Consider the following 65,301-nt stretch of genomic DNA (forward strand, 5'->3'; position numbering starts at 1 on the left):
TAATATACTGAACATGTCATTACTTTCATTGCTTTTAGCAACAGGTCAGTAACATCACCAAATGGAGTGAGTTAAGGTTTACACTGATTTTAGCAGTATTCCAGAAATATCACGACGTCAGACACCAGGAATGTGCCCCAGACAAACCTGGAATCATACAGCATTGTATTTCAAAGAGCAAGAATTGTTCTTGCTAACATTGATGTACAGCAATCACAACAAGCTATGTTTGATACTTCCTTGGGAGGGACAGCAAGTGATGGCTACAAATTTGGTTAGTAGGGCGATATGTTCTTTTCCAAAAACAAAATGATTCAGTTTCCTATCAGCTGTAAAACTCAAGTTCAGAATGCATGCAAGACTTAGAAAAGTGTTATCAGGAGCCCCTTGGACAAACTGAACATTCTAAGCATTTATCATTTTTTCTTCCACCTCATGCACTGTACTGCTACTGAATCCTCTAATGAAGACTAAATAAATAACACCCGAGGTCTACTGTATCACCTGTCAAATGCTGGTAATATCAAGAAAAGTAAGAAATACTACATGAAAATATCATTTGTTGCAGTGCACTGAAGCCATATGTAGAATCAGCCAGATCAAATTACTACTGTGTAGGAAACTCAACAGAAAATTCTACCAGATATCAGGACCAGTTGCTCTAAAAATGTATCAGCCCTTCCCAAAAGCTGCCAGACTAACTCTAATTCGCACTTCAGCTCAGCAATATTTAAAACAAACAAAAAAACTATTAAGCCTCTTTGCTTTCATAATTTCATCAATCGCCTTACATCAGCAAAATCAACTTGACATGAATCTCAACAAGTACATAAGTGATTTTGGCTCATGGATAGGATTCTCATGATTACACAAAAAATATGATCCCGAACATCAGGCAGGTAAGATTTATCTTTTGCCAGCCTGCCACGGAATTAAACTGTCTCCAGTGTCCAGGCGGGCAGAAGTGTGCTATAATGATTATTAATAGCAGACAAGCAGATCGACAGTCACTTACAAAGTTCATTCCTAATAAATCTTGCATTACTTCTTTCTGAGGAAAAAGAAAGCTAAACAATCATAATTATCTAAATGATTATCATCAAACCTTGTTCAAAAGACAGAAATGGTTTAGGACATGGTGCCAAGAGACAGCAGTCAACAAAAATCATCTCTTGATACATGAAAGTAAACAGTAAAAACAAACTAAAAAAATAACCATGCATATAGTCATAAACTACCAACATGTCAAATGATAAAGAAAATGTGGTGACAGCAAACTGAGTAAAACATGCGTTTACCTAATTCTGAGCGTCGGAAGCTAGCAGTGGGAAAACCACAAAGTCTATAAAGAAGATGGAGATGATGACAAAACAACAGGAAAGAAGGAAGGCAGCAAATGGCCATGCTCAGGGTGATGCAGGCTCACGGGGACTGGTGTTAGCCGAGGCCACTTTGTATCGCCGCCGCCTGCAAAACAAAATGCAGTGCAAAAACTTCTCCAAACTGAAAAGGGAGTTCACAACCACGTACAATAGAGACTAAACTATGGCTTGAACAGGTGGGTAGAAGAACTTTACATTGTTTTATGTTTCTTTCAGACAGGTATGAAATGAAAAAGTTTACAATTTCCTTCAAACAAATTAAAAATTTGTATGAAAGATGATATTATCAAAAATACAGTCAATCAACACACATTTTACACTGTTGAAAATATACAGAAAAAACAGATCAAAAGGTCAATAACTTTATTTCATATTATGCAATATCATCTAAGTCACTTTGAAAATTACAATATGTTGGCTATGTGTGTGTTACTGGGAAATGTGGTTTACATGTTGTTTTCAACACAAGACAAAGCAGTTGTCAACACAAAAAGCTGGTTGTGCAACACACAGCTGAACAAAATTACCATCAAACATAAAATCCACCAAAACTACTTGCAATACTTTGAAAACTCGATACAAATCTTCAGTGTCTACCAGCTATTGGAGAAAAAGGGTTAAGAAAATTCAATTGTCTATATCTACTTCTGAATCATTACATTGTTTGCTATGTTTAATTACACACTACCGGAATGACTTGATGGCCAAAGAGACTTCAAAAGCATCATATTGTTACTAAAGATCATGACAGCCCTAACTAATATATTTTGCTATCACTAAAGGTACATTAGTTATGCCTACATATGTTACCATAGTTACAGCCCAGTTCCCAAAACACAACAGTCATGTGGCGGCGTGAGGTGACAAGGTGAAGGTGAGACAATATCAACACTTACCTTGCGGTCACTACAGCATTTTTGGGAGCCATCCCTGGAGGTGGTTTTGGGACACGGTTGTCAGCGTCAAGCTGTAGGGGCGTGACGCTGCGCAAAGCATCTGTGGCATCATGGGATAAATAGTCGAGACGTGGTGCTGAAGCTGATCGTCTTTTGGCGGGAGATTGTCGCATAGACAAGCCAGATTGTTTACCTTGTCTATCCTCAGCGGAACCAGTGCTTGGCATCTTATTTTCATTGCATAGAGCATCTGAAGCACGGGGAGATCTGTTAGCGTGGCTTGAGAAAGCACTATTGATATTTGAATTTAGGTGAGGATGCAAAATGTCCACAGCCTCTGTGCTTATCTCTCGGTTTACAACTTCCTTCACATCCTCCAACTGATACTTATCAGACAACCCATCTCGGGAGCCATGGACATTGTCTCTCATCTTTAGGACATCATCCAACGCTCTAGAATTACTATCTGCTTGAGTCGAGGATTTAAATTTTTCTTCCATATTCTTGTCCTTCTTGGAACTCTGATATGGAGGTGGTTTGCCTGTTGCAACAAGTTTTGAATGCACTTTACCCGATTTCTTGTCATCACTGGACAATTCTCGACCTTTAAATAAAAGCTTTGATGGACTACCAGGGCCTTGTTTGAGTGGAGATCCAATCCGATTGCCTATATCTTTGGCCAGTTTTTCTGGCATTTTTCTTGGACTAGAGAAGTTACTCTGCTTATTGCTGTTTATATCGTCTTTATTCTCAAAACTGCTGAGTCTCTGCAGACTTCCTGAACCAAACACACCTTGAGATTTTGGCATTGTTTTCCCTTCATGATCATCAACCTGCTGTTTCAGTTGAGCAAAAAAGTCCTCATCTTCATCCTCATCAAAAACCAGCGAACCACGACAGGCATCTTTTGAGTCCTTATCATCCAGGAAGACCAATGAATTCCTGGCGACACTATCAAAGTTCATGTCATCCCCATCTGCAAGAGTGTTTGTCTGGCCTCTTTTAGAACGCCCCTTTGGCCACCTGAGTTTCACCTCCCCTCCACGGGCAGCACTCTCCTCTTCTGACTGGTCATCATCACTCTCCTCACCGCTTGAGCCAAATGCCGACATACCTATCCACTGACTGGCAACTGTAAACGGAGCAGCACGAGTAGCCATTTCATCTGCATTGTCATCTGCAGCAGTGTGAGTTTTATCATCTGTCTGCAAGGCAAACGTGAGAGGCGCACGGCTCACTGGGAAGGTCACATCTGGGAGGTTGTCGTTGATATTGCACCCATTGTCATCCAAATGGTCATCGTCAACATCTATAGTCACATTTCTAACTAATTTTTTATCTACCACTTTTTCTCCTACAATATCATCTACCTGTCTAGCGTTATTATCAGGTATATGAACCTGGTCCACCTGATTAGCCAGAACAAGTTTTTGTGTAGCACCATCACCATGAGTTTGATTATGCTGTGGTAAGTGTATCAACACTGATGTGTCCTTCTGCTTCAAGGATTCCTTCTCCTCACTCCCATCTTCCCTGTTCCTGTCTGTACTAATTGTTCCCAACTTTTTCAGATACGAAGACCTCTCAACCTGTTCTGAAATCTTCCTCATCCCCTGCTCCCCACCCACCATCTCTGATATCCTGAATGTCGGTATTGGAGCAATGTCATCAGCAACTTCCTTTTCTTCAATCAACACACCATTATTACTTTTACTATCCTTGCCACCATTTTCCTTCTGTTGACTTTCAACTTCAAGTTCTTCCTTTCCTTTCTGCTCAGCCTCATACTTTCCATCCTGTTTTTCGACGTCAGCTTTCTGAGACAACATGATCTCTACTTTCTCCTCCCACAGCTTATTGTCCATGTCTCGCTGGTACTTGTTGTCGCCGATGATCAAGTCACCTGGCTGTTTCTTCAGGTTCTCCTCATCCTCTTGGTTGTAACTCAGGTTCTCGTCAATCAGCTCAGTGGCACCATGACCAGGTGTGTTGGGACCAACTTGTAAGTTACTGTCAAAAGATTAGTGAATGAAATCAGCTGTTAATTGGCGAATATCTACGTTTAGAACATCCATTTAAGCCAGGAAACTGACACTGCAAAGTATAACAAAACTGACAAGTAAAATGTCATCATATCTTGAATTGGAGAGAGTGAATATGATTTTTTCGCCACATTAAGCAATATTCCAGCAATATCATGGCTGAGGACTCCAGAAATGGGCTTCACATATTGTACCCATGTGGAGAATCAAACACCTGTCTTCAGCGTTACAAGCCAACACTTTAACCATTGGGCAACTCCACCATGCCTCAGGAGACACTGTGGTTGTTACAGAGCAAATCTCAACAGAGTCTTGCTTGACAACAGCACCAAGATCCAATCATTGCTATCACAGTAAAATATGGAAGTTGTTATCCATACATTGTGTGTAATTTCTCATTCATCTTCTCTGTGAAGAGAACACTTCTTTGATGAAAGCTGCACAAGTCATACAAACATCTTTTCTGACCCTAACCAGTTAGCACAATAAGGATAGGGTACATTTCTCCCTTGTTTCTCTACGTGAATGATACAGGATCACATTGTCGCATGGCAGCCTCAAGTTCACCTTTCACAGCAAGTAAAGGATGTAGAACCCGTGAACATCTGGGTCTGAACTTGTCTTCAGTAACTCGTCCTTCTTGACTAACGGGACTGGGTGGCCTGTCTCATTGACTTGGCTGATACATGTCATTGTATCCCTGCTGCACAGATTGATGCTTGTGAAATTGATCACTGGATTGTCTCGTCCAGACTCGACAATTCACATACTGCCAAGAGAAGGCTGGCATGTTGAAACAGGAAGAAGCCTTCCAGCACCAATACATCATAAAATATGACCTATGACATTGGTTTTACTCACTTCAAGAAACATCATTACCAGGGCCTAGATTTTCGAAAATTTCTTAGCGCTAAGATAGTCTTAAGTTCATGTTAATACATGGCACTTACGACTATCTTAGCACGAAGAGAGATTCTAAAATCTTGACCATAGTTTCATAGATCCTTGTAAATCCATCCACCATAAAAAACAGAATATCTCACTATATACATAGATGATTTATAATTGATGTATGTAAGTCTACATTCCTAGATCATTATTCATAAGATTTGTAACAATAATGTAAACACATTTCATTATATAATTTTCTGAATAAAATTGATGTTTTATGTTTATCCTGACTCCTGCTTATCATACTTATTATGCTTATCTCCCCTCCTTTATGGGAAGATAGTGGAACTCTTGAAATCCCTTGAAGTTGCCTTCTTTTGAAGCAGATGTACAATACACTCACCCATTGGGAGCCTCCCTTTCCTGCCAATATTGTCACATGACCAGTCATGCTTGCCATTCTCTCCAAATCTCATAAGCCCAACACAAGATTAACTGTGAATTCATTGTGCCTGAGAGGGGTGGTTAGGAGGGCTTGATGCCATAAGTCAGGATAAGTATAAAATATCAATTTTATGCAGAAAATTAAACATTTTTCCATATCCTGATTCCTGCTTATTACGCTTCCAGAATCCGATGGAAACGGCGGTGGGTCAAGCCACACTAGATTCTGTTGACTGCATATAAGTATGCCCAGTACTTGCCCCCTTTTAGGAACTGTAATGACGATACTTTTGTTCTTCCAATATTCATCTGTGCGATGGGGGAAGGGGTGGGGGGGATCACATATAGTCAAACTTGTTTTCTCTTGAAGCATTTGTTGACTGGAATGTGATGATACATATAGGTCAGCTAGCATCTAGTGTCAAAAGCAACTCAGCCTAAGTAAACTTAAGTCTCAGTGTATTTCGTTACACTCCACCACTGAGTCTAACAAAACATAGCAGAAGGTCGCATCAGGTAACCTTTGAGCCACCAATGACCATCCAGTCAAAGGCAAGACGGTTAAATAGATTTAACCAATCAGACAACGGCTACTATTTCGGGATCGGACGGACTTTCAGAATATTCAAGTCACTGACACAGATCTCTCCACACATAGAAATCTGCATACAACACAGTTATTTGACCTGCAGTATATACACTTTTGGCTTTCTGTTGACATGGTTACCATTAAGTTATATTTCCGCAAGATGACATCCTTGAATATTGCCAAAAATACTATTTTCAGCGACTGTCTACTCACCATTGTCATGGTTGTAACATACGCCATGTGTAACACCCGGAAGTGAGCATACGCTAAATAGCATTTCGGGTACAAACCTTTTCGAGATAAAAAGTTCAAAAGGTATACGCGAATGTGCAGTTTCACGATTTGGTAAGCTGTGTTCTGGTTGGTCAATCTCAAAGGTTACCTGACGCGACCTCCCATAAGGTTTTGTTAGACTCAGTAGTGAAGTGTAACGAAAAGTACTGAGGAGAAGTTTACTTAGACTGAAAAGCAAATGTATGTCAAGATTTCCAATCAAAACCAGTCGCGACCATTCTTCATGCACAAGTGTCTTCATAATGAGTACAGCGTCATAATCACTCATGCTAGCCTGTTAAAGATGTGTGCATGGATCTCACCCATTACACACCACAGAGGGTTCTGGTCTCAACAAGTCACGTGATAAAAATATGAGTGAAACTCAGAGCCTTTGTGGAACCATTAGTTATTGTGCAACGAGTAGTCCAAACTTGTGAATGCCAGTGACGTCCTCCATGGCAATGTCCCGTAGGTAGTGACTGGCAAACTGTATTTGATTTCCAAAAGCAACCTTCCTTTATAGTTATTAACAAGCAGTTTCCATGTAGAGCGAGTGTTGACGCCAAGACTCTCACTTCTTGTGGATTGGAGGCTCGCAGAGGTTTGTAGGCCCTCAGTATACTGAGACAGTGTTGTGGGATAGGTGTCTCAGTAGATATTGGGATGAATAGGCACTTGAAACGTCTCCTTGTCTTAGTACGTTGGAGATACAGTCACCCCTCGCCATAACGCGGGTCTTGGGGTCATCCGGATGACCCCCCGCATTATTAGTCATCCGCGTTATAGTACCTATTACATAATGTGGAACAAAGGCCGAGTTAGATCGTAACAAAACTGCTGAATTGGGTCCAGTAAAAATATATCGTGTCATTGAAGGTGAAAATAAACAAACTTTGAAAATGAAAATATATATATGTACAGGAAACTGCAATAAAAAATCACTACCTGTTATCAAAGACGTATCACGTGAATATACGTCTTTGTTGTTATTCAACTAAGCCGGAAATAGCGATCAGCTGTGCACAGATGTTTTAGTCCAATGTACCGGTGATTAAAATAAAAACGATCTGACAATGTTAAATCAAAGAACTTCTATTCCATTATCAGAATATTTAACATATTAAGCTGTTATTGTAACAGATTATTTTACATTGCTATCTGGCTAGTATATAATGCGAGTTTTCAGCAAACATATGTAACATAACAATGAACACAGGCCGTTACCTGTCTTGATACAATTTACGTAGGAGACAGTTTGACAAGTCACCGCTGACTTCCCGCGATACTTGCAACTTTGATTGTAAAAAAACAAAATTTTGCCCTTTTAATGGTTGAAACTGACTTCAATGAGTCAATAACGCAGGTCTCCGAGTCCATGGATTACGAGACTGTAATCTGTTGGTGACTGGTAAGAATAATGTGAAATTGGTGCTATCGGGGTAGGCGCGAAAAACAGATCCTCACAAATGAGGTAAGCGGAAGTTGTATGCGTATGGAATGAGGTAAAACTCTCACGGTGTTTCCGTTGTTTCTGTCAACAGTTTTAATCAATAAAATTGGGATTGAATCTAATAAAAAAAAATGTGGTTTCTGACACCATACATCCTGGGATGACTGTGTCTTACCGCGCTAAAGTGCGGTGTGTTGCATCTCAGCAAACATTGTAAGTACTCGTTGTAACTCGACTGATAGCATGTCTTGTCTTTCATAAGTTACTGCTATGATGTTAGTACGGTTATTATTGAGAAAACCCTACATGTTTCAAGCATGTGAAACACAATGGATATGTACAATAAACACTGTCAGTTGCCATCCGCACTGAATTTCACTAGTTTACGTAAATTATAAGAGCGCAGCAGCAGATTTGTTGGTGAGCTATTTTCATGAAGGGGTGTGATCGCAGTACAACCTTTTTATGGCAGCCACAGATTACCCCGCGGTTTAACCGAATCCGCGGGATCACGAAGCACATTATTGCGAGGGATGACTGTATATTTTCAATGCTCTGACTGGGCATATTGATAAATCCTGTGTGTCACGTGGCTCGAGGACTGTAGATAATGCAGGGATGTGAAATTGTCTGTCCGGTTGTCGTTGTTTGGCAGAGCAATCTGATCCAACATGTTGAGATGCTGAATCAGGAACCATTGTAATGGGCACAGTTGTAGATGTCCTTGTCTGGTCAAATCTAATGCTGATGTGGGTTGACTGAGTAGACATTGCCATTGTTGTAGTGGTAATGGAGAGAGAAGTTCTTGTTCTATCATGGCTTGAATTTTGACCCTCTGGGCCAGCAATGCAGTTCAATGGAGTGATGAATCCCGAGGAAATGAAGATCTTACTGCAGCTCTAATTCTGATTTCTTTAGATTCAAAAGCCATCTGAGTTGAGTTAGGAGCCTCATGGTGAAGTCTAACTGTAGTCTGAGTTGAGTTATCTTGTGATGCGCTTGAACATCGTTGTTCAGGTAAAAGGCGCTGTCCCCACCGATGTAGGTAGGTAGTTATTGACTCTATGACCTGTGTGAATAGCCATGGGGCCAAAGATATTCCAAACGGTAGAACCATCCATTGGTAGTGCTGACCACTGAATAGGAAGTACAGATATTTCCTGGAGTCGGAATGTATGTGCTGGTAGCTATATTGTAGATAGATAATCCACTGGATGGATGAGATGCTGCAGTTGTGGTAGATGGATCATTCTGCACCCTTCTGGCTTCAGTAGATAACCCTTGTTGAACTTTTTCATGTTTTATGTAAGTTGAATCTTCCTTGGAGCTTTTTTGGGTACCTGTAAAACTGAGGAGTAGAATCCTGGTGTTAGTTGATCCAGATGTAGTTCTCTAGGAGAGATGATATGGCGTGTGCTAGTTGGTCTCGTTGATCCCTGGCATACACAAACAGTGTTGGGTCTTTTGTAAGCAGAGGTGTTGCCTGTAGTGAGATCTTATAGCACTGTAGAAGTCCACTCACTCTTGAAGGTTGTACAGGAATGGGTGGGTGTGGAACACTCCAAACATTCCGAACCTGATTTTTTCTCCCTTTAGCGCTCCTCGCAGGGTGACCTGTTCCATAGGAGCGCCTGTTTCCTCCACTTGAAAAGACCGAAAAGAGCCCCTGACGTTGCGAGTGTTTTTCTTCTTGTCTCTCGTTCTCTGAACCCAAGAGAACTTTGTCTTGTTGGAGTAACACAGAGAAGACTGCTTGAGGATAGTAGTCAAAGTGTTGATCGACTTTATCATCATTACTTCCCTGTAGTCCCGAGTAATGGATTTAGCAACATCCTCAATTCTGTCGTTGAATACCATGGATGCTGACTTGGAGCTCTGAACAAGGGATTAGTAAAGCTGTCACCCCAAGATGATGCTGATAGTAGACATTCTGAGTGTAGTAAATTGAAACCTGCAGACGTCAAGGCTAGATGCTCCGAAATGAATTGTTGATCCTTCTTCTGGGTGATAAATGCAGAGAGGGTCATCTTTTCTTCTTCATTCTGGAATGGACGAGTCAGAAGAAGGTATGTTGAGTGGTTGTATCCTTCTGAGCCAGTTGCTTATCCTCCACTTTGTAGGATCTGTCACGAGTCTCTTGGTTGAGCTTGTGTGATTCCTTTACTGCGCTTGCTTGCACAGACCAAGTGTAAGTTGACAAAAACATTTGTCCAAAACACAATAAAATTAACTATTTTACATAAAGATAATACCAATAACTATCCAAAAACAGAATGCAAAATAGTTTAAATCACAGGGCCGAAATTAAAACAAAAATGAATCGCCATATCGGGACCCAAAGAGACCAAAGAAAGTGGAGAGCATGGCTGGTCATGTGACAGTATTGGGAAAGGGAGGTTCCCTGTGGTTGCGTGTATTGTACATACGCTTCAATTAGAAGGTATTTCAAGTGCTCCACTATCTGCGCATAGAGGGAGGAGATAAGCATAATAAGCACAATAAATTTGAGTCAGGATAAGTAAAAATTTGCTATATTGTATACATACCCTTGTCCCCCTGCAGTCTGTTTGATGGCAACAGGCTGCGAGGTAGTGGTTGCAACTGACATATCCACAAAGGGCTTCTCCCAATCATAATGATCTGCTTCTTTGATGGACTTGCGCCTTATACATTGTTCGAACAGGTTGTGCAGGAGGGCATAGTCAGGCTTGTCATAGTAGTCCAGTGACTGAATATGGTCTAGGAAAGTGCGAAACTCTGAAGGCATGTTTTTCAGCAGCTGCGTGTGATCATATTTTTCTTTCATTGTGCCCACTTGTTCCTTGTCCTTAATCTTTCTCCAGGGTAGCTGACCCACCACAAACTCAACCAGCATGTAGAACAGAGACCACAGGTCATCATGACGACCCATCTCCTGAAATAATAAAACCGACATTTTGTGATGCATCTGTTCAACCTTAGTAGGTTATCTCCTTGGAAGGAGCAGGTATTTGGAATTCCTTATAATCAATATTAGATGGACCACAGGTTTTGAGAATTATGTGCCTTTAGACAATTATCCTCATCATGATACTGGAATCAATGGTAGTTAACTTAGTAATATCTCCTGTGCAGCGTTGCATGTAAATCTCAACAGCACTCAGGACATTTTATTTGAAATTATACAAGAATATATGAGGCAAGTCATGACTTAATGTGCCACAATGGAATGTTATTCCTCCCTGTCAATTATGTGACTGGATGGTTGGAGTGAGTGAGTGAGTGAGTTGAGTTTTACGCCGCACTCAGCAATATTACAGCTATATGGCGGCGGTCTGTAAATAATCGAGTCTGGACCAGACAATCCAGTGATCAACAACATGAGCATCGATCTGCGCAATTGGGAACCGATGACATGCGTCAACCAAGTCAGCGAGCCTGACCACCCGATCCCGTTAGTCGCCTCTTACGACAAGCTGAGTCGCCTTTTATGGCAAGCATGGGTTGCTGAAGGCCTATTCTACTGGATGGTTGGATGTAAGGGACCGTTCATAATTCATGGCTGGGGGGAAGGGTGATGATAATTTTAAAAGGGAGTCACTGATTTTGTTCTGGCGAGATAGAGGGGTCATCAATTTTATACACATGTTCTGATTGTGGGGGTGGGGGGAGGGGGGGGAGGTCATTAATTTTGTGCATGACAAGCAGGGGGGGTCACTTATGTTGTACATTAATTTTGGGGGGTCATTCACATTGTACATGCAACTCCATAAAAATCGTCATGACCATTTGGCCATAATTATGAATGGTCCCTAATTGTTGTCTCTATATAGAGTCGTCTCTACCTAATTATTGTGAGCACTGATATTGTGCCCTAATAGTACCCTACTATTCAAGTGAGCTCCAACAGAGGCATGGCTGACTGTGCCCCAAAAGCTACCTACCTTATTCTTGTGAGCATTGACAGACGCATATCTGACTGTGCCCCGGAAGCCTGCGGCAGCTCTTGGTGGTCGGACCTCCCCTGTAGCAGTCGTGTACTGGCGGGCTAGGCCAAAGTCCAGCATATACACCTTGCGACAGTGGTTTGCAGATTTACCCATCGAGAAGTTGGACTGTAAAGGAAGAAGAGCAGTGTTTGTTTATTTCTTTTGAACAGCAAGTCTGATCAACATTATACCACTACCTTGAAGCAATGATTTTAGCAACAATATATATTGGTAATGTATTCAAGAGTTGTCAAGAAATTGTGAATTCAATTAACTTATGTTTACCCACTTGTACTATGTTTGCCATGCTACTTATTGTCTTTGATGAAAAAATGTCACAAATAATACTCTACAAACACAAAGTATGGGAACGCTAAATGTAAAGTTAATTGTGGTGATATAATTTATTTCCTACAGTAAATTTTTTGTGTGCTTAATGGGCACTTTAAATGACATGTTAGAAGGTACAGTGAAGCAACTAATTCAATATTCAATGAGTTTTAGTGAAACGAAACATTGTCAAAAACAGCGAAAAACAAGTGAGTTGAAACACACCAGCACCCAATAGACTACTGCAAGGGGAGGACAGACTTCCTATGCATCTTGTGGCAAATGGACACTGGCAGTTGTTAATCGGTTCTGAATGGCTTGGAGCAGAAGACAACAACTATAGGTACAATGACAAGATACTGAGCATTCATCCCTCATCACAAGAACCACTTCAATTGTCTCTGAATGTGCATATGACACCAAAATGTTGGGATTGCTTTTCTCAAACAACTACAACAGAAAACTTTTGATGTGGACGCCTATGAGGAAAAAGGCTTTGGTGTATTCTTTCCTCAAACTGCTGCAACAAAAAACCTGAAGGAGGCCAAAAATTTCCGAGACATCCTTCATCATTTTTTTATGGCATATTTTAGGATTTTGAATCCATCTTTGTACTTGCATAATTGAGCGTAATAGATACTCAACAAAACAAAAGATAAGAGTCACACCCATATTCAATATCTAAGCATAAAATGGATCATAATATGAACTAGTCAACACCTTAATACTGACAATTGGGGTGGTCCTTAATTTTTTTAGTTGAGTACAGTTAATAAATACTGTCACTGACCAATTTTAAAAAGAAGCAGCTACTTGTCTGACTAATCAGCTAACGACTCACGGAAAGACAACCAATCTGTACAACAGAGTGTTCATCAAGAAAGCCCAAGGTGTACGTGACCGTGGCTACACTGAACAGCAATTAAATATTAATTTTCATTACTGGACAACAGTCCTTTATCAAGCATTCAACAGTGCTCTCCATCAGCATTCATGCATGCCACTACAGTCAACCAATGAAGCTTCACTCACTGGCTTAATATCTCTGTGGAGGAAGCCAACTTCATGGATGGACTCGATGGCCTTTAGAATCTGTGCCCCCAGTCTCAGTGTGGTGCTCAGGGAAAAACAACCTCGTGGCTGACTGCGTCTCAACTCGGCCAGGTTCTTGCCTTGTAGGGACATCACCACATAGTTGTACCTTTCATTTCGACCACAGCCGATGAAGCGACAGACATGATCACGACCTGACAGGAGAATAATGTGGTCAGTCAAGAGGAAATTAATGTTCTTGAGAAAGTTCATACATAGTACAATCTTTCAGGTTAATCAGCTGAGCTTGATTGTCATGTCTCGTGACAATATGCTTGATGATGTCAACACCCTTTCAAATAATCAGCATCCAAAAGTGTCAGTGAGATAGGTCTGTTGTCCATCTGAACAATATTTCTGCTTAAATGATAGGAGATAGACAATTATCACTATAGTCAAATCCACACACACAAGTCAAAAAAGACACTGGATGTTTATCAAGGTGAATGTGCATTCAAACCACATCAGCAAATCCTTTAATAGCTAAGGGAGGCAACTCAGCACAAAAAGCATTTATGCCTGAGACAACAATGTCACATATGCACCTTTTGAAACGCAAGTATCATAGCGTAAGCAATGACATGGAACATCTGAAATGAGTGGCTACACACCTTGCAACTTCTTGAGTACAGCCACCTCCATCTTGAGCACCTGTTTTGGCTGCTTTGCAGACTCCAGCTTTAGAGCCACTGCTTCTTTCGTAACCATGTCTGACGCCTCGTAAATTTCCCCGAAACCACCACCGCCAATCTTCTTTGTCTGAATTATTGAATAATACACAATTCTAATCATGGCAACAGACTTCAACATGGAAGCTTTATAATACTAAAGTAGCCTTCAATATTCAAAACCATAACCAATGAGGAAATGAATTCATCACTATCACCAATTTTTGAAAGACACCTGTCCTGCGGACATGATCAATTTCACTGTAATAATACATGTTAATTTTTACTTTTGCCAAACATTTTACTTTTGACATCCCAGCCAACAAAAAAAATACTTTTCAATACATAAAAAGCCTGCAGATTGGATATTAATGTTGCTATTCATCAGAGTCAAGTTCTGTGATTAAGTCGTGTTTAAATTGAACAAAATAAAGACATGAAATTAATTAACAGGATTGCATTTGTACACATCATAGACTTATCAGCAAATAGTACACCACTAAATTCTACACACAAAAAATGGGCCCCATTATGTGTGATTCCTGTTTCCTGAAAGAGCTTATAAACTTACAGCGACAAATCTAAACCCTTTCTCTGTTTTCTTGTGTTGTCAGAGTCCTAGTAGTATCAATATTTCATGCAGTTTACATAAATTCCATGAGGTTCTCTGAATATCAAAACAAAGAAATAAGAGCTCATCCTAATATTTGGTCACATAAAATGTCAACTATTTCAGCTACTAAAAGTTGTTCATATTATAATATGTCAAACATAACTAAAGAAAAACTGGACATCATCTTACTTGACTTTCAGCCTGAAACAGGAAACATATATATTGGTCGGAGGCATGTCTCTCAGTGTCGTATACATTGATCAGTGGAGAATAGGATTCCAACAAACGCTAGTATGTATTATGCAACACTAATAAAAATGACTTTGGCACCATGGACCCATCAGAACAAAAGGAGCACACGGAAAAATCCACAGTTCCAGACTTATTGATTTCTTGTCCCATGGTTAAATGACCGTAATGATTACTTACGACTTTCCATCGGTCCTTGACGACCTGGTTTGGCTGTAGCAAGTCTTCAGTGGTCATGCTGAGGGCAGTCCTCTGCCTCCCCACGCTGGGCTTTCCACCAGACAGATGTCACTTAACCCATTGTGGCCAACCATCTCAGTGTGCTGCAAAATATCACAGAGATACCGTTCATAGATTTAGACAAGAGCTAGGACTGAGTGAGACATCACACAGATACTGTTCATAGATTTAGACAAGAGCTAGGACTGAGTGAGACATCACACAGATACTGTTTATAGATTTAGACAAGAACTAGGACTGACTGAGACATCACAAAGACACTGTTTATTATAGATATAGAGGAGAGCTAGGACTGACTAGACATCATCCAGACACAGTTCATAGATTTAGACAAGAACTAGGACTGACTGAGACATCACACAGACACTGTTTATTATAGATATAGAGGAGAGCTAGGACTGACTAGACATCACACAGACACAGTTCATAGATTTAGACAAGAGCTAGGACTGAGTGAGACATCACACAGACACTGTTTATTATAGATATAGAGGAGAGCTAGGACTGACTAGACATCACCCAGACACAGTTCAAAGATTTAGATAAGAGCTAGGACTGAGTGAGACATCACACAGACACTGTTTATTATAGATATAGAGGAGAGCTAGGACTGACTAGCCATCACCCAGACACAGTTCATAGATTTAGACAAGAACTAGGACTGACTGAGACATCACACAGACACCGTTTATTATAGATATAGAGGAGAGCTAGGACTGACTAGACATCACACAGACACAGTTAATAGATTTAGACAAGAACTAGGACTGACTGAGACATCACACAGACACTGTTTATAGATTTAGACAAGAACTAGGACTGACTGAGACATCACACAGACACTGTTTATAGATTTAGACAAGAGCTAGGACTGACTGAGACATCACACAGACACTGTTTATAGATTTAGACAAGAACTAGGACTGACTGAGACATCACACAGACACTGTTTATTATAGATATAGAGGAGAGTTAGGACTGACTAGACATCACACAGACATAGTTCATAGATTTAGACAAGAACTAGGACTGAGTGAGACATCACACAGACACTGTTTATTATAGATATAGAGGAGAGCTAGGACTGACTAGCCATCACACAGACACAGTTCATAGATTTAGACAAGAACTAGGACTGAGTGAGACATCACACAGACACTGTTTATTATAGATATAGAGGAGAGCTAGGACTGACTGAGACATCACACAGACACTGTTTATAGATTTAGACAAGAACTAGGACTGAGTGAGACATCACACAGACACTGTTTATAGATTTAGACAAGAACTAGGACTGACTAGACATCACACAGACACAGTTCATAGATTTAGACAAGAACTAGGACTGACTGAGACATCACACAGACACTGTTTATCGATTTAGACAAGAACTAGGACTGAGTGAGACATCACACAGATACTGTTTATAGATTTAGAGGAGAATATATTTCAGTTATAACACAGCATGTCAGCTGGATTGGGAGTAAAGCCTACAGAAACACTTTTACCACTATGGTAAATCTTAGGTATTATGCTCACAGACCTAGAAACACAACCAAAGTGAGCCTTGAAAAGTGGAGACTTGAACATGTTGAATGGTGGGAACACCTGGGCCAAACTGAGTCTTGGCAATGGACTATTAACTTTATTTCAGGAGTATCCTATAATGCATGATAGCATAGTTAGAATTTTGTACATATAAAAACAATGTGCCCAACTCATTATGCCAGAACGCAGGGCAAACATGAAGATCAGCTTCGGTCCTCCACTGACCACGCCGACAAATTTGAAATTTAGCACACTGTCAATACTACCTTGAAGAAGAGTGAGTGAGTATGGTTTCACACTGCTTTTAGCAATATTCCAAAAATATCAAGGCAGGGACACCAGAAATGAGCTTCATTGTGCCCATGTGGGGAATCAAACCCATATATATTTGGTGGGACAAGTAAAATTGGCACACTGATCTTTGAAAAGTGTGAGTAAAAGTGTGTCAACTGTCAAGCAATAGTTAACTAAGTTATTTATTGATGAATAATTACGGCAATCAACTTTTAAGCTTACCATAAGAATATCCACCACCTGGGTTGAATTTCAACCAATGCTTCATTTTTCTGTTAAATAACATGATTTGTTGCAATAGGAAATCTCTTTCGCATGTAAAGTTCGCGAAGTGCATTTTGGTGTTCACTGCAATCGACGTGTCACTTTAATGTTGAAGTGCGAAAACAGTCCGTTCCAACAGTAAATTTGTTTCTCTTTTTGAATTCTGTGCACAATTTACAAAACATTTTACCAGTGTCCTCATGATAATCAAGCCAATCTCTGAGCCACGATGTTTGGAAACGATGTACAAATTTCTTTCGCTTGAAGTCGGGCACGTGTTCGTCTTCTTCCACCTGACCCAACTTATTGACCTCGTTATTGTCAGTAAATACATCCAATACGAAACGTTCACTATTTGTACTATCAGTTGTATGAACCGCGTCAGGAACTTCACTTGCATCGGGCGGCACGCTAGCACCATTCTGCTTTGAAAAGAAATCTGCTATTCGTCGTTTCATTTTCACAAAGATTGATTAAAATGGCGACACACTAATGTCCACTTCCATTTCAATAGGATTGTTTCGTTTTGCCAATTCCATATGTGCAGTTCATTTTTCCCCGTATTGTCATGTGACTTATTGACCAATAAATTACGAATATTTAATTATGTCAGTTTCCGGACAAAAATCTGAGTTAGTAAAAGCATAGTAGGACTTCTAAATATGGCACACGTTTCCATGAAATTACAGTTTTGTCAATTCTAAGAATGCGGAAGTGTCGCTATCCTCTTTGCTTAACACTAGAAACTGATACGTTTGTTTTCCAAGCAAAGTATGATTTCTTTTCAGTTTAACATATTTTTTCAAGCGTGTTGTGACAGATTATAAATAAAAACTGTATGCTTTTAATTTTATTGACTTAAAAGAGCGCCAAGATATACGCGTCAATGTCTATTTTTAGCGTAAATTTCTATGATTTTGCGGGAATGGCCCATGGGCGCGGCCTGGCTGAAACACTGCAACACCCTCTCTGATTGGTTGATCATAGTAGCCAAATAACAAGTAGCCCTTTGAACAACACACTGTAAGAAGTCATTGCAGACAACACTTTCTTCCCAACACTTGTGTTTTTCCATTGAAGACAAACCACAGATGAATCCATGATATGTACGAAGTAAAAGCAACGAAACAGTTTGATTATTTATCTATGTCAAAACAATAGCAGCTGGCAGAAAAAGACTTTTGTGATTAAAAACATTATTTTCTGGGTCAATATTCTAGGCATATGGGCAAAACAAGTGGAATTTTATAGCACAACTGATCAGGGACATGTTTAGCAAATTTGATCCGCTGTAATATCCATCAAAGGGACACTGTCACAACAGTAGTAGAATAGTAGATAAAATAATCCATATACAAATATATTCAAAATAAAATATTACAACCAGGAGATTGGTATAAACCTAAACAGGCATTTCCATCAAAGGCACAAACTCTGAGGTATCTAACTTTCATGCACTATTCATTCATCATCCATTTCATCACTGCAATTCTGTAATTAAGTAGACAAGTCGTAATAATCATATTTTATTTATTGAAACATTTATTAATGAATAAACAAGACAAACACACAGTTACCAACTGCTTGTTATTGACATTACCATCTTTACCAGCAAGATAAATCTAGCTGAATAATCTCACTAAAAAAATGAAAAAACAATACAATTTCACTTGCTTGCAACCATGGCAACACACAGCAAATGCTCTATATGTTATAAATCTCTAGACTTCATAACCAAGAAATTAAAAATTGAAATTACAATCTGCTATCTCAGAATTTGAAACCTATCTTTTACTATCCATATCTGACAAGTAATACTGCCATCAGTGTCGGTGTATTTCAAATCACAGGACACCATGAACATTCCCTCCAACACTTGCCATAACTCATTAAGCAAAAGAGGCTTCCTACCTTCCAACCAATCAATATGTCACCACTGCAGTCTTACCAGGATGACTGTAAGCATGGTCGGGTCTGCCTATCATAATCATTATAATACAAATGGATTGTTTGACGAAGCACCTTATAATCAAGCGATGATCAAGCTGATACTGCACACTTTATTTGCCTTTCATAGAAGTACCAGACTCATGGCAGGCTTTCAAGTTCAAATAATAGGAATATGTGAGAAAGATTAATTATACTTGGCACCTTTAGCCACATGTCTGACGCCAGAGCGTAGAATAATGTCATCCTGTCTGATAAGATCCCTTGTTCATACATCAACACTAAAATCTAAAGATATGACATAAAAAGACTAATTCAAACTTGTCATGCTCATAGGCACAAAAGCTTTTGGCACACTGCAGACACTGCGTAAAATCATGTGCATCCAGGCCAAACAAAAAAGTAATTAAATGACAGAGTATGGTTTTACGCATCCTCGATATCTCCAGGGTAAACGTTCCGATAAGTCTCCACTATACCCTGGATGCATCTACGGCTCTGCTCGATAAATCTATTACCTCCCTTGACTGTCTTTTGATCCAGTCAGGTGTCCACGCTGGGAAGTTGAGCGAACCAATCACAACTTATTTTCGTTTTTGAATTATTTAACTGATTATACTTGGCAACAGAAACCATGCAGAGGTTCTCTGGAAGAGGTAGAAGGCATTCTTGCATATGTTGTTTTAAAGTTTCGGACCTGTCAGTTTGTTTGTATGATTTCTCTAAAATGTGGGACGCACTGCGAACAAACCTTCGCAGTTGCGACCGCTGCCTTTGTTGACACTGGCAAGCTTTTTATAATGGCGGCCTAGCTGATTGGCTACTGTGAGAAGGCAGAGCCAGCAAAGGGAGGTAATAAATTTATCGGGCAGAGCCGTAGATGCGTCCAGGGTATAGTGGAGACTTATCGGAACATATACCCTGGAGATATCGAGGATGGGTTTTAGGCCACTTTTAGCAATATTCCAACAAAATCAAAGCGGGAGACACCAGAAATAGGCTTCACACATTCTAATCATGTGGGGAATCAAACCCAGGTCTTCTGTGTGATAAGCGAGCACTTTAACCACTTGGCTAACTCATGACTCCCAGTAATTAAACATGCAGTATTAAATATATCTGCTTATCCCTAACTGGAATTCTTTAATGTTACTATGGTGCAAAACAATTTTCTTCCAAACATTGCCACAGTATCAGCATTCAAAATTAAACATGATCATGCTTATGTGAAATGGCAAAGACTTATGGCTCCCTAGATTTTAATAGTACAACAAACAGCTAACTCTTTTGCGATAGGGATCAAAGGAACCAGTCATATGTTTTATAAACACACTATGGTGTGATAGACAATTTTTCAAACGCCATCAAAAACAAAGAAACAGGGTCATCAACATCACCTGTCACACTATTGTTCTAACACTAACCACATTTTGTTTCCTTATCTATAATGGTTACTGAGCAAATTTGTTCCCATTGGGGTTACCGTACACTAAGTCGACAAACGCATGACAAGGGCCTTAACTCTGTAAAGAATCATAACACAGTTTCCGTTTTCAAACTCCCTATGCAATTGAAAATAAATACCTCATTTGGTTTCCCTATCTATAATGGGTTTTTTTTAAGACATCTGTCTCCTTTCATCTCAGTAGGATGGCGAAATGGAAGAGGCTAAAAACTATATCCCTCTCCTACTCCATAGTGAAGGATGATAGCAATTCCAGTAACTCTGGAAACTTATCATCAGGATGTGAAACAATAGAAGAATGAACAAACTGGTCACCAAAGTCCACAGCCCCCAAACTGATACACTTCCTGACGCTCTCACTGATGCTACTGACCTTCATATGGTACAATTAATACTATTTCAACTGCACAGATATATAATATTCACCAAAAGGAAACTGTTACCAATGGTTACTATAGCTAGGTTAATTTGCCAATGCCTCTAATCATGTTTATATGAGATACTGGTCAAGAAACCCTTGCAAAAAGAAGTCTAACATTTCAGCTATTTTCGTTTTGGCTGAAATGACCACCAAGTTGGGAAATGTCAAATAAATATCGCCTAAATCAGGTTGTCTGAGACAGGCTTAAAGCTGGGAATGTTCAGCCACAGTTAGATGTTGCTATTGATGAAGCCAGGGTAGATATTCGTTCAAGTAAACATTTCACGACCATGAAGTCATCTAAGAATGAAACATGACTGAAGCAGGGCTACAGATGCATGCCTCAATGTGGATTCAGATTTGAACTAATCGTCCATAAGAGAACTTAAGCATGTTTCCATGGTTCTGATACTTCATATCAAGATAAGGCGGATACCTAAGAATAATAAAAGCTGTTTACAATTCACTTTCAAGTAATCACACTAATGTTTCATCATATTTTCTTTAAGTATTAATGGAAAAGCACTATTTGACCTTACAATGATCAAAAGTCCCCATTGAGACAAGTCAGTACGTGTCCAACAGGGATTTACCTTAGTCTATAGACGTGTGAATATTGAAGATTCTGCTGGGCAATCATGGTAAAAAACTGTGAGTGAGTGAGTGAGTTTAGTTTTACGCCGCACTCAGCAATGGTAAAAAACTGTGAGCTGGGTTTAATGTTGTATATAAAAATATTTTTTGTGAAATGTGAAAATAATAATCACAATATATGTCTGACTGAAAATCATCAATGCTCGATCAGGATGCTTCAAATAGCTATGTTGCCTATTAATATCACTTCTTTGGAGAAGCTTCTTAGAGGACGACAAAATTCATAACACTAGAACAAGACAACCATATTCAGTTTGTGCATTTATGTAATAGATACAAAACTGGCACACTAACAGCTCAGAAACATCTTGGGTTGAGAACAATTAGAGGCTGAATTGGATGTCATTGTGGAGCATAGTATCTGGCTGAAGCCTCAAGGGATATGCGTACTTTTCCTTCCACACACCTGTCTTAGTGTAGACATCATATGAGATTCTGAGGACAAGACTGAGACATCAACATCATGAACTACCTTGCACAAAAGCAAGGAGAGAACATCACATTCTCTTCCATAGGACTTGTTTGAGATACCTACAACAGAACCAGGACCAGGGCCAGGACCAGAGCCAGCCAGTGATGTCAGTTCTGATGGGTTTATCTTTGGCTGACATCTGGAACACAATACCTCTAACTGTTTTCATTCATCTGGTGCCTTCAATGACGCATCAATGTACCGCATGCATCAAGGCAAATGGTGGTCACACCCATTATTGACAAGGGTGCTATGTAAGCTGGTATCCCACCTACCTTTTAGGTGTGTCACTCTGTCTCCTGACAGCAGGTATTGTTTTTCTCCATTAATTTATGATGAAAACTGAATAATTAGAAGTATTTGTTTGCTGGTCTTTTTTCCCTTTACAACATGAGGGTGGTGTGGAAGTCTAAAGGTTAAAGCATCCGCTTGTCACACTGAAGACCCAAGTTTGATTCCCTACACGGGTACAATGAGTGAAGCTCGAATCTGGTGTCTCTGCCATAATTTTGCTCGAATATTGCTGAAAGCAGTGTGAAAACATAATTCATCCACTCACGAACTCATGAAACCTTGTGGATTTTTTCAAAAATAACTTTTTGTCAAATATACAGCATGTCATCATGGCCAACAGTTCCTCAAATCAAAAGAGGCTATAAGAATCAATGATGTCTTATCAAATTTGAACACGCTTAACCAAAGAATTCAATCAGCGACAAATTGGGTCTATTTACGAATTTCAGTTCTAATACGTCTTCTTTATTCAAAAGTAAAAGAGCATGTGAGCATGACTGACAAAATCCTTTCATAATATATTAATGATCCATTCAATACTAACCAAACCCATTCGAGAATTTCACCACCATCTCTGCCATGTCTCCATCATGCTCCATACAGTTGACTAGCCAAGTGGAATAACAGCATTGCATCAATACTTGAAGTATCAAATCAAACAGCTTCTTCATTAAGGCATATGGATAAATATCACTTGTGTCATCATATGCAGCTTCATTAAATGGGGCCTAACACTGATGTTCTTGACAAAGAAATACTGTTCCAGCAAGTGTAGTTCAAATTATGGTGGATTATCCCCACTTTCACTAACATATATCATTGCCGTGATTAGCACAAGGCATGTAGAAAACACTTTGAACCCCAGTAGTATCATTCCCTGAGAAATCACCCGTGTAAACAAATTAACAAAACATGGATATGTAGTCATGTCTCTTTGACGCCGTCAGCATCAAAAACAAAGGGGTTCTAAAACCAGTGGGGGTTGTTAATGTACTGTTTGAATCAAGGGACATTTCCACTTTATGCACATACATTAATATTCAGGTTATAACAAGGACCCAATGACCATGTTGACTTACATGCCTCGTCATCTAACCCAGCTCAGAAAGGAAAAACAATAATCATGGTAATTCATAAAAAACATATAAAGCTCCCATAATTAACATAGTTATCAAATCTTACAGATGATACAAATCCAGTACATTGGAACACATGAAGATATTGGTTAGATCTGTTCTTCAGCAAACAATGTTCATCATATGGGAGTAGACTCGATATTGCTTGACACGTCATCATATCTCAGGTGCACAGATCAAAGCATATAATGTCAGTAGGGTAGGGTATCATGAAAATTTTAATTCCATGGTATGCCAAGGTTTTAGTTCAAGTATCACAGTATTTACCACAATATACAGTGTTTGTGTTGACACAGAAATATGCATTTTTCATGCAAAAAAATGATTAAATCACTGAAAATAATATTCACGGGCAAAAGATTTGGACTACATATTTATCATTTTTATTTCTGCACGCACTTGTACAAAACCAACTGCAATCACTAATATACTGTGCTGCAGAAACTACTAACTTACTACCATCTATTTTTCCATAAGATCTCATTTTGAGTCAAATATTTGGCCATATTTAAACTTTCACCTTTTTATTTGGTATATAGCAATATGCTTCATTAAACCATTCACATATTAAAATCACCATCTGGGTAATTGGGCTATCATTAGCCTATCAAGCAGACATCAGTTAGTGCATTGCCAGTACGTTTCGTTCAAGTATTTTCTTCATTCTATCTACACTGGATATCAGCATTCTAAAGAAACCATATAAAGAAAAACTTGCGAAGTCACAAAATTTGCTAACAAATATCTTTGAGATGAGAAAATTTTGGATCGAAAAACCTTGGTTTTCTGCGACCTTCTACTGTAGATATCAGCTCATGGAAACAACCATGGTTTACCGTCCATCTCTAGATGTCAGTCACTGCATTGTCTGATCCAGACTTGATCATTTACAGACAGGGGTGGAATATTGTTATATGTTGCTTTTAACAAACGAAAGTACATTAAAAGACCATCTTATTTCCTGTTACGATCCTTGAAAATAATAGTGGGCGATAAGTTGACCAAATACATTTGGGTTCTAAGCTCTGAGACGTGGCAGATCTGAACTACCTAAAATCCTGATGATAATTGCTAGAATGTCTGGTCCTGTCACAACTACTGATGTCCACTTGTCATAGGGGATGGCAATGAATATAAGTGAGTGAGTATTGTTTTACACTGCTTTTAGCAATATTTCAGCAACATCACAGTGAGAGACACCAGAAATGGGCTTCATACATTGTACCCAAGTGGGGATTCAAACCCAGGTCTTCGGTGTGACAAATCAACGCTCTAACCACTAGGCTAACCAACCACCCCATGAACATGATGAACAAGAGTACAAAGACACTAAGTGTGATAATAATGATATAGCATGATAATCCGATGAAGTTAATATGGTCAAGGAAGAGACCATCCTGTTCACAATGGAAACTTTACAACTTTAAGAAACCAAAATAGACTCTAAGACATACAATAGACATAACTGTGCAAGCAAATAAGACTAACTTGCCTGATCTGGGTTCCATAAACAATGCTACTTGTGTATGTCATGAAATATTCATCCACAGACATCAGAGTGACACCGCATGCACGTCTCGAGTGGTTACACCACTTGAAGAACTCTCATACAAGAAGACCAGGAACTACCACACCATGATCACGGCATCTCTCCAAGGTTATTTTCGCAGATAGTTTACCTTATTTTAATGCAGAATGATGTGAGAAGCAATCAATATCTTGTTGGCCCAGACAATCATCTGTTCCTACAAAATATTAAGAATCTGCTATTTTGACATAACAGTAACTAGTTTAGATTAATCTGATTAGCGTTGGAGATAACCATCTCTGAAAGGATAAAACTGTTCTGGTAAGGCTGGCCACCACTCATACACAAGATGTGAATGTCAATGTGTGCTTCATAATGAAACATACTGAAGGACCAGGGTCAAGGTGACCACAGGATAATGCTGAATAAGCAAAAAGACTAAGTCTAATTTGTGACAGTTAGTTGTAACTCACTGCTCATTTAAAAATATGTGGGTGATGAGTGTCTCACAAATATTTCATAGCATGCTAGTTTTACTTCATGTTATACTATTCTTCGACAAAAGACTTTTCATTTCTTGTTGCATTTTTAACATAATAATAAATTGTTATCGTCACAAAAAGGCTGGAATATTGCCAGTCTGATGATAACTACTAACTCACTCACTCACAAGTATTTCAATCTATTCGGCTAAACTAGATTTTCATGACATCATATGTGCAACTTTTAGCTGTGCTTACCAGATGAACTGATTTGTACAATACCATACCAGGCTCCTGGCTACTGATTTACGTTGCAGTCTGTTGCCATAGACTTTCCACTGATTGGAAATAATTGGCATCATTATAAGTAATCACCTTCATGAACAATATTTTTTATATATTAATTACCTAGTTAGCTTTATTTCAACTTCTGCTCTCCATGTTCTTATAAAAAGCACAGATGCACAGACTGGCCATGCCTTCCGAGCTCTAGTTCTCAACGCACGCATGCCATAAGCTATCCATGGTTTCTGAGCTCTTGTACTCAGAGCAGAGATGCAGTAAACTAGACTTGGTTTGAGCTTGAGTCAACCTGCATACTGGGATTTACTTTGAGTCCTATTTGAGTGTCCCTAGGACACATACTCTTAATTTTCAGGCGTCCTGGACTATAAAATAGGAGTCCCAAGCACTTCAATATCATTAATACTATGTTATACTATTGTTGCAATTCAGTCACTGTTATTGTATTGTGTTTCATGATCATCACAGTAATTGAGCTGCAAATTGACATCATAACACTTCTAGTAGCAGACTCAGTGATAGCTTATTCTTACTTGATCAACATGATAAAATAAAGTACCTGGATTTTCCTGCGTCCTTGTGGATGCACTAGTCTATTTCATTGCACCCATTGTCAATTTTGATGCATACAGGATGTAGGAATTTGCATCCTCTCAATCTCTGGCACATAGAAGCAGCAAAAAAACATGGAACTGACCTCACAAAGTACAGATGCCAAAAACTGGATATGGTTTTTGAATAATGTCTCATTCCTCTGTCGTGGCTGCATCAACAGTTTCATGTGATATGGTTCTCAAAAGAAACACCTAAACAATCTAACAGGTTGTTTGACAGCAGCTGTCAAACCCAAGGAACCAAGCACATAATATAGCATGCTTCAGACTCCTGTAATGTTCACAAAGAATACATCATATTGCATACCATGCATACAATGAAAACATGATATTCTTGTTGGCAACTGGCTTGAATCTGATCACACTACCCCCTGAAACTACCTCCTGAATAAACTCACAAAATAATGCAGAAAACAAGCACATCAATATGATATAAAACAGTACAAAATGACACGTGCAGCAGCTAAAACAGATCAATATCATAAGCATCAAATTGAAGCTGATTAAAAGATCTTATCCCTGGAGCCATTTCAGAGAGAGCACAGAATAGAATAGGTAATATGTCATGTGTAATTGTTATGGAATATTATTACAAATCGTGAATTTTAGCCATAACAGCCTGAGACCATATATCATATCAGTGATCTGAAATACTTTAAGTCATAACTTCTGTCTAACTGACTGCTATTTTATGTCAAGCAGATATTCTTTCTTTTTGCATAATCCTGAACCAAGATTGATAAACAGTTCCAAACACTACAGTGTATATATACCATCCAAAAACAGAAGGGCATATTTTACGAGAAATAGCAATATGTATCCATACAGATGAAACATTTCCAAAGGAATGGAATAAATTGTCACATTTTCCCTTCATTTCTCTTCCTCATCTGTTTCCTCCTTGGCTCCATCATTTGCATTTTATCAATCGTGTTTTTCAACATGCCCTGCTTTTTTGGAGTGATACTGAATTATACTGACCATGCTGAAAGGACATTATGAAAGCTTGCTACTCATTTATTGCTCAATCAACTACTGACTAACGAATACTAAATTAAAGTTTATTTTAAACTTTAAAATTATCGTAACAACCCTCAAAACAGCATAACTGTTTTTCATGTGGTTTAATACAATCATAACTTTGAATTCATTGAATATTCATGATGCAGGGCTTGTACCCAGTAAATTTTTGTATTATGGGCCTTGTATAGAAAAACAACTATTACTTTGATATCAGAATTAATATAATTACATTTACAATGTTTACTTTCACTGAAAACAACCTAACGCTGGGCTGACATTCACTGATTCTGTTCACTAGTTGTGCTGTCTCGATCTAAGCTGGCTGCTTATTTCAAGAGGTTGGATACTGTGGTTTGTGTGCGTATTGTATGCGATGGGGTGTGACAGTAGGAGCATGTGTATATATATGTGACACAGTTATTTATGTTTATCTTGCTTTCTAATCATATTTATTTCCCCTTTTCAAATTTAATTTTGGGATGTTGTATTAACTGAGATAATGTTGATACCCTCTGGTAACATATTTTTCATTTATTTTTTAATATTAAAGGTCACATGCAACGTAAAACACAACTTTGCAGATTCTGGTACCTTTCGGTATGCATTTACCGAAACAAATCATAAAAAATGCCAATTCAACCTATAAAGTTAAAAAAAACGAGATGAAAAAAAAGCCCGCAAAATCGGAGTTCAAACGTTTCACTAAATTCCCCCCAGCGCTGGGGGGAAAACTGGTTTCAACAGCTGTGACGCATGCGCAGTGAATAGGTTCGCGGAGCTTGAAACAGTATGCATGCCCAGCGTCTGAGGTTGTGAGCAGTAGTCTAATCTTGGTTGTGTACACAAACAAGTACATAATCTACTCATTACGTAAAAAAACTTGTGATAAGCAGTCTCTGTCACAGAGAAAGCTCAGTGTCTGGTTTATTCACACCTATGTGTCTGCCTGCCTGTCTGCTAAAGACAACATGCAATAAACAGCTTCAATCATTGACCACGTGCAATTTGAACTTAACACCTATCAGACTATACGACATAAAGAAAACAAGTTGATTTAAGACTCGTGCACCCGAGTCCCGTGTCTGCCACATTATGTAATTAGGTACGTGTGATACACATGACATGTTTTTATGTCTATGGGTTGTAAACATACTACATTCATTTTTTTCGGATGACTGGATCTGACGGAAACTGGTGCAAACTCCTGTCAGTTTCAAGTCCTGCTTTGTACTTGGACGAATGACAGATTACAGTCACGCAGTAGTTTACCATCTCTACTGACATGATTTTTGATTGGATCGAGTGCAAATTCAGAGAACATGTATTTTCAAAACCCAACATCTCTATATACATTCTTCATGGATAACGACTTCTTTTCGTGTATATGATTTTGTTTGACAACAGTATATGAATCCATACTGAAACGACGTATCAAGTACACATAAAGAAGTTGTTTCCATACAGAATCTTACTTTCCTGTGACTGGCTATACTATAATGCCCATCAAACTGGTCATCTTTCTGTACACACAATGAACCCTCAGCATATCAGCAAATGAAACAGCCAATCGGAAGCCGTCGTTACACTTGAGTGCATATCCACTCGCTATGACTGGGTTCGGTCTCCCGAGGGCTTCGTTTCGGGGGAAGTAAGCCCAAGTACAAAATATTGCACTTTTGAATCGCGATTGTACGCTTATAATTTTTTTTTGTTTTTTTTAAAAGCAGCAATGTATATTATATGTCATGAATAAGTGATAAATGTGTTTTAATTATGTTTGATTTTTTGGTTGCATGTGACCTTTAATCTATTGTGAATTTACTATATGAAATTTCACTTCATAAAAAATCTTGTCATTATAAAAATCTTTTCTTCACTGATTCATCAATATTTTTTTAATTTCTAGAAGTTATTGAAGTGTCAAATCCTACATTCTGAGCTGAAAAATGATTTTCCTGTTTTCTTTCATATCCATAATGTAATATCATTTAAAAAACACACACATATTGAATAGTGAAAGCAAACAATTTACCCTTAAGACAACCTTAATTGACATGTTACTCTTTACAGAGGTGCCACAAAGGGGCACCACTTGTCAAACAAATGCTGTGGTAACGTGCTATTTCTATCACATTGTTAGATTCAGGACAAATTTTCTACAAAATGATACCAAATTTAGCAATTACTTGACTTTTAGATATTTGGAATGCCACTTCCATAAAGGGCTGGATTCATCAGTTATGCAGTCCAGATTATTAGTGGAGTGAAAACATCAAATTTCGGAGGTTGCAATCTAATATATTTTGCTGGTAGTAGTCATCAGTGTAGTCTGGGTAGAGTCTATCTTCAGAGATAATTTGTGATGCATTTCAATTTTCACATGCATAACAAAGATTACACAAGTTACTGGCTTCATTCCTCAAAGTGATTGTAGTGCTACGACAGCCATAAGTCCATCCTAGCGCTACGATCATTTTTAGGAACAGAGTCCTGGAACAGAACAAACAGTATTGCAAATGTACTGACTTGAAAATGATGACGTTAGACTTTTAGATGACAACAACGATTGACTGATAATATTTATTATGTTTAATACCAAACCAAGATACCAACTTATGTTATACATACTACTATAATGAATTCTCTCTGTGGAATTAAAATTCTCAGTAACTGTGGTAAAAAACCTCAACATTTAGACCAAGTCACTCAGTGACTGAGGTAAAGACAGTGCCATTAACAACACTAACAGCAACTGTATAAGTGGATCAGTAGCAGCACACTTGCTCAAGGACAAGAGAACATAATTTCAATTTGCCCGGCAAACTCCTGGAATTAGAAGACGGTTACATAATCACAATGAACATGACTGCAGGCAATTTGCAAAACAGCCATGTTATTACTCAACTCTTCTAGCAGGTTAATATGATGAAAACTTTGAGTACACAGACTGACTCAAGACTGATGATAGATGCAGGTTTACACAAAGAAATGTAAATTCAAGATCTTGACTGGAATCATATCCATACGGCAAACTACAGACTGATAATCCACACAATCCACACAGGCAAAGAAATGCCTGTATATGTTAAATATGTTATGGAGTCCTCATTATGTGTGTATGAAACAACATGAACAATATCTGGTCAGTCTTTTTCACAGATGTCATTTCAACATTAGCAAGATAATTACATAAAGATTTGTCCCATTCATTTCCACTGAGGTTGATAATGTCATTTTTCTTCAGTTTCTGACTGTCAAAATAACACATATAATCAATCATGGCATCCATGAAGTCATATATTTATTTCTCATGTTTACCCACTTGACAGGATGCTGAACTTGTGCACAAACCTATTTCAACTTCATATAAATCAACATGTTTTCAAAATATCTCGCTCAGGAACCAAATATTTATTTTGCCTGTGCTGTTGCAATTTTTCAACTGTGCCACAAGAACTTTCATACTTTGAACTTCGGACCCCTAAGTCTAAGTGCTGATATAAAGGCACAAAACATTTACAATAATAATGAAATGAACCATTAAATATTAGAAAACATCTCAAGATGGAACATGATATATTCCAAGTCAAGGTAATCATACATATACCTACATCCATAACCTGCCCAGTTCCTTTACTGGGTGTATTAACTACACCTTGATTTATATATGTTTACTGAAGTCAATGAGAGTGTTGATACAGTAAATGGATGTAAGACATGAATGAAATGTAACCTTTATATGCCAAAACTAAACTGAGGTTCTTGGCGTGACCTCAGAGAATTCATACGTTCTCATCATTAACAGGATACAAACAGTTACATATTCATTGTAATTCAACAAAAATGACATAGAGTACAGCAAAGTTACCTCACAGCAAATGTTACATTTGGGGCTACACTTTCTTAGTGAAGTGCAAACCCGGGATTTCAAGCCAACTCTGCTAGGTTCTTTGCAGTAATTTAGCAGACTTCATATCAGTCCCTCCTCAAGTGGTGTCAAATGCCACAGTCCACTAATCTACATCTGTAAACATGGCACACTGATTGATGTACTGATGTACACTAGTATGGTGTCTGGTATGGTTTATGGTTGATGAGATGGAGTCCTCCCACTTGTGAGAACTCCCATTTGTGAGACACATTAATCTGTGGTTGAGTGCACATAGGTGGTGCTTCCCCTTCCTTACAATGAAAGTGGAAACAGCCCTGTTGCTGAAGACTACTAGGTTTTGTTAGAGCCAATCTAGGAATGTAACAAATAACACTGGGGCTAAGTTTGCTTAGACTGTTGTTCGTTGAAGAGCATTTATTGTTTGCAATAAAGAGCATCAATAAATACAGAAATAATGAAAAAGATTATCAAAGATACTGAGAGGCCTGGTCAACACTAGTACTTGCTGAAGGTTCGCCATAGTGATTGAAAAGAACAATCAAAGTTTATAAATACATTTATATAACTTATATGGTTATTGCAATTAGATTTAAGATTTACAGAGAATTTGGTAAAAAACCCATCAGAATATGCATAAAAGGAAGAATAGTATCAAAATGGGCTAAAGTGTTATGTTGCAATGGCAAATCAAATACCATGTTATGTACAATTTATACTCTTCAAATGCTGATTTTGATTTTCCATTGTCATCAGTGTCAAATGCATTGTATCCCACAGGATACTGGGTAGTATTGTATTTCGCTCACCCAGTCTGTACCTAGCATTTTTTGCCTTACAAATGCTGTACAATTCAATCTTATTGATCAGTTTAAGCAGTTAAAGGTTATTACTATATTATTAAGGATAAGCATTCATATATTAGAGGCTTGTTTGTTACATTTACCTCATTACTATGGACTCTGGTTAGGTAAATTTATAACTTCAAATCACAGGTTACCCTTGAAGAAGGACATTGTTACAGAATTGACAGATGTAACAGATCTGCATTATTATGCTGTCCACCACCAAATGCCCCTAGACATCAATTTCTTTCCAAATTTCTGCAAACCTCCTAATAATTCAAACAATGTTTATCTGACGAAATGCGATTATTCACCACTTAACCCAAATAACAAAATTACCAACACTGGACTTGTTCCATGTTTTAATATCTATCAATATGTTGTATGTTCTCTGTCTCACGATAAATTATGTGATTTTTTAGAATAAACGTCTGTTCTGTTCACAAGGTTCAGTTACACAGCTAAACCCTAATTAGCTAGGCTTAATCCATTCCCTAGCTAACTAGGGAGTAAGGTGTGTTTTCTTTGCTAATTACACACTCTACTGTCTCTCAAATGGGAGTCTCACAAATGGGAGTAGACCGATGAGATAATTAAGAAAACTAATTAGCAATCATTGTGATTAACTGTTCATGGACCATAATTACTCCACAGTTGATTAGGTATGGGTCTGTCAAAGGGTAATAATTTATTGCTGCATCACAGACAGAACATATTGACCCAATTAATGCTTGTTGTAAACTCACTGACATGTGTTAATGAACAGACATCAAATAATTGTTGTACCAAAGCTGGTTCATTTCAAACACTGTTCAGCATTTTAACAGCATTTCTAAGATGCTTTGGCCAAAGATGAAAGGCGCTGAAAATACTTTATCAGACAATAATGTGCACTTTTTGCATTACGTCACAATGTGTTGAGATCACTGCGCCATTCCAGTCTGCCCCCTCGTAATCAAACTTTTTTGCATTACATCACCATGTAACCGACGTCACGATGGATGTCAGCTGCCTTCGCCGCATACAGCCTTCCACAATAAACTACTTCATCGCATCCCGTTTCTTGGTTGGCAGTTGCACCACACAGCCAACATCACTGTGGAAACATTATGTTTATGTTTTCCGACGGATAAAATGTCTCATAGTTCGACTCAAAATCTTACAGAGACATGTTAATATTGGCAATGCTTACATTCCCACAATGCAATCGTGGAATGTCGCTTGACTTGTCAGCTTCCTCTGAATGTACTGATGTAAACTTTCATTGATAGTAGAAATGAGGCGGTTATATTGCCTTGTATGGTTTAAGAGAATCACGGATGTAATTAAAATGATCTAGAGAAGATATTTAACCATCACCAAACCATCACCAAACTGTTCATCATTTGTCTTTCTAGTAACCTTTGTCTTAACGTAGGGGGCTGACACGTCAAAAGAACAATGCTTCAGTTAGCCCTGTGCGAGGATTCTTAATTTAGGTCACAGACACCGTCGTTTGTTTTCTGCCATAGATTAATCGAAATTAGGCTTAGAAGTTATTGAATACGGCATCCTAGGAAAGAAATACAGTTCGCCCTACCACCATGTAAAGTGTAATAAAGCACACTTTCACCCTGAACTATTATAATGTTAAACATTATAATGTTTAACAATAATAGTTCTGGGCGAAAGTGTACTTTATTAAACTATACATGGTGGTAGAACGAACTGTATTTCTTAATTATTTACTATCTTATTGACAGCCTTTGTAGAAAGAAACACAGCTTCTTTCCATGAAACTAAGTAACATAACTGTGAGAAGCCAAAGTAGTTTCCAGAAATGGGAATGAAACCATGGTATTAAGCCCAATCTTATATAAATATACCTGACAATAATAATCATAGATACAAATGAATTAGAAAGAACTAGAATGAAGATTCATAATACAGAATAAAAATCCATGACAGTAAATTGGACACCACCTCTCACCATAATCACATAAAATCTACAGGAAATCCATACACAAGTATTTACCACAATAGCAACGTACTGGATGAGTTAGTAATCTGATAATCATTAGGTGAATCACCCCATTATCAACAGACATTTATGCTTGTTTTATTGATGCAACAGTTGTCTTAAACGTCATTGCAACCTTCCGAGAGGTTCTACTCGCTTGATATTTTCTAATACTGTAGGATATCTATGTGGGTCACTTCAAACGGTAACCGCCGTTGCACCTGTTAAATGTGACCGTTCCTCGGGTGCGTTTTTAAGAGTCTACCGATCAAATATCAAGCATTTGCCAAGACAATCAAATGTCAAATCCATTATAAATCATTCACAATGTATGTCTGATCAGATATATTATCACGTATTCTGTCTGAAGAATGACACGTGGTAGAATCAACTTACCCAAATATATATCAGGAGAGTAAATTGGCTTAGTATCCATAATTAACACAGTTTAGATTATAAATTCACGTCATTTTGCTAAGGTATGTGTCGCATCGCCATAGTACACTTCCGGTCCTGAGATCGAGGCTATAAATTAAGAAGGTTAAGGTCATCAGCATGTAATTAAACGAAGGTGTTGTTTAATTAAATATTGTTTTACATAAACATAACATGGTATAAGCTACATGCATTAAACTGAAATAGTCAAGTTACCAAAATTTAATAATTATCTAAATGACAAGATGGAAGGGTCTTTTTAGTAATACTATTTTCCTAATGTAGTATGATATATGAGCATTTTTCGGCCTGTCATCGCCTATGTAATATAATATCGAGCATGACAAGAAACCATTCCTTTGTATCATAAAAGTGTCTTACAAAATTTGAAGAAGTCTTCGTCCTCCATATCGTGTTGTAGCAACATCAGTATCACGTGTCAGGTGTGATAGAAATATAGGATTATATTTAAGGGAAAAGAAGTGACGTTGCAGATCCACCTGAGGAAATATATACTTGCTATATTTCGGGCTTCTACAATGCACAAATGGCTGGGCAGGAGAAAATATAGTGTGGTTTAGGGACCGCGAATATGCCTTTGGTTGTCGGTTTGGGCGTCTCCATGGAGATCCTATGGCTCGACGTCTATACTCCACAGTATGGGATACAGCTCAGAGATTAGCCTTGCTCCAAGACTGCACTTATGATAAAAAGAATTCTCTCCTTATGAAACGCAAGATATGCGGGCAGTTAAAAAATACTCTCTTTTAAAGTGACAACCTGTCATACAATCTAGAAAGTATTATTTAACCAGAAAATTATTGCTGATAGGTTGTGCAATTCTACTGTCTCTCAGTTTTTAACAGGCGAACTCAGCAATATTGCAGACATGTGACGTCTGACTGTAAACCAGTCAGTCCAGTGATGAACATCATGAGCATTAGATAAGCTGGCGTTACTCGTCGTCAGCTGTGAACATGGGTTACTGAAGGCAGTTTTAACGCAGATCTTCACGGTAATGAAACTGAACGATCACACTTAAATGCCTATAGTTTACACAACCTATTAACCAACATTGTAAATACTAAAACCTGTACATTCCGGGGTTAGGAAGCAACCCCGATGTATGCAAGACGCATTTTGGAAGGAAACGTTCGAGCCAAAAAAAAGAGGAGAAAAACAAACAAAACGTTGTTTCACTTATGTGCATACAGAGACATGGTAACAAACACTTTTCTCACTACAAGAGACCGTCAAAGTAAACTTAGTTTCAGTATTATTCGTGCCCCCCCTACACTGTGTTTCAGTATAGGAGTTAGTTTCAGCATTATTCGTTCCACCCCTACACTGTGTTTCAGTATAGGAGTTAGTTTCAGCATTATTCGTGCCACCCCTACACTGTGTTTCAGTATAGGAGTTAGTATCAGCATTATTCGTTCCACCCCTACACTGTGTTTCAGTATAGGAGTTAGTATCAGCATTATTCGTTCCAACCCTACACTGTGTTTCAGTATAGGAGTTAGTTTCAGCATTATTCGTTCCACCCCTACACTACGTTTCAGTATAGGAGTTAGTTTCAGCATTATTCGTTCCACCCCTACACTGTGTTTCAGTATAGGAGTTAGTATCAGCATTATTCGTTCCACCCCTACACTGTGTTTCAGTATAGGAGTTAGTTTCAGTATTATTCGTTCCACCCCTACACTGTTTCAGTATAGGGGTTAGTTTCAGCATTATTCGTTCCAACCCTACACTGTTTCAGTATAGGAGTTAGTTTCAGCATTATTCGTGCCACCCCTACACTGTGTTTCAGTATAGGAGTTAGTTTCAGTATTATTCGTTCCAACCCTACACTGTTTCAGTATAGGAGTTAGTGTCCGTATTGTTCGTTCCACCCCTACACTGTGTTTCAGTATAGGAGTTAGTTTCAGCATTATTCGTTCCACCCCTACACTGTTTCAGTATAGGAGTTAGTGTCCGTATTGTTCGTTCCACCCCTACACTACGTTTCAGTATAGGAGTTAGTTTCAGCATTATTCGTTCCACTCCTACACTGTTTCAGTATAGGAGTTAGTTTCAGCATTATTCGTTCCAACCCTACACTGTGTTTCAGTATAGGAGTTAGTTTCAGCATTATTCGTTCCACCCCTACACTGTTTCAGTATAGGAGTTAGTTTCAGTATTATTCGTTCCACCCCTACACTGTTTCAGTATAGGGGTTAGTTTCAGCATTATTCGTTCCAACCCTACACTGTTTCAGTATAGGAGTTAGTTTCAGCATTATTCGTTCCACCCCTACACTGTGTTTCAGTATAGGAGTTAGTTTCAGTATTATTCGTTCCAACCCTACACTGTTTCAGTATAGGAGTTAGTGTCCGTATTGTTCGTTCCACCCCTACACTGTGTTTCAGTATAGGAGTTAGTTTCAGCATTATTCGTTCCACCCCTACACTGTTTCAGTATAGGAGTTAGTGTCCGTATTGTTCGTTCCACCCCTACACTGTGTTTCAGTATAGGAGTTAGTATCAGCATTATTCGTTCCAACCCTACACTGTGTTTCAGTATAAGAGTTAGTTTCAGCATTATTCGTTCCACTCCTACACTGTTTCAGTATAGGAGTTAGTTTCAGCATTATTCGTTCCACCCCTACACTGTGTTTCAGTATAGGAGTTAGTTTCAGCATTATTCGTTCCAACCCTACACTGTGTTTCAGTATAGGAGTTAGTTTCAGTATTATTCGTTCCACCCCTACACTGTTTCAGTATAGGGGTTAGTTTCAGCATTATTCGTGCCACCCCTACACTGTGTTTCAGTATAGGAGTTAGTTTCAGTATTATTCGTTCCAACCCTACACTGTTTCAGTATAGGAGTTAGTTTCAGCATTATTCGTGCCACCCCTACACTGTTTCAGTATAGGAGTTAGTGTCCGTATTGTTCGTTCCACCCCTACACTACGTTTCAGTATAGGAGTTAGTTTCAGCATTATTCGTTCCAACCCTACACTGTTTCAGTATAGGAGTTAGTTTCAGCATTATTCGTGCCACCCCTACACTGTGTTTCAGTATAGGAATTAGTTTCAGTATTATTCGTTCCAACCCTACACTGTTTCAGTATAGGAGTTAGTGTCCGTATTGTTCGTTCCACCCCTACACTGTGTTTCAGTATAGGAGTTAGTTTCAGCATTATTCGTTCCACCCCTACACTGTTTCAGTATAGGAGTTAGTGTCCGTATTGTTCGTTCCACCCCTACACTGTGTTTCAGTATAGGAGTTAGTATCAGCATTATTCGTTCCAACCCTACACTGTGTTTCAGTGTAGGAGTTAGTTTCAGCATTATTCGTGCCACCCCTACACTGTGTTTCAGTATAGGAGTTAGTTTCAGCATTATTCGTTCCAACCCTACACTGTGTTTCAGTATAGGAGTTAGTTTCAGTATTATTCGTTCCACCCCTACACTGTTTCAGTATAGGGGTTAGTTTCAGCATTATTCGTTCCAACCCTACACTGTTTCAGTATAGGAGTTAGTTTCAGCATTATTCGTGCCACCCCTACACTGTGTTTCAGTATAGGAGTTAGTTTCAGTATTATTCGTTCCAACCCTACACTGTTTCAGTATAGGAGTTAGTGTCCGTATTGTTCGTTCCACCCCTACACTGTGTTTCAGTATAGGAGTTAGTTTCAGCATTATTCGTTCCACCCCTACACTGTTTCAGTATAGGAGTTAGTGTCCGTATTGTTCGTTCCACCCCTACACTACGTTTCAGTATAGGAGTTAGTTTCAGCATTATTCGTTCCACTCCTACACTGTTTCAGTATAGGAGTTAGTTTCAGCATTATTCGTTCCAACCCTACACTGTGTTTCAGTATAGGAGTTAGTTTCAGCATTATTCGTTCCACCCCTACACTGTTTCAGTATAGGAGTTAGTTTCAGTATTATTCGTTCCACCCCTACACTGTTTCAGTATAGGGGTTAGTTTCAGCATTATTCGTTCCAACCCTACACTGTTTCAGTATAGGAGTTAGTTTCAGCATTATTCGTTCCACCCCTACACTGTGTTTCAGTATAGGAGTTAGTTTCAGCATTATTCGTTCCAACCCTACACTGTTTCAGTATAGGAGTTAGTGTCCGTATTGTTCGTTCCACCCCTACACTGTGTTTCAGTATAGGAGTTAGTGTCCGTATTGTTCGTTCCACCCCTACACTACGTTTCAGTATAGGAGTTAGTTTCAGCATTATTCGTTCCAACCCTACACTGTTTCAGTATAGGAGTTAGTTTCAGCATTATTCGTGCCACCCCTACACTGTGTTTCAGTATAGGAATTAGTTTCAGTATTATTCGTTCCAACCCTACACTGTTTCAGTATAGGAGTTAGTGTCCGTATTGTTCGTTCCACCCCTACACTGTGTTTCAGTATAGGAGTTAGTTTCAGCATTATTCGTTCCACCCCTACACTGTTTCAGTATAGGAGTTAGTGTCCGTATTGTTCGTTCCACCCCTACACTGTGTTTCAGTATAGGAGTTAGTATCAGCATTATTCGTTCCAACCCTACACTGTGTTTCAGTGTAGGAGTTAGTTTCAGCATTATTCGTGCCACCCCTACACTGTGTTTCAGTATAGGAGTTAGTTTCAGCATTATTCGTTCCAACCCTACACTGTGTTTCAGTATAGGAGTTAGTTTCAGTATTATTCGTTCCACCCCTACACTGTTTCAGTATAGGGGTTAGTTTCAGCATTATTCGTTCCAACCCTACACTGTTTCAGTATAGGAGTTAGTTTCAGCATTATTCGTGCCACCTCTACACTGTGTTTCAGTATAGGAGTTAGTTTCAGTATTATTCGTTCCAACCCTACACTGTTTCAGTATAGGAGTTAGTGTCCGTATTGTTCGTTCCACCCCTACACTGTGTTTCAGTATAGGAGTTAGTTTCAGCATTATTCGTTCCACCCCTACACTGTTTCAGTATAGGAGTTAGTGTCCGTATTGTTCGTTCCACCCCTACACTACGTTTCAGTATAGGAGTTAGTTTCAGCATTATTCGTTCCACTCCTACACTGTTTCAGTATAGGAGTTAGTTTCAGCATTATTCGTTCCAACCCTACACTGTGTTTCAGTATAGGAGTTAGTTTCAGCATTATTCGTTCCACCCCTACACTGTTTCAGTATAGGAGTTAGTTTCAGTATTATTCGTTCCACCCCTACACTGTTTCAGTATAGGGGTTAGTTTCAGCATTATTCGTTCCAACCCTACACTGTTTCAGTATAGGAGTTAGTTTCAGCATTATTCGTTCCACCCCTACACTGTGTTTCAGTATAGGAGTTAGTTTCAGCATTATTCGTTCCAACCCTACACTGTTTCAGTATAGGAGTTAGTGTCCGTATTGTTCGTTCCACCCCTACACTGTGTTTCAGTATAGGAGTTAGTTTCAGCATTATTCGTTCCACCCCTACACTATGTTTCAGTATAGGAGTTAGTGTCCGTATTGTTCGTTCCACCCCTACACTGTGTTTCAGTATAGGAGTTAGTATCAGCATTATTCGTTCCAACCCTACACTGTGTTTCAGTATAAGAGTTAGTTTCAGCATTATTCGTTCCACTCCTACACTGTTTCAGTATAGGAGTTAGTTTCAGCATTATTCGTTCCACCCCTACACTGTGTTTCAGTATAGGAGTTAGTTTCAGCATTATTCGTTCCAACCCTACACTGTGTTTCAGTATAGGAGTTAGTTTCAGCATTATTCGTTCCAACCCTACACTGTGTTTCAGTATAGGAGTTAGTTTCAGCATTATTCGTTCCAACCCTACACTGTTTCAGTATAGGAGTTAGTTTCAGTATTATTCGTGCCACCCCTACACTATGTTTCAGTATAGGAGTTAGTTTCAGCATTATTCGTTCCACCCCTACACTGTGTTTCAGTATAGGAGTTAGTGTCCGTATTGTTCGTTCCACTCCTACACTATGTTTCAGTATAGGAGTTAGTTTCAGCATTATTCGTTCCACCCCTACACTATGTTTCAGTATAGGAGTTAGTGTCCGTATTGTTCGTTCCACTCCTACACTATGTTTCAGTGTAGGAGTTAGTTTCAGCATTATTCGTGCCACCCCTACACTGTGTTTCAGTATAGGAGTTAGTTTCAGCATTATTCGTTCCACCCCTACACTGTTTCAGTATAGGAGTTAGTTTCAGCATTATTCGTGCCACCCCTACACTGTGTTTCAGTATAGGAGTGCAAGGAGTGATACTGAGACTATGTTAACTTCGACTATAAAGAGAATGCTTTTTCTAATCCACCTTGTTTTTTATGGTAAACCCCAAATGTATCTGTAACATGTGAACATGTGCCTGTAATCGGGTTCGTGTGCCTGCAAGTGACCCCGTATTTGTGCAAACGCCTCAGTAATCATTGGCGAAAACAACAATAAAGATAGCACAATTTCATAATTGGCCGTGGCCATTTTCTCTTGTTCTTCCTTCAGTCTTAGTATTTCACTTACATGCACCTATTCCCTCTCCTTTATACCCCCATATTACTGCAACTGGTTTACCCATGTGCATTTTACTGTTATCAAGGAACATTAGCTTATTTGTCATATGTCGTTTGCGATTTTATGAGCAGAGGAACACGTGGCAGTATTTTAGTTCTTGACATATTATTTTGTCATTTATGCTGTGACATTTGCGTGGGATAATGGGTGTATTTCATGTATAATTCCCGTTTATGAAAAGTCTTTATTATCAGGGATACTCTACAGCATACTCTGTATGAGCCTCCTGGTATTATCAAACCTTCATAAATGCAGTTTCTATACATTGTTAAGAACACTGCATCGAATTAAAATAAATCATACATAACCATTATGATCGGTTTCCATGTATTGATGAATATAGCATGCATTTCTTGTGAATTGATAATTTGCATAAATGAGATTCTGTGTAATGTGACGTTGTTGTAATCAGATGGTCTGATTTAGTGTGACCAGACGCCGATTGTGAATCTACGTTTGAAATGCGTTGTTAGGAAAATATCGTTTGAAGGTTAACATTCGACCTTCACCTATGACAAAATAATATGGCGGGCACCTGCAGTAAGAGTTGTGTTTGCAATTTGAATCGTTTGACATTATGGGAGATCCGGACTTTGAATTCGCTCGCCAGTTGCAAGAACAGTTCGACAGAGAAGCGGCCAATAACATTGTCTCACCGCCATCTTCAGCAAGGGTGCCTGTTTCCTCTAAATCACCATTATCCATTGTCGACGAAAGTTGGGAGCTGACAGATCCCAACCCAGACATTAGAGCCTTGTTCCTTCAGTACAACGATCGATTTTTCTGGGGAAAATTAGCCGGAATTGAGGTCAAATGGAGTCCAAGAATGACTTTGTATGTAAAAATTGGGAACACATTATGTTTCATATGCACACATCAAGTAGAATGATAGTGAATTTGTATAAATATTTGTTGATTTTTAATCCTCTAGTACTACAAAAGACGGATATCTGTATACATGTACAGTGTCTGCTTTGAAATGCTACTCACACAAGGTTCTGGTCTGTACATTGTCCTGGTAATGATATCTTACACATGGTCACAAACAAAATTGTATAGTCTCAAATCGCACGCAGTTACCATGGGTACAACCTGTCTCTGTGGTGATTATTCTCACAGCAATTCTAGACGTATTTACTGAAACATTTCATACATGTAAAGTGAACAGGTGAAAAAGGCCGAAGGACAAAAGGACCAAAATGCAAGAGTGGCCACATTGAGATAGATAAGCCACAGATGCTGTCCCATTAAATAAGAGTGTGTGAGTGAGTTTAGTTTTACACTACACTTAGCAATATTCCAGCTATGTGGCGGTGGTCTGTAAGTAATTGAGTCTGGGCCAGACAGTCCAGTGATCAGCAATATGAGCATCAAACTGTGCAATTGGGAACAGATGACATGTCACCCAAGTCAGTGAGCCTGACCACCCAACCCTGGGACCTTCACGGGTCGCATTAAATAAGATCTGAACTGAGAGGGAAATGATATTGTCTGGGGACACTGACTACACTGTCTAGCATGTAGTGTGATATTTTACTTTGAGATTTGTAGGCATTAAGTGACTTTGAACCATGATCCCATTCTGGCTGGGTTTTTTTAGATGTGCTGGATTATGTGTGTATGAAAGACGAGGAGGACTGTGTTCTGTTCGACTGAGTTTGCCACTACTGAAACTGAGACCGAGGAAAGACCTTGTTGAAACATTACTGGTAGGCAGTAATACTCATTTCTGTTTCGTATACAGCTATATTAACATGATTATAAGTATCATTTCATGAATTATAACATAGCTTTAATGCATGTATAAGATACTAAGCAGATGCTCTTTTTCCATTGCTCCTTTTCCAACACTACACATTCATGACATATCATTTTTGTCTTTGTTTCAGCATGAGATGATTCATGCGTATCTGTTCATCACCAACAATGATAGGGTAAGACGTCTAAGGGTATTACGGTGAGACCCTGGATATCCGGACACATTCGTTTATGCTTAAATCATCTAGTTAACTGAATATCCAGAAATTTTCTGTCATCCAGGCTTTGTTGTTGAAACAGTAGCCAGCTTACACTTCTGGGTTAAAAGCACTTCAGAAACAGCATGGTAGTTTTAATTTGCCAATTACAGTTCACTCAGTGTCATATAGGCCTACTAATCACTACCAATACTACCAAGTCAGTACTTTCCATTACATTCCTCTACTGTGTCTAACAAAACCTTATGGGAAGTCATGTCAGGTAACCTTTGAGACTTACCAATCAGAGCACAGCTTACCAAATCACGAAAGGGGACATTTGCACATACCTTTTGAACTTTTACCTGAGAAATGTTTGTACCTGATCGATCCCGAATGCTATTTTCCATACGATTGCTACCGGGTAATACACATTGAGCACATTACGATACTGCCAACAGTGAGTAAACAGTCGCTGAAAATAGCAGTTTTGTCAATATTCAAGGAAGTCAGTTTGCAGAAATATTAGATAGTGGTAACCATGTCATCAAAAAGATCTTAGCACATATACTGCAGGCCAAGTACCTGTGTTCTATGCAGTTTTTCGTTTAATGAGGAATCAGTGTCATTGACTATCAGTGACTAGAGAATTTTTCAAGACCCTCCAAACCCGAAACAATAGCTGTTGTCTAATTGGTTAAATCTGTATTAGCATACCTGCAGGCCAAATACCTGTGTTCTATGCAGTTTTTCGTTTAATGAGGAATCAGTGTCATTGACTATCAGTGACTAGAGAATCTTTTAAGACCCTCCAAACCCTAAACAATAGCTATATTGAATCTGTATTACTATTATCATACCTTGTCTCGTGTCAAAACACATGGGACACTCATGCTTCAGTTCACATGATCTGTGTAAGATCAAAGCTTCATGTGGATAAGTGAGTCAGTTTTGCATTGATTTAGTTGGTTTGTTTATAAACAGTAAACAAAAAACAGAAACCAAATATCCGTCATAGACAGTCACCTTTTTATAGCGTAAGAGATTGGGTTTTTTTGTGAGGATTGACCGGAGGGCGAGGTTTCAGGATATCCAGGATATAGAGGTCCGAGTATCCAGGTTCGCACTGTATATGAATTTTAACAGCTTGTCAGGTAAAAATGATATAAAAGAACTGTGAAAAGTCAACAGGTTATTTTTATGATGGTCATTATTTCATCCTCATTATCCATGGCATGGATATTGTTTTCAAAAATAGCTTTTTTCTTATTCACCTTGTATTTAATTTGTGCACTTGTTATAATCTTTCACGTTTTGCAAAGACCTTGTAAATTTATCAGTTGCATCTAAAAATAATTCAGTGGGAATAGTATGGTCAAATGAATGTATTACATGCTGCACAAGTCCCTAGTCATGTTGTTTCAAAGTCCTGCATTGCAATATGTTAGAGAAGATTGGTTAACAGTTCAGCTGATAATAATACTGATACACATGTGTGTGTAAGGAATGCATTGTCTGATGAAGTACCAACAGAGCTATTCTGACTCAGAAATATAGTAAGAATGCCTTGATGAATTTGTCTGAAATCAAAGTATTGCATTCTTGTTGTCATGTTTTCTGCTGTGATCTGAGTAAGGACTTAGGTTTCAAACCTGTAAATAGTTTATAGATAGATCTATTTATGATAGTTTATGTCCTATTGAAGTGAAGATTTATCAGGTTTCAAACCTGTAAATAGTTTATAGATAGATCTATTTATGATAGTTTATGTCCTATTGAAGTGAAGATGATAAATCACAAAATAGGATAAATGTGATTATAACTGTCATATTTGATAATTAGGTTACAACTGTTTATTTCTCGTTTTACATATTTCTTTTGTAATATACAATATTAAAGCTTATCAAAGAAAATAATATGAGAAAGATAATCACTCTCTCACCAGTTGGAGGGCTAGATTTCCTCATCAGTATGTGTGCATGACTGATTAAATCCTCCTGTTTGTATTATCAGGATCATGACGGCCATGGCCCAGAGTTCCAGAAACACATGAACAGAATCAACAAGGAAACAGGAACGAGTATCTCAGTTGGTGTCATGTCTCTGTCTTGTTCTGAAAGTTGCCGACACTTGCATATGAAGTTGATAGAATAAAAAGTGTTTCTTATATTTTTTATTTTGCTACCGTTTATTGTAAATGTCAATGTAAATAATATCAAACGGCTCTTTATAGTCTCTAGTACTGCAGTGATAAAACTGTTTCATGCCTGTCCCCCAAACAGTACAATGGAAGCTGTCAAAACAGCTTCTGTCCAGTCAAGCAAGTTGTCAACACTGGCATAAAATCTCAGTCTTATCCGTGGCTAATACCTTTATCATCAGCTCTACAATCCAGCAAGATTTTTTTATGTAATTGGATTATTTCTTCAGCCCTGATGGGTGACAGGTTAGACAGCTTCCACAGTAGTACTAATAGGAGCTGCTAGAATGTCTCCTCAGGTTACATCATAGTTTTGTTTTCCCTTTTGGCCATACTTTGTGGACCACATGTTTTAATCCAACCAGTATATCTTAATAATGATGTAACCAGTCACAGTTACAAAATAATTTTGTTGACAGATCTATCACACTTTCCATGATGAGGTGGCAGAGTATAAGAAACACTGGTGGCGATGTGATGGGCCATGTCAGAACAGGCGTCCATACTTTGTGGACCACATGTTTTAATCCAACCAGTATATCTTAATAATGATGTAACCAGTCACAGTTACAAAATAATTTTGTTGACAGATCTATCACACTTTCCATGATGAGGTGGCAGAGTATAAGAAACACTGGTGGCGATGTGATGGGCCATGTCAGAACAGGCGTCCATACTTTGGTTATGTCAAGCGTGCCATGAACAGAGCACCCTCGTCCAATGACCCCTGGTGGGGGGACCATCAGAGGACGTGCGGCGGGACATACATCAAGGTGAAGGAGCCTGAGGGGTATGGACAGAAGAAGGGCAAGAAGGAAAAAGAAAGCAAGACTGAAACTGTTATTCCTGGTGAGTGGAGTAGAATGAACAGTACTGTCTAAATGTGGTAACTGAGATAGGTCTGTCTGTCTGTCTGTCTGTCTGTCTGTCTGTCTGTCTGTCTGTCTGTCTGTCTGTCTGTCTGTGTGTCTGTGCCTGTGTGTGCGTGCCTGTGTGTGTGTTATGGGTGACTATTGAGGGGAAGCAACTATGATGATAGCGGTAGTCTGTTGCGACCAACTATTATAATACTTTTTTCTCTTTGAATTGTCACATTTGAAGTCATTTCCCAAATAAATGTATAGTTTATATGAAATAAAAACAATCTTAAGTAGTCTCAGTCTCTCTTGTTTACAGACAAGAAACTTGAAACCCAGATCAGGTTTGTTTAACTGAGTTAGTGAGTTAAGTTTTGGGACACACTCAGCAATATTTCAGCTATGTAGCGGCAGTCTGTAAATAATAGAGTCGGGACCAGACAATCTAGTGATCAACAGCATGAACATTAATCTACGCAACTTGGAATCGATGATGTGTCAACCAAGTCAGCGAGCCTGACCACCTGATCCCGTTAATCGTCTCTTACGACAAGCATAGTCACCTTTTATAGCAAGTATGAGTTGCTGAAGGCCTATCCTTCCCCAGACCTTCACGGGTCAGTTTGTTTAAGAATTAATAGGGGTGGATATCTCTAAATCACAGTGAATTAATCTGATACTTTCTGTATTTTGTGCTGCATATTTATCTATGGAAGTAGTCACACATACTATGGATAGATCAACATTTTTTGTTTCTACCATCAATTTATTGATATCGGAGACTCAGCAATTGCACTCAACTTGAGAATCTCCGGGGCTGAATGGGTCTTAGGCAACCCATGCTCACCATAAAAGGCGACTGTGCCAAGTGTCGTAATGGGATCAGGTGGTCAGAGTGGCTGATTTGCTTGACATGTCATCGGTTCCCAGTTGCGCAGATCGATGTAAATGCTTTTGATCACTGGATTCTCTGGTCCAGACTCTATTATTTACAGACCACTGCCATATAGCTGGACTATTGCAGAGTGCGGCATAAAACTAAACTCACTCAATCACTCACACTACAATTACACTCCATTGATAGTTCAATGAATTGTTACAGCCCTAATATGTACAAATATGTATCTTTTTTGAATAAATATTCAATTGTTGTGAATTGATTTTTAAATCTTTTGTTCTTCAAATGGAGCAGTTTATATTGAAATGCCTTTCATTGAAATTTAGTGAATTTTGTTTAGGTTCTTGTCCTTCAATAATGCCGTTGAAAAAGTGATGTGCAAATATTAACTAATGTGAATGGGAAGTAGTGAAACTATGTTGAATGGGGATAATGTATACTGCGCAAAACCAGCCATTTCATGTAGTATATGGTATATATGGTAATATGAAAGTGTTGTCTAGTTTACTGATATGTTCTTTCTCTCCTACTTCAGAAGATTTTTTTATTCATATTTTTCATGCTACATTTGATTACTCATGTGCTTCCTCTCGAATTTGCAATTGACCTCTTCTTTTGTCTAGATAAGAAAAAAGTCAAGAGTCCTGATATCAGAAGTTTCTGGGGCCAAGGCCAGGTGACTGGGTCCAAGGTCTCATCGGTGAAAAAGCCTCCCTCTAGTACAGTGACATCGTCCAGTCAATTTTCTTCCAATGATGATCCACAGCTTCCTACTCTTCCATTTAGTTTTGGAAGTATGAAGTCATCAGGAGAGACAAATTCAAACAAAAGCAAAAGTTCTAATGTTTTCACAGATGCAAATGATGCTGGGTCACTAAGTAACAGATCAAGTTCTGTGGACATGCCATCTAGGGAACCAAAGCCAGTTGAGGGAAAAGATGAAGAATTATTTGAAAAATATGAAGGAGATTTGTCACAAAGAGTTAAACAAAACCCTGTTCTTGGTAATTCCAGAATACCAAGTCGAACAACAGGAGTTCTGGTAAAAACTATTTGGGACCAAACCACAAGCCCTAACCCAAACAGGAAGCCTAGCTCAGCTTCTGATGGGGGACCTCAAATATGTGATATCAATTCTGTTGACTCTAATAGTTTGTCAGACAATGTTATATTCTCAGGTCAAGGCCATGTCCTTGGTAGTTCTCAAGGTCAAGGAACTAGCTTTCTTGCACAAATTCGACGAAATATGAACAAATCAGACAAGAATAAGAACTATTCACCCAAACCTGACTTGAGTGTTATGAGAAATAGATCTGTCAGCCCTGGCAAGACTCATGGAAGTACAAACAAATCACCTGGTTACCACAAGAAAGTTAGTCCTGTCAAGTCTATCAAAGAATGGTTTGGATCTGAAACTAAAACAACCTCTCCCAGCACTCCAAAACAGGACAGTTCCATAAAGAAGGTGAAATCAATCAGTTCCCCTTCAAAAAGTCCTCAGATTCAAGAAACATCATCTGTTATTCTAGGTAATCAAAAATCACCAGACAATCACAGAAAGGCCAAGACACTGTCTGTGTCAGATGACAGTGACAATTCAAGCCCAGTAAAACCACTGTTCAAAAAAGTTAATCCTGCTTCAAATTTCACATCCCCACCCTATAGAAGAATATCCTTGTACAATACTTCCACGACCAAACCCAGTCCCAGTCAAAATAGCCATGATGTGGGGAATAGTCAATCTTCCCATAATGAACACACAGCAAGTTCAAATAGAGCTGTTACGGGCTCTAAGAGGAAACATTCCGCCAGTTCCAATGATGTTTTAAAGAAAGGTGATGCCATGAGGTCATGGACAAGACGACCACACTATTCTTCTTCTGACGATAGTGACATTGAAGAAATTTTACCACCAACCAAGAAAAGTAAGGCTGAGAACTGTGACAGTCGTGGTTCTTACCAAATAAAAAATGCTGACAAATTCAGCAAAGTCAAACACAAAGGTGGCTCTGCAAGTGCTGGAAAGCCTGTAGGAAAGACAAAAGAGAATGCTAAAGAGCAAAGTGGTTTCGGTAGTCAAAGAGATGAAAGAGGCACCCAGGCTTCAAGTGGAGGACATGGTCAAAGGGGAGATAACTTTAGCAGCACAAATACACACGATCCACTGGCGTGTTGTCCAGTGTGCCAAACTCAGGTCCTTGCCTCACAGATAAATGCTCACCTAGATCAGTGCCTTACATTTGCCTGATTGATCAGATATATATGCAAAACTTTGCAAGAAAATGTTTGTCTATTTCACTTTTTAGTGTATAAATTGTCATCTAAGCATAGGCAGCAGATCCATATGATGTTATTATCTAATTTAAAGAATTGTGTTCTAGAAGTTGGGAAGTGCAGTATTAACAATCTTTATGAATAGCAACAAGTGAATGTTTCCTTGACATTCTTGTCAAGACTTATTTTTCATTGAATGGTTGTTGTGTTTGGAGGAGGGTTGTATTATCCAAGTTTTGTTTTTTTTGTCTTACATCATGGTCGTCTAGATCTATGCAATATGTGTTTAGAGATGATGTAATGTCTCAGATTATTGTACACACTGGCACTTATCATGGGATTCTGTGTTATTGGTCTTAATTTGGATCTGATGAATGTTTATGTCAAAAATGCTTGCTATTTCTGTGAGGAAAAGGAATCTGTGCAAAATATGTAACACATATTTTATGTCGATCTTAGATATCATAGAGATAATTTACATCGATTTATTCACTGGTTAGTCTAACTACATCATTTAATACATTGGAATGGTTCCAGGTTCATTACATCAAAGGTGCTTATGAACAATAGATGAAGGATTTTGTTGTATGATGGATATTTTTCTGCACTGATTAGATAACTACAGTGGAAGCTGTCTAAACCAGCACTCACTGGGACTGAAGAAATAGTCCGGTTTAGACAATGTGCTGGATTGTAGAGCTGATGGTAAATGTACAAGCCATGGATGGGACTGAGATTTTATGCTGGTCTCGACAACTTGCTGGATTGGACAAACACTGGTTTTGACAGCCTCCACTGTATGTAAATGGACACTTGCTGCAGGTCAGTGCAACACTGTGATGCTTATTTGCTAAAAACCAAAGCAAACATGGCTACCGAACATGTGACTATATAATCATGATAAAAAATGGCGGAGGGGTTCGGGAGGCACTCCTGTGTGTGATGTATTTGTATGCAAGCTGAAATTTACTAAGTGGGTGGCATTCAGTGGTAAAGAGGTTATTACCTGTTGTGTATTCCATGTCATTAGGTTTTGTATGTGTGGAATAAGTAATACGTATAATGCTCACCAAATTAATGATGGTATATTTTGAATGAATATATGTCCGCAGCATGAAAATGTATTGAAAACTGCAATATATGTGAAAGGCATATTTCAAAGAATCTGAATTGTCAACCTCATTTATCGAGACTTCTCTGTATTGCTGACCTTGGGGCTGTGAGTAGAAAGATATTGTTCATACATACAGGGGTCCATTTGTCAACAGCACTCCACTTGGCTCTGTAGTTTTGGATCCTTTTGTTTGGCATGCCAGAATCTGAGGTTGCAGACTCAAATCATGCTTTGCCTCCATGAACAGCACCACACCTTTGATCACAGGATTTGTAATCTTATCTTTCATATGAAAGTGGAACTGCCTGCAATAACTGAAATACTGTTCAAAATGCTGTTTAAACAACTTTGGTAAATTTGGATTCAAATCAGTTTTTGCTCCATGGAATTTGGGCTTTGGACCCTAGGCTATTACATGGCTCAGTGGAGTACCATACAGGGTAGATAACTCCTCTGTGTCTGACTCTGATGACGAGACAAACATCTGCAATACTGTCGACAAGAAGATGTGTCAACACACACCATGGAAAGGTTTTTTGTATTGGCGAACACTTCAGGTTAACAAATTGTTACAAATTGCTGAGTTATCTCAGGTGCTGATTTCTTTGTGTATTTCCATCCTTGAGCTGTGTAATGATCTGACCAGGCTCATCTTCCTGAGATCCAAAAGCACCAGACCCATGATGCCTGTAACATCTTCAATATACATTTCTTCAGTCTTTCATCCCACCTAGTGCCAACACGCAATGATATATATATGTATATATACTGGGTTCAGTACGGAATCTGGGGTGCAATATAGAATTAGATCACGTCATCTGTATTGCACCCCTGTATTACTATCTTAAGTTTGTATGGTATACATGTATAATGAAACATTAAAACTGACTTGGTTGCATTAAACCTTTGCTTCAGCAATAAAGTAAAAATGTGGACATATTGTAATGTTGCTATGCTGGTCCAGAGCATGACATGTTACTGTATTAGACCGAGTGTATGGGTATCCAGCATTGGCTGTGTACAAACATGTATTGTGGGAAATGCATCAGCATATTGAAATTAAATGGCTGTGACTAAGTACTGCTTGTGATGTTTTCTGTCATTAAATGTGATCTCGTTGCAACTCCCCACTTGTGTTGCATCTCTGAGTTAGAACTGGTCCCCAGAAATGTATGCTGGTCTGGAGGAAGGCTATCACCTGCTAAGATATTGTTCAGAGGAGTAGATAAGATATTGTTCAGAAAGGCAGAAGCCTCAAAGATTTGGGTTAGAAGCGGTCTTCATTAACTCATGCTTGTTGACCAGCGGCATCAATTGGTCAGGCTTGCTGACTTGGTTGACAAATGTTATCATGTCTCTGTTGTGTAGACCTGTGAAGGTCCCGGGATAGAATAGGACTTCAGCAACCCATGCTCGCCATAAAAGGCGACTATGCTTGTTGTAAGAAGCAGCTAACAGGATAAAATAGTCTGGCTCACTGACTTAGTTGACACATGTCATCGGTTCCCAATTGTGCAGATCGATGTTCATGTTGTTGGTCACTGGATTGTCTGGTCCAGACTCAGTTATTTACAGCGCATCACCATGTAGCTGGAATTTTGCTGAGTGGAGTGTTAAACAACAAGCATCAGAGAGGTAGATCATCATATAACTAATTAGTATCATAGAGATGGGCCATTATAGAGTTAAGATGCCATTCAGAGTGGCATTCCATTATTTAGCTAATATACTCTTCAGAGAGGTAGGCCATTATGTTACTAATATACTCTTCATGGAGGTGGGTCTGTCTATATAATATTCCCAGACATTTTTGAGAAAGTTGTTTCTATATACTATATAGAGTATATACTAGTAGCTAAGACACTGTTCAGGGAGGTAGGTCATTATGTACCATTTGGAATATCTTAAGAACCATTTTCTTGATTCTTTTCATATTTGTTAGCTAGGTTCATCATAGTAAAAGACAGGTCTCAGTCAGGTTTGGTGACCATTTCAAGGTCACAAGAGGACTTTAACCTTTTACCCATGTCAGCAAGATATCTCAAGAATATTCCCCGAATTTTCTTCATATTCAGCACCAAGCTTATTCTAGGGAAGGTGCAGGGCCCAGTTGATTTTGGTGACCTTCATGGTGACACTTTGAAATTACAGCATGTTTAGCTGCATGTTATCTTGTCAGCGTCATATCTCAAGAACCATTCTGTGGATTTTCTTCACATTTGACATCAAGCTTCATCAAGCTTTTAAGTTTAATGTGATTATTTGCGGAGGGGGATTATGTCACCTTAGTGACAATGCTTGTTTATATATGGTTCATGTGGTGGAATAGCCCTTCAGCAACCCATGCTTTCCATTAAAGATGACCATGCTTGTCGTAAGAGGCAACTGATGGAATCAGGTGGTCAGGCTCGCTGACTTCGTTGACACGTCATCGGTTCCCAATTGTGCAGATCGATGCTTGTGCTGTTGATGAGTGGATTGTCTGGTCCAGACTCGTTTATGTACAGACTGCCACCATATAGCTGGGATATTGCTGGGTGGGCATAAAATTAAACTCACTGACTCATGGAGTTTAGGTCTGTATATAGCTAAGATACTGTTCATGGAGATGTGTCATTGTGTAATTTATATACTGTTCATGGATATAGGTTAGTATGTAGCTAAGATACTGTTCAGTGAGGTAGGTCATTATGTAACTTATATACTGTTCATGGAGGTAAGTCTGTATATAGCCAAGATACTGTTCAGTGAGGTAAGTCATTTTGTAACTGCTAAGATACTGTTCAGTGAGGTAGGTCATCGTGTAACTGCTAAGATACTGTTCAGTGAGGTAGGTCATTATGTAACTTATATACTGTTCATGGAGGTAAGTCTGTATATAGCCAAGATACTGTTCAGTGAAGTAGGTCATTGTGTAACTTATATACTGTTCGTGGAGGTAAGTCTGTATATAGCCAAGATACTGTTCAGTGAGGTAAGTCATCGTGTAACTTATATACTGTTCGTGGAGGTAAGTCTGTATATAGCCAAGATACTGTTCAGTGAGGTAGGTCATTGTGTAACTTATATACTGTTCATGGAGGTAAGTCTGTATATAGCCAAGATACTGTTCAGTGAGGTAGGTCAATGTGTAACTTATATACTGTTCATGGAGGTAAGTCTGTATATAGCCAAGATACTGTTCAGTGAGGTAGGTCATCGTGTAACTTATATACTGTTCATGGAGGTAAGTCTGTATATAGCCAAGATACTGTTCAGTGAGGTAAGTCAATGTGTAACTTATATACTGTTCATGGAGGTAAGTCTGTATATAGCCAAGATACTGTTCAGTGAGGTAAGTCATTGTGTAACTTATATACTGTTCGTGGAGGTAAGTCTGTATATAGCCAAGATACTGTTCAGTGAGGTAAGTCATCGTGTAACTTATATACTGTTCATGGAGGTAAGTCTGTATATAGCCAAGATACTGTTCAGTGAGGTAGGTCATCGTGTAACTTATATACTGTTCATGGAGGTAAGTCTGTATATAGCCAAGATACTGTTCAGTGAGGTAAGTCAATGTGTAACTTATATACTGTTCATGGAGGTAAGTCTGTATATAGCCAAGATACTGTTCAGTGAGGTAAGTCATCGTGTAACTTATATACTGTTCACGGAGGTAAGTCTGTATATAGCCAAGATACTGTTCGGTGAGGTAAGTCATCGTGTAACTTATATACTGTTCATGGAGGTAAGTCTGTATATAGCCAAGATACTGTTCAGTGAGGTAGGTCATCGTGTAACTTATATACTGTTCACGGAGGTAAGTCTGTATATAGCCAAGATACTGTTCAGTGAGGTAAGTCAATGTGTAACTTATATACTGTTCATGGAGGTAAGTCTGTATATAGCCAAGATACTGTTCAGTGAGGTAAGTCATTGTGTAACTTATATACTGTTCGTGGAGGTAAGTCTGTATATAGCCAAGATACTGTTCAGTGAGGTAAGTCATCGTGTAACTTATATACTGTTCATGGAGGTAAGTCTGTATATAGCCAAGATACTGTTCAGTGAGGTAAGTCATCGTGTAACTTATATACTGTTCACGGAGGTAAGTCTGTATATAGCCAAGATACTGTTCAGTGAGGTAAGTCAATGTGTAACTTATATACTGTTCATGGAGGTAAGTCTGTATATAGCCAAGATACTGTTCAGTGAGGTAAGTCATTGTGTAACTTATATACTGTTCGTGGAGGTAAGTCTGTATATAGCCAAGATACTGTTCAGTGAGGTAAGTCATCGTGTAACTTATATACTGTTCATGGAGGTAAGTCTGTATATAGCCAAGATACTGTTCAGTGAGGTAGGTCATCGTGTAACTTATATACTGTTCATGGAGGTAAGTCTGTATATAGCCAAGATACTGTTCAGTGAGGTAAGTCAATGTGTAACTTATATACTGTTCATGGAGGTAAGTCTGTATATAGCCAAGATACTGTTCAGTGAGGTAAGTCATCGTGTAACTTATATACTGTTCACGGAGGTAAGTCTGTATATAGCCAAGATACTGTTCAGTGAGGTAGGTCATCGTGTAACTTATATACTGTTCATGGAGGTAAGTCTGTATATAGCCAAGATACTGTTCAGTGAGGTAAGTCAATGTGTAACTTATATACTGTTCATGGAGGTAAGTCTGTATATAGCCAAGATACTGTTCAGTGAGGTAAGTCATTGTGTAACTTATATACTGTTCATGGAGGTAAGTCTGTATATAGCTAAGATACTGTTCAGTGAGGTAAGTCATCGTGTAACTTATATACTGTTCATGGAGGTAAGTCTGTATATAGCCAAGATACTGTTCAGTGAGGTAAGTCGTCGTGTAACTTATATACTGTTCATGGAGGTAAGTCTGTATACAGATAAGATACTGTTCAGTGAAGTAGGTCATTATGTAACTTATATACTGTTCATGGAGGTAAGTCTGTCTATAGCCAAGATACTGTTCAGTGAAGTAGGTCATTATGTAACTTATATACTCTTCATGGAGGTAAGTCTGTATATAGCCAAGATACTGTTCAGTGAGGTAAGTCATTGTGTAACTTATATACTCTTCATGGAGGTAAGTCTGTATATAGCCAAGATACTGTTCAGTGAGGTAGGTCATTATGCAACTTGTATACTGTTCATGGAGGTAGATCTTGTCACGGTAAATTAGGGTAAATACCGTAACAATCTGTATATGGCTAAGATACTGTTCAGTGAGACAGGTCTTTATGTAACTTATATACTGTACATTGAGGCAGGCCAGTATAGAACTGAGATACTGTTCAGGGAGGTAGATCATTATATAACTTGTATACGGTTAAGTGAGCAAGGTCATTATGTAACTTATATACTGTTCAGACAGGAGTTAACTCACACATCCTGGATTATGTTAATCATTGTAGCTCCCAACTTCAAGGTGGTAAGTGCATCCACCACTCATTGTTTACCCAGTTGTGTCCTGTCAATAAAAGATAGTGTTGTGATATTGTATCAGCAGTCTTATATCACCTGGATCAGGTGTGGATTAACTTTGTCTACGTTAGCACTGCCCAGACCTTTCTCAAGATAAGGCAGTGTGTTTACTGACCGGTGGTGTAAGCTGTATATAGCAAGACATTTGCAAACAAGCAACAATATGAATTTATTTGTCAGCTTAATATTAAAACCCGTTAGGAATTACGGTGTTAGTGTAGATTGTAATAGTATTAGTACGCTTATATGGCCTAAATATCCTTGCACATTGAATGCTGATGGTGCTACGTACATTACTAACCCTGGTGATAGCACACTATCATACTATCATACTATTTTCAAACTCCCTAAGGTGTATACAGCCATGTTGCCTGTTAGGTGCAATGAACTAAACACTCACATTGTCAGCACATCCTCATGGGTGCTTATTTTACAGTGGACTGAACTGAGACAATATGGATCAAGTATCTTTTCCAAGGATACTAAGCGAATGCTCCAACCTCAGGACCTGAACCAAGGTGCCTCCACCAGGGGTAGATGACCAAAAACACAAGGCTCTTTAGAGAATGGTCTCTTCAGGGGCTAAAATTACCAAAATGTGTCATGAAGGGGGTATGGAAAAGGCTTCTTATTATTGTCTGTTGTTTTTTCAATCAAAAGTATTAATTCGAGACTATAATAAGGAGAAGAACCTATGTCTATTATCTATCCAGTAAGATGTGACAATATCATGTAGAAATATACATAGTCTTATGTTTTGTTTAAGATGAGCAGTTGGACAGATTCAACTGATGATAAAGTGAGCAAGTTTACTTTTAAACTGCACTCAGCAATATTACAGAGTATTACAGTACATAACATATCTTTGAGATTTCTTCATAAGTCACACAAAACCTTTCGATCACACATCCAACCACACATAATTGGCAGATGGGAGAAATATATCAGTGAAAAATTGACCATAGATAGTGATTGAATATAATAATGACTGCACTTCATGTGTGTCTATCTGGAAAACAAAGTCAAAGCATGTAGGGGGATCCATGATTAATGTCAGTCAAGGTTGACCATTAACATCATATTACAAAACCTTGAAAGCATGAAAGTGTACTCATTAAATCCGTTCTAATAACATTCAGTTGAGTCTAGTTTGTAATACCTGTACCCACTTCTTGATGTAAACATAGTATTATAGACCATGTAATACTTTGGGGACTTAAGAAGCATAATAGCCACTTGATTTTACCTGGTAAAAGCAATATTTATAGCGAATCAATGGTTTTGGAAAGGTTTCTTAAAATTAATTCCTGAAAATCAAAATTACCCCAGTTATAATAGTTGATAAACTTTATTGCAATTAAAATGGCCAGTATGGTTATAAGCAGTTACAACTACAAAGGAAGAAAACCTGCTCTTACTCTGAGTGAGTGAGTGAGTGAGTGAGTGAGTGAGTGAGTGAGTGAGTGAGTGAGTGAGTGAGTGAGTGAGTGAGTGAGTGAGTGAGTGAGTGAGTGAGTGAGTGAGTGAGTGAGTGAGTGAGTGAGTGAGTGAGTGAGTGTGAGAGGTGTTACAGCACTTTTAGCAGCATTCAAGCAATATAACAGTGTGGGACACCAGAAATGGGCTTCACAAATTGTCCATGTGGGAGTTAAACCCATGTGACGAGTAAATGCTTTAACCATTTGGCCATCTCAGTACCCCTTTTTCTCTGCATATCATTTAAATGCGCTGTATACATGCTAACAGGAAGTTATAGACGCATTTTAATTAGATTAATAATAATATCATCAGCCATATGTTACATAACAACACTTGTTGTGATGCTGATTGACAATTCATTATTTTATACAGTAGCTGCTTTGAATGCAGGTAATGATCCGATAACATTAGTGCATATTATCTGTAGCCTTCCGGCAATCAGTTTGGATGGTATATATAAGCATGTTGTTGTTTTTTTTGCCGGCAGTTATTGAGCAATTATAGATGTGAATTGTGTCATCAACATGCTGAGCCAAGTATTATGCTTGTACTTTGCAATACACAGATGCATGTTCGAGTTCAGACATGTAACAATGCTAATTATCATTTACAAATTCCTATATGAAGGGGTCACTCTGTGGTTCTCAGTGACCACATGTAGTCAGGTGTACAGTATGTGCAAGCATACCACCCATCAAAAGTTTAGACTCACTAGTGTAAATGTAGCCACTAACTTCAGTCAACGATACTAAATTAATTTTACAAAACATTCCATTCTGTTTAAAGGTACTGTTTACACATGTATTGTAAAACAAATTCGCAACGTTGAAAAGATTATAGTTATGAGTTCAACAAATGATGAAACTCAGTGAAAAATGGATGAATTCTTAACAAAACTGCACCAAACAGCTGTGCACATACACAATAGTTGCACATGCTGTTCAGCAATTTGATGCATGAGTCGTATGCGAATTCATCTGCATAAAGCTTGCAGTCAGTTTCCCCAAGTTCGTGGAGAAATTCACTTTTGATGTAGCCATATATATACATATATACATAACATATAGTGAGTGCTTTAAGTTACGCTTGACTCTTGATGGGTAGTATATTTACTATACCCTGGTAGACACACAAGAAGCACTATGTACCTGGGTGTAGTTGCTGTGTTGGTGCCTGGAACCAGGGTCTTGCACAATGCACAAGTATAGAAGAAAATGGACAAAGAAAACAAAATGTCATTTGTGGAGAGACGCACACAATTACTAACAGCATACCTTCAATGAATCATCAGTAGTTGTCTTTCTGATATTTCACCCGTCAGTCATGACCCCAGTCCATATCATCACTAATTAATTTCAGTTTCAGAATTCACTTCCGTTAACTTCTTTGCAAAAAGACCCACCCATGGTGGTATGGTGGAAAGGTTTTCCAAGCATAACAATAATTTGTACTTTACACGATGATGGTTATGCTGTACAGATAATTGGCTTCATTAAGACATTGCGACTGAAAACAAACATGAATATTTAAAGGTCACATGCAACGTAAAACACAACTTTGCAGATTCTGATACCTTTCATTATGCACTTACAGCAACAAATCGTCAAAAATGCCAATTCAACTTATAAAGTTGAAAAAAAATGTGATGAAAAAAGCACATGAAATTGGAGTTCAAACAGTTTACTAATTTTTCCCCAGCTCTCCGGGGGAAAAGTGTTTTCAACAGCTATCCTCCGCTGTGCCCATTACGCATGCACAGAGAATAGGTTTGCAGAGCTTGAATCAGTATGCCTGCCCAGAGTGAGACGTAGTCTAATCATGGTTGTGTACACAAACAAGTAAATAACCTGCTCATTACTTAAAAAAATACATGTTGATTGTCATAAGTAGAGTCTGAGTGCACACTCATCGGCTAGGACTGGGTATCATGGTTGTTTCGTTTCAAGGGAGGTAAACCCAAGTACAAAATATTGCACTTTTGATTTGCGATTATATGCTTATAAATTTGTTCATTTGTTTTATTATTCTTAATCAGCAATTTTATATATTACGAGTATGTCATAACTGTGTTTTAATTACGTATGATTTTTTTTGTTGCATGTGACCTTAAAACATATGTGGGTGGCACATATGTAATTATCTGAACAAACAGTACACTACACCATTTTAATACTTTGCAGGACCCATTGTATTACCAGCAAGTACCCATAGGGTCTCCAAAATTTACTGTAAAGGTAAAACCTGCCCTGAGCACATAGCTTTACCCTAGCTATGCTGAAGGAGAGACATCCCTGTTTTGACATGACGATGATGATGATGATGATGATGATGATGATGATGATGATGACAACAACGACGAAGATGACTATAACGATCACCATGATGATGATTAGGAGATTTCTGTGCGGTTTCTGACAATGCTTATAACACACAGTGTTTTGCTGGTTCTGGCAAAAGCTTATATACCATTTTTAAAAAGTAGGGGATATTGGATAATCAAGATTGATAAAATGCATATGATGACGCCAAGGAGGAAACAGATGCTGAAGAGATGATGAAGAGAAATTTAGGGAAAATGTGACAATTTATTCTGTCCCTTTGGAAACATTTCATCTGTATGGTTATATACTACTTTTTCTCATATGCATTGGCATTGAGATTACCTATTGGTAGGCTCATAAATTTGAATATCCCCTACTTTCTTATATTTTTTGGAATGGTAGGCATCAAAGTTTATCTGGCATGGATTAAGTCATAAATATAAACAACAGTAACTATGATAAGTGACACAGATGCACACTGTTCAGGATGGCTGTCAAACAACATACCATACAATGAGGATTGTCATCCTATAACTATTGGCAATGAAGCGATTCAAGACAATGTGCATGTCATTACTAAAGGATAATTAAAGGTATTTGATAATTGTTCGCTGACTTGTTCCGCTTGATTGCAAGGATTTCTAGGAGCTTCCGTATTTTTAAGTCATTTTTAACTAGTGTCCTAGGGTTGTGCATGATGTGTTCTCATACAGCAGACTTCTGATCCAGATTTTGAATTGAAGTTTTGTGTTCTTTTAACCTGACAGCCACTGGTCAACCAGTTTCTCCAATATATGTCTAGTTTACAACTACACTGGATCTGGTAGATGCATCCTGCAGGATTGTTGCATATTGGTGTTGTTGGCCCGCGTCCATTAGCTGATAGTATTGTTTTCAGGTTGGTGTCGCTACGGAAGGTGACGTCTATTCCTGTTGTTTTCTTCATGAGACGGCTGATGCGATGACTTATCTGGCCATGGTATGGTATGTTAATTCTGATGGGGGAAGATTCTGGTTTAGTTGACTAATGCATGAAACCACCTTATCCTCAGTTACTAACCTTTATCCAAACATCTTCACCTGTAACTCATTGTCCTAATCAATACAAGCCTGCACGCCAATCAGTTGAACCCTGTACATCAATCAATCGAAGCCTGTACATCAATTAATAAAAAACTGTATATCTTGTTACCCATTGTTATCTGTCTACTGTTATGTGTATATATACTACATTCCTTTAGTTTTACCCTCACTTCACCTGATGAAGAGACTAGGAACTGTCTCGAAACGTTGTGACCTTGTATAATAAAGAAGTTGAACCACAAATCATTTTTAGTTTGATTCCACCAACTTCTAAATTCTTTTGAAACAACTGAAAGCAACAAGTTAAAATATGGCAGTGTCCTGCTGCCAAAGCACAAGATGCACAGTAAGCTTAGTCATGTCAGTAGAAATAAACAGCTGTGATTTCGATTCAATTATATGTGTGAAAATATGCCACCGAATGATTCCCTGTACTAACTTCTCTGCTTGTGAGCTGCTTTGCAGCGACAATGCTGATAACATCCCCATAGAGAATGCACAACAGCACTTTACCCGTCATCAGCCCATAAATTATCACCTGATTCAACCACAGCGAATCTGGGAATGCGGTCACTATCCCCATACATTGACAAATACAGGCTTCCACTCCTTGGAAGATGGAGCAGTACAACTAAAAACCTTATGTCACAGTACTATTAAAAGAAGTCATTGTATATTCATACTTAGCATAAGTCAATGTACATATGTCAGAACTAGTACTGGGATATGTGACACAATATGAACTGCTTGTAAATGCACCCTCAAAAATGTCATACCAATCTTTATCAGTACTGGATATATATTCCTTGCAAACCTGAATGGAGAAGAATGATATATGATGCAGTATCCTTGTATGAGGCAAACTAGTAGATTATCACGGAGAAAATATACGGTCAGATACAGGTCAACTCACTCAAACATACAAGTACTGTGGAAATTAGCACTAACCACTGCTAACTCAGCTTACATCAAGTACTCTTAAGATAGCTTGCAGCTAAAGGCACTACTTTTCCAATTAATAGGTTATGCAGTCTGTGACAAACATGGGACCACCTTCATGACAATAAACTCTATTTTAAGATTTAAAAAAGTCTTCAAAAAGAAACCAGAACTGTTTTCAGGTGTGAGTGAGTGACTAACTGTTGTACTTGTCCTTGTCTCACTGTTTGTATGTAGTACAACTCGGCCAAGACCAACTTCTTAAGTCTCTCCTTTAAGTAGCATTTAGAAGATGGCGTGTGCAATACTGACTAACTTTATGGATAACACCTTTTATTTCATGAGTGAAATTTTCAATACAGATTCCTGTACCATTGTCAAGCAGGTACAAGAATCTGTATGATAACATCACACTCACGAAATGAAATAAGTTGACATCCCACGAATTTGTCAAAGTTGTGTGAAGTCTCCCTCACTGAACACAGTATAGTAGTGATCAATAAGTAGTTCTACCGAAGTTATTCGTTACGTTTCTTTGTTTTTATGTTTTTATGGTAACAATTTGGACTTTCTCTTTTTGATGGGTAAAATTTGTTTCTGGAGCAACAGATTAATTCATGCATATTGAAAAGAATCATTCAGAATTCCGAATGTTTTGGAAAATATCACTGTGGACATGTTAATAAGCATTGGAGTTGAATAGAAAACTACCAAATGAAGACATTACAAACCTAACAACAACATAACAATAATATATATTTTCATACTTAATGAAGGAATCAAGGAATTGTTTGAGGTCTTAGTGTTGAATTGCAGGGAAGGGGACATCGGTTTTTTATGAGTGAAAACATTTTGTAGTATTGTGCAGTGTGCATGCTTGATGCTACTCCCTGTGCACTGCAGCTGCCATTTGTTATGTCCTTGATTCACTCTAAGAAACACAGGGAAAATTTCAATAGTCATGTTTATAATACCTCTTTCGTGATACAAATTGTAAATATGGTACCAAAAAGTAAATATTCAGGTGAATTTGTAATTAACATCCACTATCAGTGGCAGCTGTGCTCTGCAATGAATGTTGCCTAATATATGACAAGGCATCTGTGATTGAGTGAGTTTTACGCCACTTTTAGCAATATCACGGCAGGGGTACATGAGGAATGGACTGAATACATTTTGCCCATGTAAGGTATCAAACCTGGGCCCGATGAGACAATCGAAAGCTTTAACTGGACTAACCCAACACCTCCATTATTAAAGGAGACTACAACCATGTTCAGTGACGAGGAATGTGCTATAAAAATATGACATACCATGCTTCAAATGTATATTAATGTTTTATTACACCTACAACACTTCACCTATATAATTGAATGGAACTTCTTAAATGAATAACAGAGATATTCAAAGAATTTACAAATTGAGGACCAATATACATAATACATGCTAAATGTTAAAAACAGCTTGTCATTGCACATTTATAACAAACTCACATTTCAATGCTAATGACGGGACAGCTACAAGAACAACCAGAGTGTTGAAATGAAAGAGGTGTTAGACTATTCAAGACACAAGTCTGGTATTTTACATCTAGATTGAACAATACACTGGTGCTTCACATCACTTATCCAGCATGTCCTTTTCAACAATGTCATCAACTGGGCTGGTGTCTTTCCCTCGTCTGACAGCATGTCAGTATTCACTGGAGTATTCCAAGAATGTCCAGGACCTCATGAAATGTCATGTATTTGGGATTTGTTGAAATAACATCCTGTGTATTATCTGGTTATGAAAAGTATACAAGCACATGTTGCGATATCTGAACACTTTCATAGAACACAGCAGTGCAGTTGACATCTTCATATTATCTTGATCTTGATACATCTTGATGCGATGTAATAACCGCGCTAAACGGAAGAATGTAAAATCTGAGGGTTGAGCCTTCAGCAAGTGACACTGTCATTTTAACGTATCGACCAGCTCATAATTCACTTTCACAGATTATCGACTTTTTGAGAAAATGCCGATATTTGTTTGGCTATTTCATTGGTCAGTTCCTCTTTGGTTGCCTTTGGGTGGTCTTTCACGTATTTTGAGATGGCCAGAATCGTTTGATTGCGCAAGGCATCAATATCTTTTTCCCCACTCAACCGACTCCAGAGCTCGTATCCTATCCGTGCTGTTGTAATGTCTTTCAGCGTGCTTGCATCGCCTTCGTTGATCCACATCAGCGTCCCTATTTGCTGCAACAACTCAGCGTTGTTCAAAGACCAAGACTGGAGATCCATTATTGTTTCTTTTACTGGCTCTGATTTTCCAATAAATATTTCGACAAGTTAAGTTGACATCGAACACTTCCCAATGACCCTATACTACTATGGTCGCAACTAGTTGGATCTTTATGTAAGTACTTAAATCCTCAGACGACCCAACGATGGAAATTGAACACGCTTTCTTTGGATAACAGTATGTCCATAGAACCATCCCGTTCCTTGGATAACAGGGTTAACAGTTCATGATTGAATATCTCTGAAGAGAGCTGAAATGAAAGTAGATTTTAACTGTTAGTGTGTATCGTTTTTCTTGCATATCACATTTTATATGTCGTATGACAAAATTATTTTAACAAGCCAATGTTTTTTACTTTGATACGACACTGACATCAAATTTCGCATACGTTTCGGCCCGACTTGCTGAAATGAGATACTACTCATCATCTTGGCTACCCATGTAATAGCCTGCACGTGGAATTCGATTTGTGTTCCAGAGTAAGCTCTCCGTCCAACAAAACACCCTCTCTCTCTCCCTTTGGTGCGCTTGTCACGCCAATTCATGGGTTCAGAGTCCATTTGGGTAGTATGAGTGATCTTGCACCCCAACCTCCACCCCTACCACCACTCAGATATGTGGTTGCAAGTAAAACGCACACACACACGTACATGCACACGCACGCACGCACGCACGCACGCACGCACACACACACTGTAGGGGGAGGGGGTAACAATATAAACATGCGGGAGTCATGCAACACTTATCGCTGACAGGAACAGCAGGCAACGTGAAGGAAACAATAGTGACATTCAAATCCCTTTTTCTGTAAACATTTTCATTTCCTTTTTAGTTCAGATCTCGAATCATTACTGGAACTACAAACTTCCGACAAAAAGATATGGGGTCAATTATCGTCGGCCCCCATGTAACATTATTGGTGTCATAAATCAAGTATAGCCTGGTGGCAGCCAGCAATGGAAACACGTATCCGTACTAATTTCCTGCTAGCGTGATTTCCCTAACCTGACGTTACCTCAATATATTTCATCTGGTGCCGCGGGCTGTTTCGGACCACAGCGTCCATTTCACCCAGAAATAGATGACATGTTTACGCTACTTCCT

At 38.5% G+C, this 65,301-nt stretch overlaps 2 protein-coding genes across 2 annotated transcripts; one reads left to right on the plus strand and one right to left on the minus strand.

Moving 5' to 3' along the window:
- Positions 1-419: 419 nt before the first annotated feature.
- On the minus strand, positions 420-34,835 carry LOC137293576 (uncharacterized). Its single transcript, XM_067824211.1, has 8 exons — positions 34,705-34,835; positions 15,071-15,213; positions 13,972-14,119; positions 13,301-13,515; positions 11,894-12,064; positions 10,517-10,884; positions 2,279-4,288; positions 420-1,467 (listed from the first exon to the last, which is right to left on the minus strand). The coding sequence occupies exons 2-8, from the start codon at positions 15,125-15,127 to the stop codon at positions 1,407-1,409; spliced, it is 3,030 nt and encodes a 1,009-aa protein (XP_067680312.1). The 5' UTR covers positions 15,128-15,213; positions 34,705-34,835; the 3' UTR covers positions 420-1,406.
- Positions 34,836-41,802: 6,967 nt separating this feature from the next.
- LOC137293577 (DNA-dependent metalloprotease SPRTN-like) lies at positions 41,803-49,542 on the plus strand. The gene is made up of 6 exons (XM_067824213.1): positions 41,803-42,126; positions 42,893-43,001; positions 43,182-43,226; positions 45,261-45,335; positions 46,038-46,296; positions 47,826-49,542. Exons 1-6 carry the CDS (start codon positions 41,870-41,872, stop codon positions 49,448-49,450), a joined length of 2,370 nt encoding a protein of 789 aa, XP_067680314.1. The 5' UTR covers positions 41,803-41,869; the 3' UTR covers positions 49,451-49,542.
- Positions 49,543-65,301: the final 15,759 nt, after the last annotated feature.

Source organism: Haliotis asinina, chromosome 8 (genome assembly GCF_037392515.1).
Source record: "Haliotis asinina isolate JCU_RB_2024 chromosome 8, JCU_Hal_asi_v2, whole genome shotgun sequence".
Lineage (NCBI taxonomy): Eukaryota > Metazoa > Mollusca > Gastropoda > Lepetellida > Haliotidae > Haliotis > Haliotis asinina.

Excerpts from the sequence above, each read along its gene's own strand:
- LOC137293576 (XM_067824211.1), bottom strand. The coding sequence starts at position 15,127 with ATGACCACTGAAGACTTGCTACAGCCAAACCAGGTCGTCAAGGACCGA. Across the intron at positions 12,065-13,300 it reads TCCACAGAGATATTAAGCCA|TCCAACTTCTCGATGGGTAA; the intron begins GTGAGTGAAGCT and ends CTTCCTTTACAG. Across the intron at positions 10,885-11,893 it reads TCAATGCTCACAAGAATAAG|GAGATGGGTCGTCATGATGA; the intron begins GTAGGTAGCTTT and ends TTATTATTTCAG.
- LOC137293577 (XM_067824213.1), top strand. The coding sequence starts at position 41,870 with ATGGGAGATCCGGACTTTGAATTCGCTCGCCAGTTGCAAGAACAGTTC. Across the intron at positions 45,336-46,037 it reads AAACAGGAACGAGTATCTCA|ATCTATCACACTTTCCATGA; the intron begins GTTGGTGTCATG and ends TTTTGTTGACAG. Across the intron at positions 46,297-47,825 it reads GACTGAAACTGTTATTCCTG|ATAAGAAAAAAGTCAAGAGT; the intron begins GTGAGTGGAGTA and ends TCTTTTGTCTAG.